This window comes from Chinchilla lanigera, unplaced genomic scaffold (genome assembly GCF_000276665.1).
Source record: "Chinchilla lanigera isolate Chin_1 unplaced genomic scaffold, ChiLan1.0 scaffold00051, whole genome shotgun sequence".
NCBI classification, from domain to species: domain Eukaryota; kingdom Metazoa; phylum Chordata; class Mammalia; order Rodentia; family Chinchillidae; genus Chinchilla; species Chinchilla lanigera.
Window position 1 is genome coordinate 8,814,529 of NW_004955452.1, and position 71,351 is coordinate 8,885,879.

Sequence of the window (71,351 nt, forward strand, 5' to 3'; positions counted from 1 at the left end):
AATGAGAAAAAAATCATTCAAAAGCAAAAGAGAAATAAAAACTGTTTTCACATAAAAGAAAACTAAGAGTATGTGTTAGTAATAGATCTTAACTATAGAAAATGCTAAAGGCTATTATTGAGGTTGAAAGAAAATGGTACCAGGCAGAAATTCAGATATTCAAGAAAGTAGTGGAGAACACCAGAAATGATACATGTGTCGGTGAATATAAAATACTATTTTTCATTTTATGTTCTTTAAAGTACATGAGATTCTTTAAAGAAAAAAAAAAAAAAAAACCTAGCCAAGATCTGGGATCCTTGTCCTGACTCCACTAGGCTCACATGACCCTGGACAAGTCACCTTCTTCTCTGGGTCTCAGTCTCCTCTTCTGTAAAGCAGGAAGGCCTTAAGATCCCACATCCTTTCAGGAAGGGGAGGGACCTGTAAAGGAGGAGTTTTGACTTGTCAGATGTAGCTGGAGTCTGACTCTAGTGCTGCTTCTTGTTGGTTGTATGGATTTAAACACGGCGTTCTCTGAATTTCAGTTTCCTCATCTGTAAGGTGGGAGTAGAACTTGGACAGAGAGTCCCCTGAACTATAGGAAGCCTCCCATGGGGCCGCTGTCAGCATTGTTCCCCCACCCACACCCCAGTGCACAGGGACTTCTGTCTCTACCACACTGTGGCTGCATATCACTCCAGACCTCTCATTCACCAGGCCCATTTCCTCTCTTCCACAGAATCAGCTATCAGAGCACTCCCAGTAGACCCAGCTGTCACATCTCCCAAGGCCATTCCTGCTGAGGCTGCCTGAGCTGTGAGTGATCTGTGCTCAGTGCCTGTCATGCCCATATGGAGCTCAATAGAACACTTGGGCCTGCACATAGGGACAGGAGTTGGCTCTTACTAGGAGAGGGGAAGAAGCAGCTCAGAGGGTGTGAGTCTCAATATCCAAGTGAATCCTCCGAGTTTGACTCCACTTGATGGGGAAGCATGCAAGGCTGTGACTTCGGGGGTCTTATTGCTTCATGGTCGGGCCTATCCTGTGCTTGTGGTCACACTGTCCCTGTTTCCCCTAGGGATGCCTCTTCGCTATGCCCCAGAGAGGGACCATGCTCCCACTTCCAGCTGTCGCTCATTCCTCTCCCCCACTTGGGATGCCTTTCTGTCCCTTCCTAAGCCTGCCTGCCAGCTGCCCAAGTACTACGTACCCTCAAAAGTCAAGCTTACATGCAATCTTTTTCACGGCCCCTGTCAAATTGCCCCAAAGTTGCATGATATGTCTCTCCTCCCCTCTGTGGCTGAGCAGAAAGGGCATGAGGATAAAACCAGCGATGCAGGAGTGTGCACCCAGCTCCCCACTGCCTGGCTGTGTGACCTTGTGTCAGTGTCTTCCTTCCTCTGCCTCCACACCTCCCTACATTGTTGTTTGACACATGGAAGGCACTTGCAATACACCAATATTATTATTTTTTCTAATGATTATCTTACTCACAACTTTGGTGCCCATACCCTTTCTGCAAAATGAGCTCCCACAATATACCATTATTTGCATAGCACACCTTTCCATTGCTGGCACAAAATACCTGACAAACACACTTCAGAGGAGGAAGGCTTTATTTTGGCTCAAGGTTTCAGAGGTTTCAGTCCATAGTAAGAAGACTTTGGGACAGAAACATCGTGGTGTGATGGCCAGTGAAGGAAGACTGCTCACCTCATGGCAGCGAGGAAGCAAAGAATGTTGGGAAGGGTCACAGAGAGAAGGAGCCAGAGACAAGAATATGCCAATCAAAGTTACACCCCCAGTGACCCACTTCCTCCAACCAGGCACATATTGAGCTATGGATTAAGCCGTTGATGAGGACAGTGGCCCCTAATTTAATTGCCCTCCCAAAGCCCCACCTCTGAATGAGCCTTTTGGGGAACATTTTTGATCCTGGGTATAGCATTATTCTTTCAACTTTCTTCACTAACACTTATTGATTCCATTTTCCCTCTGTGCTGGATACAGAGATGAACGCAACCCAAACCAGCCTTAAGACAGTGTTTGTGTTCCTATTTGGAGCAGGGCAGGACAGGATAACCCACTGCATCCTGGGCCCCAGGGCTGAGCTCCAGGCTCTGTCTGAACTTGAAAACACAGCCCAACACCAGAAAAATCTTAAAAGAAATTCCAATTTTTATTTCAATCTCAGAGAAAATAAAAAGGGGGATCCCACTTATAACCCTATAATACTCTGCAGAGCCTCTATGAAGGACGCCTCCAGATGTGCCCTGTGACACACTGGCAGAGCTTTATTTCTCACCTTCATCATGGCAGACATTAATGTATTATGCTGGATTCCCTGGTGTTCTGTCTTCAGTACCAGCTGCCTTTGGTTCTGCATGCCCACAGCTTTAGAACCATCTCAGAAAGCCAGCATTGTCTTTAGAGGGCAGGAGAAGGGGAAGCTGAGTAAAGAACAACATTTTCTTGAGGGCAGAGAGGAGGAGATAGCTGTGACAATGTGCATGGTAATAAGCTTCATCCTTATCACAGCAGGGTTTCAGGCAATGTCCACATAAATGTCTCTCCAACCTGAGATACTGTGGTTCTATGAATTTTAAAATTTAAGACTTGCTACTACTCATACACCAAGGGGTTAGGGACAGTCTCCTCCCAGTGGCTCTCAGTCCCCTGATAGCTGTACTGGCCACCAAACACACCTCCACCTGCCATGGCAAAAACCCACCCTCAAAGGGAAGAGTGGCCGGCCCTATGGTGTAATTGTTAGCACTCTCGACTTTGAAGAGAGGAGTGTCTGCTGTGCTGATGATCCCTCAAGCACAAGAGGGTTGGGGAACCCTGCTTCCATGTGGGCCTTCTCTCACACAACCAGGCCCCTGGCTCTGTAGCTCTTTGGAGTTTGCTGTTTTTCAAGGTCTCTGGGAATGGGAATGCCGTCTCTGTCACAGCTAGGGCAGGGTGGGAGAGAATGAAGAGAAAAAGGCCTCCACCCATGAGCAGACCTCCCTTTTCCTGGACATATTTATTCATTCAACAAACACTACACTCCCCATGCCTGTTCTGCACTGGCTTTGGATATGTAAGACTCTGTCCCTTCCTCTTTTCTTCCCTTTTCTCCTTTTCTCCTTTTCTCCTTCCCTCTTCTCTCCTTCCTCCTTCCTTCTTTCCTTCCCTCCTTCCTTCCTTCCATTCATTGGTCCATTCCATAGTTCTTGTGCACTGACTCTGATGCTGGAGGCATGGAGGAACAGGAGCTGGTGGCTGCTTTCATGGGCCTGGAATCCAGTGGAGGAGAGAAGCACTGGAGAGAGATCACCACCCACATCATGGATCCATCACAACTAGCACAGACGCCACACAGCAGGGGCTCTGGTGTTAAGGAGACACAATAACAGAGACTAACCTTTCAGAGGAGGCAAGGAAGAGCCATGAGGCCAGAGACAAAGGCCAGAACTAGGACCAGAGGCCAGGTGTGGAGGCCAAGATGGAGCTGACCTGACACGGGGTCTAGGCTCCAGGTGGGAGGGTGCAGGGCCCCAGCTGGCTGCCTCATGGAACAAAGGCAGGACTGACAGACACACACATGCTTTGTGACTTCCCCAGGTGTCACAGTTTGAAACCAAAGCCACAGCGCCAGTGAAGAGCAAGTACTTTCAGACAGCTCCACAGCCAATGGTTCCAGCTGCACTGCCCTGGCCCCGTGAGGCTCCTGGATTCACGCTCAGAACCACGTCCCACGCCATGAATGAGCACACTTTTAGAAGGCTTCCCAGGAGTTCATGAATTTCCCAGAATCATCACTCTTTTGAAATCTTCCATGCAGCAGAAGAATGAGCAAGAAATGCATCATTTAAAAGAAAATAAAGGGAAGGAAAAAAAAGGAACAGCTCATGCTCTGAACATTCTGCTTCTTACCTAATGGATCTAAAAGTACAGTATTAACCACATTGTCTCAAATTGTTGGTGCCGAGCACCACATGGGTGACAGCCAAGAGGAGTGGAAGGGGAGCAGCCTGGGCCACTCGCAGAGCTCTGAGCAGGCCCCTGACCCACTGCATCCCCTCCTTACTCAGGTGGGGAAAGGGACTGAGCTCTGACCATACCTGCACTGTCAAAGCAGAGAGACACTAGATAGTAAGGGGCAGCGATGGGGGGCACCAGAGGTCCCCATAGGGGATTCTGGAAGGGACAGCCAGGGAGAATGACAGCTGTGGGAGTGATGATGTCCCATCCTGTGGGGCTACTTCCAACTGAAAATCCTTCAATGTGTTAGCTTGCATGTCCTGCAGATGAGATGACACTAAGGATCTGGAGGTGGGAGGCTGTCCTGGTTTTCCCACAAAGCCTAGAGTAATCATAAGGTATTTTATGAGAGAAAAGAGGTAGAGGAGTCAGAGAAAGAGAAGTGAGGACAGAATCAGTGATGGAGTAATGCAGGGCCACAGGCCAAGGAGTGCAGGCACCCTTGAGAATATGGAGAATGCAATGAAGGAGAAACAAAAAGAAGGAAAATTCTTCAGAATTTTCAGAAGGGATGAATCTTACTGACTCCTTCAAATTTCCGATCTCCAGAGCTTTAAAAGAATACATCTGTGTTGTTTCAACCACTGGGTTTGTGGGGCTGACTTATTAAGACAGCATAGGTAATTAATAAAAGGTCTGGGTAACTTTCAATGCTCCGAATCATGGATGTTGATAAACCAGTGAGAATTGGTACATAACCAGATGCTCCCTACCGAAACTTCCCTCAGAGACAGCCAGTGTGCTCCTTTTTGCTGGGAAGGCCTTCACACACACAGACACGAATGGGTCTTGCATACACCAGGGACACCTCCCTGTGCACAGGCATCCCTGGAACGCAGGTCTTCTGGCTCCAGCCTGGCACTGGGCTCCCTGCCAAACTCATGTTCAGTATGCTCCCACCTAGCAGACCCATTCCCAGTCCAGGGAGCTATTGCTAAAATGCTCTCTGTGTTAGTCAGCTTTCTGTTGCTATGACAAGTACCTGAGATAATTAGCTTATAAAGAGAAAAGGTTTATTTTGGCTCACAGATTGGCTCATGAGTGGGTGGCCCCCACAGGTTTTGGGGCCTGCAGTGTGGAGCATGTAGAGGAGCAACACTGCTCACCTCATGGTCAGGAAGCAGAATACAAGGAAGGGGAAGGGGAAGGGGTTGAGAGCTCCTTGTCCCTTGAAGCATATCACTCCAGTGACCTGAAGACTGCCTGCTAAGCCCCAGCCCCACCACCTCCTAATGGCCTTGTACACATGGGCCTTAGGGGGACACTTAAGATCCAACCACAGTGTCCACTCATGAGTAGATCCTGTGAGTCTCCTTTCCCAGAAATGGAGGCACAGGCACTCAAGTCATGAGAATGCTTTGCCTCCCACACCCCTTACCTTCTTTGCTCTTTTAGAGAGACCCTAATACGGTGGTGTGCCCACTCCAAAAAAGCCCTAATTTGTCAATGTCTGTAGTATAAATGTTTACGATGTGGCCATATCAAGCTGCCAGTGGTAGAATAATTGCTCACAAAATGCCTACATCTTTACCATTTGGTTCTCAGGCAGCTCTCAGAAGCAGGACAGCAGCCTTCTGCCCAGTTCAGGGAGACAGCCTCACCCTAGCAACAGAAAGAGACAATGAAAAGCAATTGTTTGGTGAAGGTGTCTCCACCTGCAGGAAGGCAGTAGGAAGAAAGGAGGCCTGGGTTTCAGACAATGTGAATTACTCGCTCCTGAAGCTTCATGACCTCCCTTTACTGCCTTGTTTGTCTTATCTTTATTTATTCCGGCAAGTCAGAATAAATCTTTGTAATCTTGCTCTCCCAGTGGAATTAAGCCACTGCATCAAAGACTGAAGAGATCATAATGGGAGTGTTTAGCACACTTTAGATCTCTGTCCCTTGGATCAGAAAGTTCCATTACCCTGACAGATGCCATGCAAGCCCACCTCCAGAGAGTGGGTCTGGAGCACCAGGGTGGAGCACTTGCCTTTCCTTACCAGAGTGGAGGGGTCTAAAATGCAAGGTCCTGTGGTGCTCCCCCGGCTGTAGGTGCATTGTGTGCCTCAGATGTCCCACCAGTGAAATGGGCCCAAACCTGGTGTAAGTATGAAAAGTACAGGATCAGGAGTAAAAATTTACAACACAGGCTAGTGTCAGACACTGAGCTCACTTTAGGCCTCAGCAGGTGGGAAATACCAGGACACCTCTGCCCAAGTCCCCCAGCCTCCTCTGCAGCTCAGCAGGAGGACACTTGGGGGTCACCCAGACCTACATTCCAAGCTGGGTCTGCATTTGCTGGCTGTGAGTGTGCCGGCTTCTGCCATGGGAGCCTGTGTATGTGTGTGTGTGTGTGTGTGTGTGTGTGTGTGTGTGTGTGTACAGATCCACCTCCTTCTCAGGTTGTGCACAAGCCGACTTCAGTGTTTCTATTTCTCAATGAATCAGTTAATCTCTCCCTGACTTGCTCTTTCCCCCATCCCATATTCACTGCTGGCACCAGCATGGAAATCTGGGAGTTTTGGGGGCCTCAAGTCCCAAGGAAGGACACGTCAGTTTGGGGGCTTGGGGGCAGTTCTCCGCTGGTCCTCAGGAAGGAGCAGGCTACAGCTCCCAGGGCAGATGAATCACCTTGTCCCAATGGAGTGGGAAAACACAGGCTCAGTGCCAGCACATCAGAGTGCAAGCCCTGCCTCTTCTGCTTCCGGTGTGATGTTGGACAAGTCACTTAGCCTCTCTGAATCTCAGCTTCCTCTCTAGTAAAGTGGACCATCAGAGGTGAAACAAGCTATTTCTGCGGAGCTGCAGCCCCTGCATGCACACAGACTGGAGCGGGGAGTCAGACCTCAGGTGGCTCCTGCAGGGTTACAGTCTCATGGGTGGTTGCTGGGTACAGGGACTTCTGGAGGCCAAGGGGACAGCTGTGCAGCTTCTTGGGGCAGATGCAAGTTCAGGGCTGAGGGATGTCACATAGCACGTGGGGGTAACTGAAGTGATGCCCGTGTCTCCCTCCCAGTGCCCCAGGTCCTCATAGTCCTCCTCCCCATGGCAGGGAGGCTAAGGCAGAGAGCTCAGGGCCCGTGACCCTCCCTCCTGACCATCTCCACTTCACACTGAGGCTCAGGAGGCTTCGTGGCTGTATCCTCTCCACGCCCACCTGGGCTTCTCTCCCCGGCCAGCCTCCTCTTTCCCTCTTCTGGGTTCTAAGGTCTCCCTCCCTGTTCTCTACTGCTCCACTTTGACACCCTGAGTCCTGACTCCGTGTGGCTGATGACCTGCCCACCACTCAGCTCTCTCTGTCCTTTCTGTCGCAGGCTGCCTCTGTCACCCACTCCCTATCTCTCTCTGACTCTTTGTGTTCGTGTGGGAGCTTCTCTCTGTCCTTTTACCTCTGTCTCTGCCTGGATCTCTCTCTGTCTCTCTGTCTCTGTCTCTGTCTCTGTCTCTCTCTCTCTCACACACACACACACACACAACGCCACCTCCAAAGCTAGGTGGCATCTGGCCCAGCTCCTTCTTGCCCCTCGGGGCCTGGCCCTGCTCTGGGCAGTAGCTTTTATTAGCGGGCCAGGGTCTGGTGTCCACTTCATTGCAACCCATGCACATGAGCCCAATGGAGCCCTTGAATATAGGGAAGAGAATGGGGAGCCAAGCTCCAAAGGAACAGCTCAGATACAACCTGACCCTGGGAGGGAGGGTTTATTTTCAAAGCCCAGGAAGACCACACATTTTCCTTGTCATCGTTCTAGTTTCTTCCACTGGCTGGCACATCCCTTTCTTCTTCCCTGTCCTCACCTAGGGATCACTGGGCCACACCATTGGAGAGTCTGTGGGGTGGGGCCGGTTACTACGGAGCTTTCTGTAGGTGATGCCCCCAACCTTCTCCATGGTGACCTGCAGAGAGAAGCTCAGATCTCAGGCCTCCTCTGCACCCACGGTCCTCTGACACTGGGTGTGTTTCACTATGACCTTCAGGAAGGTGAATCAAGCATGTGCGTCACATCTCATTTTGTAGACAGAGGAAATTAAACAAGAGAAAAGCTGGTTCAAAGTCACTGGAGTTGCCTCATCTGTTACTTGGGTCACAGAAGTGCTTATCCAAGGGGCTGTCAGGATGCAAAAAGACAGTGACGGAAAAGTGCTGAGCCTGGTACTTAATAAATGCTCATTGTTGCTGTAAATGAGCCCATAGCTGTAGTCTTGTCTTGCACTCCTCTTCTGCAAAGTTCTTAACAACACTCTGAACAGATGGTCTCACCCCAGTCAGCAGCTGAAGAACTCGCAGCTAGGGAAGAGCAGGCGCCTGCCCAAGGCCAGTGCAAGTTCATGGCAGAAGACAGTGTCCAGCCCCAGGCTGACTCAGCCCCTCTCCTGCTGTCCCTGACCACACTGAGAAATGCTAGCATATTCTTCTCAGGTAGCATTTGACACAGGTCCCCCAAGGTCACACAGAGTTGGGCAACATGCAGCAGGGTGGAGCCTGGGCCCCAGGAGCCCAGGAGCAGGGTCCAGATGGGCTGAAACTCCAGGAGCTTTGCAGGTCTCATAGCTGAGACCTGGCCCTGGCCTGAGCCCTGTCTGTGCAGTCTCAGAGGAGGGACTTCCAGGGCAGGTGGGTTCAGGGTCACCTTGAACTTCAGCTAGACTTTCAATGTGTGGGGAAGCCAGGTCAGGGAGACATCCACGTGACTGCCTGTGTGTAGACAACAGTGATAGCACAGGCCACAACTCTGATGGAGCCCTTACCCCACGCCCTGCAGGGCGCACTCTCGGTGTGCAATAACTGCCCACAGCAGCCCATTGAGATCGGTCTTGCCTTTTCATTTGCTTAACAGCTGAGGAAACTGAGTCCTGCCCTAGCTCTTAGACACAGGGCTGGGCAGCTGTGCAGCTGGCACTGGAGCAGGGAGTTAGTACCTTGGAGGGAGCCCTCCAAGACTAACCTGAGAAGTATGAGGGGAGTGCTGCTCGTATAGTAGTTGCTGGCCTGGGAATGGTTCAAGCGTAGGCCTGTGATTGGTTCAGATTCAAGCCTGTGATTGGCCCAAGTCCGCGCAGGGCTCCAGGACAGCCATGGTTCTGATGGCTACAATTCACTGAGGTGGCAAGGAGACGGAGCTGTCTGACAGCTGTCACATCTGTGACAAATGAGGAAGACGGTGAGGCTGAAACCAGCGTACCTTCCAGAGGGATAGCTGTGTGCACTGGAGCTTACCCAGGCTTGGAGAGGTTGGGAAGGTTAGTGGTCCCAGATCCCTACCCTCTTGAGCTTAGACATGTTAAGGTCCTCCTTCTCTTGAAGGAGATGACAGTGGTATCTGAAGCGGCGGGAGCAGGGAAGGGGCACAGAGGCTCACAGTCGAGTTGCACTCCTGTCCAAGCACCCTAGAGGACAGTGGCTGCTAAATAACCAGGGAAGACATTGAGGCAAGTTGTGCCAGTTTTTTACGGACAGGAGTAAGAGGGGGCTGTAGGGAAGCAAGGGGAAAGGGTGTGATAGCTATTGGCCAACCACTCCCCCTTCTGGCCAGTAGGGGAAAAGGAGGAGAGTCAGGTACTGCTAGGTCTCAGTACAAGCACTGGAGTCTCATGGAACAGAGTTTGAGCACCAGTTCTGTGACTCACATGCTGTGTGTCCTTAGACAAGTTAAGTTGTCTCTTAGTGCCCATATTTCCTCACCTCAGAGGTGGTGTTGAGGACATCTACTTAAGAATTACTTTAATTATTAAATAAGACAATAAAAACAAAGGTATTATAAAAGGTACATTTTGTACCAGGCACTACTAGAACACTTTATATTTAATTAACAAGTTCTGATGCCCAGATTGCAGGTGGACATTGACCAGACCCTGTGCTCTGAAACACCACCAAAGCCAATGTGGCTTCCTATCCAGGGATTCAATCAATGGCAGGTTGAAAATATTTGAAAGGAGGAAGAAAAGTCTTTATCTATACTGAACATGTATTTCCCCCTGAAGAACACAGTGTAGCAAGTATTTACATAGATTTACATTGTACTAGGTATAATCAAATAGAGATGAGTTAAAGGTCATGGGAAGATATGTGTAGGTTATATGCAAATTGTGCCATTTTAAATAAGGGACTTGGAACTGGACATGGTGGCACACACCTGTAATCCCAGCATTCGGGAGGCTGAAGCATGAGGATCCTTGTGAGTTCGAGGCCAGCCTTGGCTACAAAGTGAGCTCAAGTCCAGCTTGAACTGCATAGTGAGACCCTGTCTCAAAAAGATAAAAAGAAGAAAGAGACTTGGCAGTCTGTGGATTTTGTATCATAATGGGTCCTGAAACCCAAGCTCCACAGATCCTGAGGGATAAACAAGGTCTGAACTATCCTAACACCAGCATTTCTGTAGGTGGGGTCTGCATACTCTTTTCTGTCAGAATCTCTAAGAGTGAGGAGTGTGTGTATTTAATTTACAGAGTTCCCAACCCTATCCAGTGCCCACCAGGTGAGAATCACTGAGGCCTGGGGACAAGCATTTTGCACACACACAGCCACTCTCCACTAGATTTTAAAATATCTAAATATTGAGACCAGGGTTTGAGTGTATGGCAAAATTTCACAAATTTCAAGGTAAAGCAGATAGACTCTGGAATTCTAGATTAGGTCCTGCCATGAACAAGCCACCGCACCGTGAACAAATCACCAAATTTGCTTGCTCAGTTCTCCTGGATCCTGCTGCTGGCCTCAGAGAGCACACAAGAGCATAAAGGAGATGCGGCCGTGGGTACTGCCTGGTGACAGTGCAGGCAGGGCCTCACTCACATTGACCCAAGGTTGAATTCTGACTCTGCTGTTGATGTCATATTAATTTTCTTATTGCCTTTTGTACTGTATTTCAGAGTCATATTTTCACGGCTGCCGTGGTGATGCCAAAGAACATATGTTTTTAAAACAGTCTAGATCATATTAATACCAATTTAATTTCAATAGCATAAAAAACTTTGCTCCAATAAAGTTCTGTTACATCCCCGTTCTTTTGTGCTACTTTTGTCACACAAATTACCTTCATACAATAAAAGTCTGTCAAGGTAGATTTATAATTACTGCTTTGTACAGTTATCTTTTAAATCAGAAGTAGAAGAAAATAATTACAAAACATGCATTTAAACTGTCTTTCTATTTACCTATGTAGATAACTTTACCAGCACAAAACAGCTGTGGATTTCTTCATGTAGGTTCAAATTACTAACCACAGTCTGCTCATGTCAGCCTGAAGCACTGTCTTTGGTATTGCTAGTGGAATTTCTCTGCTAGTTGCCAATCAGCTGAAGGTTCTTCTTTTTTTTTGGATTCAGATAGAAATCATGAATTGACAAAGTACTGCTCTGCTAATAGCTCAGGGTTTTGCGTACCAATGATCGTCAGCCCTTAGTGTTATTGTTCTGGGCCCTAATTGGCACCAGTTAATGCCAAATGCTGCCAGCCAATACTTTTGATTGCTGGTATCTGCTGCTCATGATACTGCCACCAGTTGACACCAGTGAGGGCTGGATATAGTCAGTCTGTACTGCTGGTTGCTGCTCTCTGTTGCTGATCCTTTTTTTGGCAGCTAGTCCCTCGAGTTCTTTAGGGACAAGAGCCCTTAGTGTTTATAGCTATTTTTAAAGCAACAGCTGTATCCACACTACTTACAAGAGGAGTCACAAATAGATTTATGCTACCTTCCAGGCTCATATTACCTAAGAAATAAGTCATGAGTAGATTTATGGGAACACTAGAGAAAGGCCTTATTTAAACAGGACCTGTACAGCAGCAGTAGTACAGAGGGGTCAGTGCACTAGACGGAGCCATCCTAGACCAAACCAAGGAGTGTACCAAGAGTGCTGCTTATGGCATCACAGCAGGCCTGTGATTGGTCCAAATTTGGGCCTGCTGACTGGTCCTAATTGGAATGAACTCAAGCCTTCAGATCTCAGCCTACTGATTGTTCCAAATTCAGTTTTACTGCTTGCTTCAAATTGAAGTCTGCTGTGGTCAGGGTAGACACCTCCTGAAGTGAGTACTCTGTGTTCAGCACTGATGCCCTGGGGCTAGTTCAGAGAAACATGAGATGTGGCTATTTGATTGATAGCTTTCAAGTCTTTGTGAAAATGATGGTGCTAAAGCTGGGACTCTCTAGGAGGGATAGCTGTATTAATCACAGCTTATTGGGATTTGGGGATAATGAGCCTAGATCCCTTATTGCTCTCCGCCACTTTAGGGGCAGTTTCCCTGCTGCTTCCTCAGAGAAGTGGAAACATCCAGAAAGACAGGAATCAGGAAGGGAGCACCATGGATGACAACTGAGCTGCACCTAACCTTAGGGTACCCAGCATTAACTGGCAGGAGGATGTACTGGTCCAGTCCAATCTCAGGAGACTTAGGAAGAGTGAAGGGAAGCAATGGGAAGGGGCACTACAGCTGTCAGCCAAGTCACACTCTGAAGCTATCATAGAGAAAAAAAGGGGGAATCAGGTACTTCCAGCTGGTCCACTCTTAGGTTCTTCTTGTCTGTGGATATCTTAATTTCTACTTCAATTTTGAAGGATGATTTTCCTAGATGCAAAATTCTTGACTGACTTGCTTTTTAATAAGCACAAAATGTCATCCCACTGCTTTTCCATCTCCATCGTTTCTGATGAGAAGTCAGTGCTTAACCTTACCAAGCATTTGGCCCCAACGTCGCGGTACCAGTTTTGTAGAGGACAATTTCTCCACAGAGCAGGGGAGCGGGGATGGTTTCAGGATTAGATTCTCATAAGAAGCATGTCACCTAGATCCCTCACATGCATAGTTCACAGTAGGGTTCTCGTTTCTATACGAATCTAATGCTGCCACTGATCTGACAGGAGGAGGAGCACAAGCAGCAATGCTGGAGTTGGGCAGTGGCTGTAAGTATAGATGAAGCTTCACTCTTGACTGCCACTCACCTTTTGCTGTGTGACCAAGGGCTTTGGGAGCCCCATCACACATGATCCACCATTCTTTCTATTGCTGCTTTGAAAGTACTCTTCTTGGGCCTTTTCACTATTATGTATGTAGTGTGCATCTCTTTGAGTTTATCCTAATTAAAGTTTATTGAGCAACTTGAATATATATACATATATATTTTTTTTTCTTTAAACTTGGGGATCTTTTTCAGAGATTATTTCTTCACATTCACTCTGCTGTATTCTCTCCTTTCAGTTCTTTGAGTACATATCCAGAAGTGGAAATGCTAGATCATATTTAATGCTTAATTTTGTAAGGATTCACCATACTGCTTTTTACAGTATCTACATGATTTACATTCTATCTACAATGCCAAAGGAGTTCTACTTTTTCACCTCATCAGTGCTTATTTTCTCTCTCTCTCTGTGAGTGTGTGTGTGTGTGTGTGTGTGTGTGTGTGTGTCTTTATGACAGCCTCCTAATAAGGATAAAGTGGTATCTCATTGTTGATTTGATTTGCATTTTCCTGGTTGTTAGTGATGTTGGGCATCTTCTTGTGCTTATTAGCTATATTAATACATCTTCTTTGGAGAGATATCTATTCAAACCCCTTTCTTGATTTTTATTTTGTTGTAATTTTTGAGCCTAAGAGTTCTTCATATAATTTGGATATTAATTCCTCATCAGATGTTGATTTGAAAATATTTCCTTTCCGTTTTGGTGGCTTTTAATTGTATTGATAGTGTCCTTTGATAATGAAGGTTTTTTAATGAAAGAGTGAAGCTCAATTTATTGTTTTTTTCTTTTTGCATGTATTTTTAGTGTTTTCTCCTAAGAAATCATGAAAAATACAATGTTATGAAATTTTTTCCCTATGTTTTCTTCTAAGACATTTTTCATTTTAGCTTTTGCATTTAGATCTTTGATTCAGTTTTGTATTAATTTTGTATATAGTGTCAGGTAGGAGTCTAACTTCATTGTTTTGCTTGGTGCTACCCAGCTTTCTCAGCAGCAGTTGTCAAAAACATTGTTCCCTTATTGAATGGTCTTCACATCACTATTCAAAATCATGTAAGGTAGATTTGAAGCTTACTTCTGAGCTCTCCGTTCTATTCTATTGGCAGATATGTCTGTCCTTAAAGAGCACCACATTGCCTTTATTCCGAGAGCTCTGTAATACATTTTGAAATCAAGAAGTTTAAGGTCTACAAATTTGTTCTTTGTTTTCAAGATTGTTTTGACTTTTGGAGACCCTTGAGATTTCATCTAAAGTTTAGGATGCATTTTTCTATTTCTGCAAAAAACATGAAGTTGAACAGCACTGACTTCTTAACAATATTAGTTTTTTGATCTGTAAACATGGAATATGTTTCTCTTAATTTGCATCTTTAATTTCTTTCAGCCATGTTTTGAAGTTTTCATCATATGTGTCTTGGCATTCTTGCTTACATTAATCCTGAGTATTTTATTCTTTTTGATACTATTGTAACTGAATTGTTTTTTGAATTCCCTTTTTAGATTGTTTATTGTTAGTGTATAAGAGTGCAAGTGATTTTTGTGCTTTGGTTTAGTATTCTGTTGCTTTGATGAATTTTTAAATTAGTTCTACCAGATGTGTGTGTGTATGTACACATGTGTGCATGCATGCTCACATGCATGCAGTTATTAAGATTTTCAATATATAAGATTATGTCCTTTCTGAACAGAGAAATTTTTTTAACCAATTTAGATACATTTTATTTTTTTCTTGCTTGATTGCTCCAACAAAAGTGAGAAAAGCAGGCACATTTTTCTTTTTCTTGATCTTAGAGGAAAAGCTTTTAAGTTTGTACCTTGAGTTTGATGTTAGTCATGAATTTGATATTTTTTAGAAGAAATACCTCAAGTCTCTCTACTTTTGAGTCTCCTAGGAAACCCTAAGGTTAGTCCTCATGGAGTTAAATGGCCTGTACCTGTGTCCTAATGTAATGCAAAGCCCAGCCTGCCTTATTGTGCCAGTTCATTTGATCTCTCCTGGTGCATAATCTACTCTCTAATCCCTGCAATTTCCATGGTGCTAACAATTATGAAAAAGAGTCTGAGGCACAGAAATTTCACAACCTGTGTGTCAGATTACACACCATAACCGAGTTTATTAAATTTATTTTGCAGTTACTAAAAGAGATTAGATTCACTGTGCAGCTCCAGAGGGCAAAACAAAGACCAGCTGGTAGAATCCACTAGGAGGCAACTAAAGGTGCAAAGGGAAGATGCATGTCTGAGTGTCAAGCCAGCTGGTGCCGAGAGAACTACCCAGGAAGGCCAGGTGAGATCACTTCCAGGAGTGTTAAGAGCAAGGGGTTTGGGTCAGACCTAGGTGAGTTTCATTTCCTGGTTCCCAGGGGTTCAAGCTAGTAAGTTAACTTTTAGAAACCTCAATTTCTTTCTCTCTGGGCACAGAATGACGCGCAGTGTGTAGACATGATGTCATTTCATTATTTGGAGTTGGGGGAGGCTTCTTCACTTCTTGTTCCCCCAGAGGGTTTGCCCAGGTGCCTGCCCCCCACCAGCGGTGTGAATCGGCGGAGGAGCCATATGCTCCTGCCCCCTCAACCCGGCCTTAGACCCTGCCATTGGGGTGTCTGGGGACTCAGTATTCCTCCAAGAGTGGGCAACCCCTGTCTAGTCCTAGGGTTTGCAGGGGTCCATGGACTGCAGGGATGAGCCCATCTTCCAGAGTCAGCTCCATCAGTGATGAAGGGAGGTACATTCTCCATAACTCCTGCTTCGGTTCCCACTCAGCCATTCCTCCATCTGATCTGCATCCTAATTCTGTGAGGGGGGCCAGGCAGGATGAGCATGGCCAGTTGCCAGAAGAGGAAACAGAGGCTCTAGGAGGGGAAGCAATTTTCCTGACACCACCAGGAGTTGGGTGTTGGTAAGAGGACGCAGGACAAGAGGCTTGGCCATTGGAGAGAAGCAAGTGTACAAGAATGAGTCAGCCAGGGTTTCTTGAAAGAGTCGGGCAAGAAGCTGGGCAGGTGAGCTGCCTGGATGGAGGCTGCTGAGGAAGGAGCTCAGACCTGAAACAGGTGAGCTCCACACAGAGACCGAGAGCAGAGAAGCCTGCTTTCTGTGTGAACAGTGCAGAAGGCCCAAGACCAGGGTGGGGCCTCAGAGTTAAGATCAGGGCTTCACGTAGGACCCTTGAGACTCTTGAGGGACTAGACCAGCCTGGATCATTCTCTCTCCACAAAGGAAGTCAGGATGACACTCACTTGGGCCCTCTTGTGCCAGGCCCCTTTGGAGCAGCTCTGCATACATTAACTACCTTAGCACTCGACAGCTCTGGGCGGGGGCTCTTACTGGTCTCCATCTCATAGGTGAGGCTGTGGACAGAGAGGTTAAGTCACTGACACTAACCCCACACCCCTGAATGGTGGAGCCAGGATGAGTGTGGCCCCAAAACCACAGTATGTGCAGCGGCCTCTCCTCTCGCCATCCTCCTGTTCAGGCCCCTGGGAGCTCAAGCAATGATAGCAAGAAGATGGCCCTCTATAGCCAGACATGCTCTGCTGGAGCGTGGACTGCAGGCACTGCCACATAATACCCCACAAGTCAGGGCAGCACAGCTGTTTAGGGAGACTGGGCACTGACAATATGCAGATGGGTTCAAGCCCTGGCTTAGCCCCACCTGGCTGTGTGACCTTGGGTGAGCCACTTCCCCTCTCTGAGCATCCTCACTTCCTAGGACCTGCTTTCTGCCCAGAGCCATAGACATGTTCAAGGAGAGAATATATTTCACAAAACTGAGAAGCTCGAGTGATTATTGTGAGCCTGGGAGTATCACTGTCACCATGTGAGCCTCTTCCTTTTCTCCACGGGCTCAGCAAGAAGCTCCTTTTCTCTCCCCTGGAACCATTTTCCCTGAGCCAAATCCCCCAGCAGGTGGATAAGCAAAAGCCACAAGTGACTTGTCTTTATCAACATCCCTCCTACTGTTTTCCAGCTCTGTCTCCCCAGCCCTGGGGAATCAGCAAGGAAACTCCCTGCCTGTCTCCAAAGCTCCACTGCTCCTCAGGTCCCAGGTTTATTAGGAACCTGGAATATCAGACCAGGGCCTACTGTGGGGCTTCACAGCCCAGTTCCTTTACTGTGCAGGTGGGGAAACCGAGTCCTGAATAGGGAGCAGCAGTGCAGGGATACCAACAGTTATGCCAGCATTTGCAGGTACAGGTAATGAGAAGGAAAGCAGTGCGACTGATTGCAGCATAGAGCAAGGTAGACTCCAGGAGCACCTCTGGCTTTAGGAGTGGCTGCAGCAGCACCAACCTTCACATCCTCTCCGTTGAAATTCCACAGGAAAGATCAAGTAAGTTTTGTTTGTTCTTCCATTTCCAGAAAAAGTTTTAACGTAACTCATTGGCTCTTACAAGTCATGGGGCATCCCTGAACGAAGGGAACTTGGGTGAACCATCCCTGAGTCTACACATCTGCCATTCGCCAGGGCTACCGGGGACACTGTCTAAACCAGGCTTCTTGGCTCCACCTCTGAGATTCTTACTAGATCTGGACTGGAGAATGAGAACCCCAGGGATTCTACTGGCTTCCTGCTCTTGCCAATTCTCAGATGGGCTCTACACAACCATGGTGGCGGAGACCAGGTAGGTGTAATTCCAACAACTCGCTCAGTGACCTGAACCCAATGCCTGTCCCTCTCTGGGTTCCAGGCCCCTCCCCTGTGTAATCATCATGGTTGGAAACTTTCTTTCCAGTGCTGCCATTTTGGCTCCTGGATCTGCATTGATGAAGTATTTGGTGGATGGGGAAATGGGGCCCAAAGTGAACAGCAGAGGTGGGATCCCAGCCAGGCACATGTGAGATGGGTAGAATATTTGGGCCAAGGTTGGGCCAATGGTCAGATTGACCTTGAGGCCTTGAGGAGAGGGGAGGAACTGGAACCCGGAACGAGGAACCTTGAGATGCGGTGATGAGCTCACAGCAGCAGGTGGGGACAGGTCCCCCCGGTCCTTGGGGCTGAGGGGTGGGGATCTGATGTGAGTGCAGAGGGGGCCCTGAAGGGTTTACTCAGGGAGAGAACATGATGGGAGTACTCACAGCCATCACTCTGTCAGTGGAGTGAGGATGAGTGGGGTCGGGAGACCAGCTAGGAACTGCCCAGGTAAGGGTTTGTGGGCTGTGGTTGGTGAGAGAATGGAAAGAATGCGGAGACTTGGGTTAAATTCTGAGGCTGGCTGAAACCAATGAGTGAATGACCTGATAGGCGAGGGGCTGGTGTTGGTACTGCGGAGGTGGAGCAGGGACCTGCTCCTCAGACCCTTTCATGCTCCTGACTTGGCCGCAGGGTTCTGGGATAAGCAGCTGTCCCAGCGTCACGGCTGAGGAGCTCCTGTCCCAAACCCTGGGTAATCCTCCCATTGTTTCTCCTCTTGTCCCCTTGTCCCGATAGGGCTAGAAAGAGATGCTCAGAGGAAGAACGAAGGTTGGGGAAACAAGGTGTCTTCTTTTGCATCATTCCTGGTAGGACCAGTGATCTTGAGCAAGATCCTGCCCACCCTGGGCCTCAGTTTCCCACATGCAAAATGGGGACGTCCTTCTACTTCCTACTTTTACCCATAAAACAAGTTTGCTGACCAAGAGTCCACCACGAGAGCAAGGCTAGGGTAGGGCAAAGGGGCTTGAGAGGGCATTACCACCCAGAGAGTAACAAATGAGCTCTGCCAGGAAGACCCGAGAGGCCCAACGCCCCCTCCTCCATGGGTCTCCGTGAAGACTGGAGGGGTAACTACTCAGAAAAAGCTCCCAGGAACTCTCCCCATTTACCCTCCCTGGGATGAACTGAGTTTGGTATAGGGACATTTAAATTAGAAATGTAACCGTCATTTCTGATGATAAAGGAATGGAATAATACCTTGAAAGTGTTAAGCACTGCACTAGGGAGGCTGATAGGCTGAGATGGGCAGCACAGCCTGGCCTCTGAGCTGAGCTATTTCAGAAGCTCAAGAAATGAAGCAAAGTTTTGTTTCCATAATTGCAGGATCGAGAACCAGAGTGACGAGCATGTCTCGAGGGGGCAGCAGTGCACTGGAGTCGGCCCGAGTCAGCCTGAACTGAGGGGGAAGGTTCAGAAATTTTGTCAGCCCATTGTTTACCACAGGCGTTATTAAATATTATTATGTTAACTTGTGATGAGATAAATTACATTAAAAACAAAGGGAACAAATACTCAAAACTCAATCAGTTCCTAATTGCCTCCTAGTATCATGCTGCTGTGCTGGCTTTCGGGGCTGTTTGCATCTTTTGCACCTGTGTGGTGGAGGGACTCCACAATAGCGTGTGACTCAGGTCTCTTCCAAGCTTTCTGCCCAGTGATATCTCACGGGTAGCTTGAAACTGACCACAGTGGAAATGTTGACACCACGGACACTGGCAAACACCACTAATCAGGGCTTTTCCTTCTGCAGAGCCAGTTGTTGGCTATTTGTCAGCAGAAGCACAAAGGCAAGAAAAGAGGAAATGAGATTCCAGCGAGGAGGCAGAGGTTGCAGTAGGAGTTACCCAGCCCCAGCCCCAAACCATGGGCACAACCTGTCTGGGGGTAGATTGGCTCACAATGATGCTCCAGGTCAGAGCAGAAATACCCGTGGGGGCCATAGCTGGCGGACCTCCTGAGGAAGACCCTAGACAAGACAAGCCCGCTTCCTGTTCCCTATGACCTGACACTTCAATACCCATGGGTCATGCCTCGTTACCTGAGAGGTCACTACATTGTCCCCATGGGCATGGCCAGCTGTCTGACTTTTAGGATAACCAGGATGGCTGGTCACCTGTCCCCTTACCTGGGGTGGAAAATACCATTAACTCGCTCTCTCTGGGCACTCAGCTGGGGACCTGCCTATTACACCAAACTTTCACTGTTCAAGGTCAAAAGCAAGAGGCACAGTCACTGCACTCAGTCTGCAGATGAGAAAAAAGGTGCTCAGAGAGGGGAATAAACAGCCAGGAAGAGGGAACCTCACCTGCAAGCCCCACCTGCCACTCCACGGACAGCCCTGCTCCTACATCTGCCACCCATACCCCAGGTACCCTCCTACCATCCCTTGTCACCAGCCCCATCTCCCATACTCTGGCCTGACCAGGTGCTGCTGCTCTTGTCCTTACACATGGGTCCACAGGAGCACACACTTCAATGTCATATGCCCCCGTGCACACACTCAGTCCAGCCCAGGACTCCTCCCTCCCGATGGGTCTTCATCTAACCTCACCTCATCCTGCCTGCGCAGCCCCCTCAGGCCCCCTCAGAACTCTCATCTCCAGGTGCCAGGACACCCACTGTCACACTTAAAGGTGAGGGAAGAAATGGGGAGAGTAGAGCGGAATCTTATTTAATTATCTGTGGCAGGAACCAATTTTTCAGGTGATAATTATAATAATTAAAACTCCTCTTATCAGTGGTGGGAAGGGAGGTGCTGAAAGAAGAGAGGGGAGGGGAGGAGCACAGTGAATGATGGGAGAACAGGACCTGCCGGAGGGGCAGCTCCTGCTGTTCCTGGGGGACCCCACAGGAAGTACTGCGGCAGGAAGTGTTGGGGGAGGGGGAAGCTGAGAGGAGAGCTGAAGGGCACCCTTCTGGGGACGCACAGGACAAGCCCAACTTCCTCTGCCCAGCCCTTGGGCCTTTGGCTGGCCTAAGAGGAAAGGAGGCAGACAGGGATTGGACTCTGACTGTGAATGGGGCCTCTCACAGGCACTCAGTCTTCTCCGGGAAGAAAGTGACTTCAGGAGAACAAGAGAACTGAAAATCAGCAGGGTCCCGTAGTGGCTGTCCTCACTCTGTGCTGTCACATGCTCCTTGGCAGGGCTCTGCCAGTGGCCTGCTATGTGGGCTTGGATGGGTCACCCACCCACTCTGTACTGCCTCGGTTCTTGGCAACTGCAGAGTGTCCCCAGAAGTCCATGAATTGAAAGCTTGGCCCCCCAGAGAGCAATGCTATGAGGAAGTGGTGGAACCTTTAGGAGGCAGAGCTTAGTGAAAGGAAGCGAGGTCATCATCGGGGGCATGGCTTTGACGAGGCACTGGGATCCTTGCCCCCTTGCTTCCTGGCTGCCATGCTGGGCACTGCTTCCTCCCCCATCTACCCTCACCATTATTCTCTGCCTCACCACAGGCTCAAAGTGATCGGGGCTGAGCAACCTCTGACACTGTGATCCCAAACAAACCTTCCTCTTGTTGAGTGATCTCAGTTATATGTTGTCGTGGAAAGATGACTAACACAGACACCTGCCCAGCCAACTCCTCGCTGCGGGACCTGCAAACCCACTCCCAAGGTGCCACAAGACAGCAGGGCCTCTTCTCTACTGCGGACCCCTGTCCTCTGTCCAGCCCAAGGCCTCACAGCTAGGAGGCTTCCCAGTAGTGCTGAAGGCCTCAGAGAGCCAGGTCACGAACTGCCTGTGGTAGGTTTTCTAACCTACACTAAACAAAGGTGTAGACAGGTGCAGTCAGTCATCCAGTGGAGCGCAGCTGGGGTAGGGGGCAAACGTGAGGCAGGGACAGTCAGTGCTGAGCTGGGGAGCAGCACGGCTCCTGGGAGGGACAGCTGGAACTGTCTGCACTTGGATGATAATTCAGTGTTTCACAAGGTTCCAGCCACCACCCAGGAGGCTCCAGTCTGCATGTGTGAGGCCTCCATCATGGTGACTTTGAGGAGGAGGGGCAGGACCAGCCTTTATTTACGTAAAAGCTCTGCCTTCTCCAATCAACTGGGTTCTCAGAGATGAGAAAACCAGGGGCTGGCCAGTCACCGGGAGGCTGGAGCAGAGGTGAGTGGAGCACCATGCCCACACATCCTTTCCCAGGCTACTTTTCCCATCTTGAGCTCTGTCAGTCCTCCCAATAGCCCTGTGTCCAGGGCAGGAGTGATCACCCCCTTTTGGCAGATGGAATGGCTGAACCAGTGAGACCATATGACTTGCCCAAGATCAACAGCAAGTTTGCAGCAGACCAGAGCTGACTCAGGCCCTGACTCCTGCCCAGAGTGCTTACCCCTACCCTCCGCCTTCCTCTTACTGCCCTGGCCTGGGGACCCCACTGGATGCTCCCACTCTGGGTCTGTCCTCTCTTTCCACCAGCCTCTATCTCCCCCAAATATTCCCACCCAGGGCCTGGCTCAGAGCTCCTGCTGGCCCCCTGCCCTCTCCCCAGCCTCCATTTCTAACCTCAAGTTCCCTGGCTCCTAGTTAAGGAGACACGGGATATCAGGCTGGCAGGGATCCCAGAATATGTCCAGTCTAATCCCCTGGAGAAAGGAGGTGGAAACAGTGTTCCCTCAGTGGCCATGCTGTGCCCTCTACCTCCATCAGAGGTACCCCCTGCTGCCTCAGATGGGGTGCTGATCTTCCTCCTCCCACGTTTGTAAATTGAAATTTAGACCTGGATTCACAGAATCTTCTGGGGAACAAGTAAGTAGGTGAGAGATGCAGGGAGGAGAGAGGGTCCCAAATTGTCCTTCAATATGTGAATGGACGTATAAATATTTGGCGGCACATCCATACAGTGGAACACTGCTCAGCTGTGCAAAGAAAGATGCTGCGCGCACACACACACACATACACATGATATCAGGCAAAACTATAATGTAGCGTGGGGTTCCTAGCACATGTAGAAGTCAAACATCTGACAGCAGCATCAAAGTGGGAGAGGAGAGGTAGAAAGGCCCCTGTGAGGTTCCTAAGCACTATGGGAAACGGAGCAGACTGTGTTAATGACATGTTCTACAAACCCCCAAGCTACACAATACACAAAGTAAAGAGTAGCAGCTAACAAGCCAACACAGAAGACAAAGTGGAGTCATGAATAATACCCAATTCTACAGAAGACAGAGAAAGGGGAAAGGCACAAAAGAACAGATTAGACAGTAGAGAAATAGCACAGTGGAGAATGAAAGCTAGCAAGATGGCTCCTATATTTTCCTCTTTCCACAGAAGTAAACCAAGGCATAGAGGCAGGAGGAGCGTCCAAAGTCACAGGGCTGGTAAGAAGTGGGCCAAGCTCAGCTCAGCCCGTGGAGCTTGGACCCATAACTTTACAGGAAGTCTGTCCCTGGTTCGAAGACCTAGGAACTTGTGTTCCCCATTCTGTGTTGGTACAGGGCTGATCGGAGCTACAGGGATAATCTGTTTGACATCTTCATTGTACGGCTGGGGAGACTGTGATGCTGAGAGACAGGGCCTCGTCCATGGAAAATCCCTCAGAAACACACCTGGGGTCATCTCTTCACTGCTCCAGCTGTCCCAGATCCTCTCCTTCCTCCCCAGGCTGCCATGGCAGCACCTGGCCCTGGGTATTCCCTCATGTCCTAGCAGCTGTTAATCACATGTGCTCATCATTGCACTTTAATCATCCTGTAAATGCTCCCAGGTGTCTTCCCAGAGACATTTGTTTGGATTTTTTTCCTCCCTATAATTAAATTCAGTTATCCATCTCTCCTAATTGGAACCCACCAATCTCAAATTCCTAGTGCTTTCTGGCTTCTCAAGGGGCTCCTGGTCCATTGGTTGGATCTGGGAAGCCCATTAGTAGTCGCTGGTGCAGCTTGGGGAAACTGAGGCTCAAGGACAAGGGACTTTCTCAAGGCCACACCACAGGCAAGGAGCTGAGGCAGAACCTGTACCTAGTCCCTGGGCTCCCTGCCTTTCTCCACAGCCTGTTTGTACCCACAGAGCTCCAAATGTGCGCTGGGGACCCACTTTTCAGGTGGGGTCCTGATGTGAAGGTCATTTTTTCTCCACCTGAGCATGAAACCATCTAATTTCCTTTTAAAATAGCTTCACAAAATAAATTAATTGCATTTTGTGAAGCATGCAACTAATATGAAAATATAGAGCCACTAAAATACATTTAAAAGCGTTCTGAAGCAACACCATAAGGTTTTGGGGGATATTCTCATAACCATCTTTGTTAATTAGTTTTCCATAGCTGTGACAAAATACCCGAGATAAACAACTTATAAGGAGGAAAGGCTTAATTTGTATTTGTTTCAGAGGTTTCAGTGCACAGCTGTTTGGGCCTCATTGCCTTTGAGCCTGTGGTGGTACAGTACATCATGGCAGGAATGTGTGGCAGAGGAGGCCAGTTCATCCCATGGCAGCCAGAAAGCAAAGAGAGAGACAGGAAGTGCACTTCCAGGCCACCCCCCAATGACCTTACATTCTTATACCAGGTCCCACCGCTTAAGGGTTCCTCTGCCTCACAGCATCAGAGAATGCGGGCTAAGCTTGTAAGACATGGGCCTTTGGACACCATTCAGGATCCATGTGTAGCACCATCTTCAGCAGGTGCTTTTCCACACCCCATTCACTTCCAGCCCTGCGTGTCAGTTCTCCCTGTGAGACTGGTCTGTAGGGACTGTATCTGGGCCTCTCTTGCCAGCTGCTTTCACCTGGGTTCCTCCAACGGGAGGTGCTGACCAGTGGCTGGAGGATTTACTTCTTCCTGCCCTCTCCCAGATTCAAATCCGGGTTTGGAGCTCTTGAGTCTACAGGTCCAAGGGTAGAAATCAGCCCATTCTTGACAAAGGCACTCCCAAGAAGCCTGGAAAACCCGCCTTCCAGCCCCGATAGTCCCCCTTCCCACCTGCAACATTGCTTAGCCTTCTGCTTCCTTGCACCGCCTCCCCCTCACCCCCCGCCGCACTCCCGCCATCCTAGGCCAGCTCTAGGAAAGGCTGCTGCTATCTCTCTGTTCCTGTATTCTCCTCACCTCACTTCCTTTTGCTTCCTCATGCTAGACCTCCCACAACAGCTCATGCAAGGGGCTGAGGAGGGCATGATAGGGGACACAGTGTCAAAATTCCAGCTCCTTCTCATCCCGCCAGCCCCTCTAGCCCTGTGTGATGTTTGCAGAGCACACTTCAGAACCTGCCAGACCTTGTGGAGCACTCCACAGTGCCCTCCAATGTAAATGCATGGGGGCAGGGACCCTGTCTCTCCTAGTCACACGTGTCTCCCTGGTCCCTAGAACTATGCTCCTAGGTGCTTTACAGGAGGAGCTTCATAATAACTGTGCTACAAATGACTGAATAAGTGAAGAGTTTCCAGTCTGGAGCAGGAGGTTGGAGAAGGATGACACAGGCTGGAGCAAGGGTGGTTTCAGGGGTGTTTTAAGGAGACACTATGGACAGGGGTCCTGGGCAGGATAAGGATCAGGAGGAGGAGGAGGACCTGGCCACTCACCCACCTCTTCACTCATCAGATATCTCCTGAGCACCCTCTGTGCCCCAGGCTCTGAGATGAGAATGAATGCTGAGTGCACTGTATCTTGTACCTGCCCTGGGAGCTCTCAGCTAGGTGACAGACACTCCCCAGATACCTGCAATCAAAGTGACAAACACCGGGTGGCCGATGCTGCTGGAGGAAATTCCAGCCTTTATGGAGCTACTAAACTCTCTCTTTGGTTAGAATAACTTGAGTTGGTTCTTCCATACTTTGAACCTAAATAGTCATGCTGTTAACCAGAGAGGGAGTTTAGTAGCTTCTGGAACTGCAAATGATTCCAGAGACCAGCTTCAGGCACAGCAGGATTCAGGGGCTCCAATTATATCACTGGATCTCTCATTCTCTTTATCTCAGCAACTCTTTACTTTTGTTTCTGACTGTGTAGGAGCATCTTTCTCTCTGGTGCTGGATTTATTCACAAGGCAGAAAGGGAAAGGTCAAGGGGAAACATAACAATCAGCAAGTCCAAGCTCACATCATCCCATGTAGTGACTCCAGAGGGAAGTGAGAACTGCCCTCTTTAATAGCTATATATAGAGTCCCAAGCAAGGATTCTGATAGGTCTAATTTTAATCATGTGGTTCACTTGGGCCAATCAGCATTTTCTGGGGAAATGGAGTGCTATGATTGGTCTAAACTGGTACCTGTCTTTGAAGAGAGGTCCACCACAGAATCACTAATTGATAACCTGCCTGGAATGTCACAGACTGCTAAGTAGTACAAGGAGGCTTTGTCTCTGGAAGGAAGGGTGATGAGCGTGCTGGGTACTGAAAACAGGGCAAAGTTGCTGGATGGGCCAAACAACACAAGTGCCCATCCCTCTAGATCAGTGGTGGCGGACCTATGGCATGCGAGCTGCAGCAGGCTGTATCATTGAAGCTCTAAAACGTTGCTATCACCGCCCTAAATATTATTATTCTTTATTATAAACAAAGTAACCAATTCTCAGGAAATTAGGTGAGCAGTGTTAATTAGCAAGAGGCAGAACAGCCTGGAAATCCGCCTCTGCTGGACATGCTCTCAGCCTCCAAGTGGACCCAGGGCTTCTTCAGGCTTCTCAATGCCTCTCAGACTTGAATTCCAACAGGTCTAAGTTCATAATTCCAGTACAAATAAGAAGAGTCTCCAAGCTCAGGCCCTCAGGCCCTCACAGAGCCCTGAGCTTACAAACCTAATCTTCATGATGGATTGCATTTAAGGCTCCCTTTCTTTGTAGGCTGCAATGTGCAGGAAATGCTTCTCCCGGCAATTTCCTGTCCATCGAGCAGTGTTGAGAGTGAGCACATCAAAGTGAACAGAGGCCAAGTTGCTATTGCCAATGGCGGCATCAGCCTAGAGACAAAGGGAACGCTAAGGGGGCCGAGGTGTAAGATGTTTGACATGTGAGCGTGTCCGCTGATAAAGCGTGTAGCCCCGAACTCTCAGATGTGGCCAGAGCCTCCTACAAGCCTTCGCTTCCTGCTGGATCCTTTCCAGCAATCTGAGCCTCCCTCCTGTCAGTCCCAACATGTCTGTTTCATTTAAGGATAGCTCAGCCACACTGCTCATCAGAGCTGGCAGGACCTTGGAAGTGTCTAGTCCACCTCCATTCATTTTGCAGAGAACAAAACAGAGCCCATAGAGGCCTAAACATTTGTTCAAGGTCAGAAGTAGGATGGGGTGAGGCAAAGCTGACTACATCAGCTACTAGACGGTGAGTGCATTTTGATTCCAGGCTCTGGTGTGGACCCTTTCCCACACCACTGAACCCTTTACAGTAGTCCTATGGGTGATGCTACGATCCTCACATTATCCTTGCGTAAAATGAGGCTCTGAGAGAGTAGAGAACATGCTCAAGGGCACAAAGCAGAGTCTCAGGCTGTTCTGCTTAGCTCCAAAGCCCAAATGCAGAGCCCTGTGCAGGTCACTTGCCCACCACTGTCCACCCGCTGCTCATCAGCTGCACTGTACACTGAGTCCTGGCCAGCTGGACTCCCCAGCCTCCCTCGCCTGCAGCTTCCACTCCATAGGGAACACGGTGGGGAGCAGTAGGGTGGGGATGGGACAGACTGGGTTGGTCCCCAGCTCCGCTTAGGGAGGAGGCTGCATAGGTGGCCACCAGCCCCACAGCTCTTGAGTGGCTCTGGCAGGCCAGTAGTGGACTTGGTGACTACACCATCAGCAGAGGCAGCATCTCAGCTCAGAGGCTGCAAGAAGGCAATGCTGACCTGTCATAGAAAGTGGGTCCTCCAGCTCCAGGGCCTCTTCTCTGTTCCTTTTCTGCTCTCCCAGTCCTGTCAAGGATTTCTTTCTGGACTCTGTGTACTTTCCCCCTCTGTTTGCAATTCTTATGCAGTCTCAGCTGCTTGTCACTGAGGAATGAGTGACATAGCTCTTAGAATCACTAGGTGACCAGGAAATGAACACTTGGGATAGAACTTGGAGATGGGCAGCCTGACATGATTAGGCTGGAGCCTCGCAAGGACTTGACTCATGGCCAGGGAGAATGGGACTGGGGTAGTCTGCGGCAGGCAGTGGCATTAAATCATGGGAGTCATCACTTGTGCTCACCTGGAACAAAGCACCTATTGAACATGGGGCTTTATAGACCAGGTGGCTGCTGTACTTGGCCTCTGTGGCAGTAATCAGGGCTGTTATAAGGAACAAGGAGTGCAGTGGTGACTTAGAACAGCTTGGGAGAGTTTGTAGAAAGAAAACAACAAACAGTGCATTTAAACTTTGTGCTCAAAACCCAGACACATCACAAGAGACTTGATTGCCCTGCAGGAAGCATTAGTGTTCCGAAGCCATAGGGCCGCCACAGATGAGTATCAGAGCTAAACTATTTTCCTGGGGATTGTGAAGTTGCAACATAAGTTGTACTCACAGCTTCCTCTTACTTGAACGTGAAGACCTTGGTTGGGAAGCAAGGAGCCTAAGAATGTGATATATTCAGCATGGCAGCAGCCCCAGCCCTCCTTCCAAAGAACTTGTGGAGCTCAGTGAGCTCTGAGCCAGGAAAGACCTAAAAGCAGTACCAATCTCAGGGCCAGGCTTGCCCCTGGGCCTTGTGACCAGTCTGTCTGGTGGAACCTGACTCAGTGTAAGGCCAGGAACCTGGAAGCTGCTGGCAGCCCCTGCAGGAGATGCTAGGCACAAGTGCAAAGCCTCGTCCTCTTCCCTAGATATCTATTCTCCATTTGAGAACAAGCTCTGGGCTTTGACTGGGCCCTGGTGGAGGTGGAATTTCTGCTACTGGGCACCAAGTGACTATGCAGCTCAGGTGGCCCATCCTGGCCTGGGAGTGAGCTGATCTGGGCCACTGAGTTATCGAGTCAGTATGAGCAGTGTTAGGGCTTGAGTGAATCGTGGGGGCCAGTAAATTGCATGATCAGGTGACAAGAGTTTCACAGCACCCTCTAGCTGCTTTCCCATCTTTTCCCAGCCCACACCACCGGCCTTGTACGGCATTGTTTGTCTCCAGCTGTATTAATTTCCTATGGCTGGGGCTGGGGATTTAGCTCAGCGGCACAGCACCTGCCTCGCAAGTGCAAGGTTGTGAGTTCGATTCCTGGTACCAGAAAACAAACAAACAAACAAACAAAATTTCCTATGGCTGCTAACCAAATAACTGTGAACTTGGTTTAAAACAAGAGAAGCCTATTCTCTCACAGTTCTAAAAGCCAGAAATCTGGAATCAAGGTGTCGACAGGGCTAGGCTCTCATGGAAGACTCTAGGGGACAGACTTCCTTGTCCCTTCCAGCTGCTGGTAGCTCCTGTCACTCCTTGGCTTGTGGCTACATCACTGCAGTCTCTGCCTCTATCTTTGTATGGCCTCCTCCACCCTGTCTCCTTGTGTCTTCCCCCTTTTTGTCTCTTATGGAGACAGTGTGATTAGATTTAGGTCCCACTTGATCCCAGACAATCTCATCTTTAGATCTTTACCTTAATCACCACATCTGTAAAGATTCTTACTCCAAATAAGCTCACACTCTGGTGTCTGGGCAGATAGATCTTTGGGAGGAGAGAGAAGAACCATTAGCCCCTGAACCAGATGACCTGCTGGACAAGCCACAGGGGACTCCTGCAGGAAGAGAGGCAGACCCAGAAGATGAGAAGAAAGAGAAGCCCTAGCAGTAGGCAGGCCTTCAAGCAGCACAACTCAATCCACTACACTGGAATGGGAAGTAGCCAGAGGCAAAGATTCACAGAAAATGGCTAAATGGACGGGGGCACCTGAAAAAGACGGACAGTCTGGTGACAAGAAGATTTGGAGAAAAAGAGTGTGGATAGAACCTAAAAATAGCAGAGTGGGGAGCCCTTAGGCACCTAGGTAGATGCCCACCAGGGGGCACTCAATGAAGAAAAGGTGGCCCTTGGGGTCCCTGCTATGGGCAGCCATTGCTGTGCCTTACTGGATCTGTCAGGAGAGGGCAGGAGAGGGCAGGGGTGCTCTGCCCTGGACAGCTGTCCTTGTGCTTGTCCTCAGCTCTTCTGCAGGTGTATAGCTTGGCTAACCCCACCTGAGGGAGGGCTGTGTACCCCAGTTCCTAGCAGACATGGTCTCCTCAGAATTAAAGTATTGGTGTCCTGGAATGGGGTGGGAGGACCAGAGAGGTCACCATATACCATCCAATGTCCATCCAGATGTGGGATCAAATCCCCAGGTTCATCAAACTTTAGTAATGTCGGACAGGGGCTCCCAGACACCTCCCATACTCAGCCTGGGAGAGGGAAGAGCAGTGTAGAGAGATGAGGAGATGAGGTGAGCTTCTCAAGGTCACAGGCCAGGCTGTGACAGGGCTCCGAGGAGAGCCCAGGGCTCCCCTCCTCCCCTGCAACACTCTGCCTTCCCACGCCTGCCAGAAGTGGCCCGACAGCATCTCACACTGTGATTACGTGCGGATCTCATTCATGGGATGATGTTTAGCTTTTATTTAGATGACTAATGAGGGGAAGTGAAACTGCCATCCACACAGGAAGAGAGCAGCTCCTGGGGTGAGGGCGCCTCCCCCTCCACCGCCTGCCCAAGTCCCTGCCAGCTCTCAGACTCAACGCAGGGCAATTACATTTTATGCAGCTTTCTTTCTTCATACTTCAATAAATAGTGCCTATGAAAATCAATTGACATTTTCTGTACTCAATGCATAATAACTGATCTTATAAATTTAAATTATCCCTATAAATCTAAATTAAATGCCCAGGTTTCAGTCTATCCAGGACACTTAATTAATAAAATGCTAGTACATAAACACTACTAATCTGCTTACTTCTAGCCAACTTTCATTTTGAAAGGATGTGTTTTCCTTCAGTGTGTTGAGGAGGAAAGAGGGAACCCGGGGTCCTGTGCAGTTTTCTGGCTGTCGTGGGCACTGTCTGCCTCCAAAGCATCCTCCAAGGGTACCTGGGCCTCCGTGTCTGGCTCCTGTATCCTGCTAGGCCTCCCTGTGGGCCTAAGGAGAAAGTAGTCAGAACAACCAGGTTGGGTGAGAATCAAAAGAGCTGGCTCCTCTGTGCAACTTTGGACAAATTACTTATACTCTCTGAGCCTCTCCTTTCCCTTCTATGTAGTGAGGTAGGAGGAAGATTATCACAGAGGGTCATTCTATCCACTGTGGGAGAGGGGTGGCAGGCAGGGTCAGGGAGAATATCCCACAACTGATCTGCAGTGTGACCTTGGAGAAGTGGCTTACATTCTTCTGCCTCAGTTTCCTCCCCTATGGGACAGTGCCTGCTGGCAAGGATGTGATGAGACTGAGAGGAAGTCATGCTTGCAACATGCTGGGTCCAGAGCTCGACAGGGCAAGTGACCTGCAATATCAGCACAGTCACTGTCCTAGGCTTGTATCTTTCAGACAGTTTTACAAACAGTTATCAAAACCATGCTAGACAGCAAAGTAATGCGATCACTGCAGGACATAGGGCTGGAATGTGTAGCTCTTACCCCTCGAAGTTTAGGAACTTCTGCCTCTCCGCCCAGGTTGGACGGCCCAAGGTCCAGGCCTCTGGTTGCCAATTCCTCTGAGCACCCTGGAGAAGGAAAAGCAGTCTGGGGTAAATTGTTCCCAGCAAGCTAGGAGGTCTCACCTTGCGCCTGCAACCCACAGTTCACTGCATAATTGAGAGGCTCAGACTGTCAGGGGAGCACAGGGCCGGGAATTAGCACTCACCAGGCCGGGGTGGGGACCAGGCCTGGACCCTCCCATCCCAGATGCGCTGTGTCCAGGAGATCTGGGCAGGGTCTTCTCCACCAGAGCAGGGTAGGAGGCTGGGGGCGTGACCCTCTGGCAGGCACAGTCAGTCATGCATTGGGGCTGTGGGTCCTGTTGTATCAGGAGAGTGCTGAGCAGCCCCCACCTCCAGGGGGTCGTGTAGGGGTCGTATACCCTCATTCTCACGGTGTGCTGGACAACGCATCAGATACAAGTGAGACCAGTCAAGGCTGCTCTGAGTAGCCAAGTTGGTGTTCCAGCAATTTTCCTGCTTCTTCTTCAGGGTCAGGCCGCACGGGGTGCTCATGAATCTTGGTTGTCGCTTGAGTGGATTAAGGAACTCCTGGAGAGACGACCAGATTGTGACAGCGCTAACATCCTCAATGGGTTAACCCACTCTTTACCAATGGTTTCATCCACTGGCTTTCCTTTACCCAGACATGCTTCATAGGATTTTTACTTCTTTTACATTTGTTACTTTGTTTAATGACCCAAGGCACAGTCAGTCTTGGTGGATGCAACCTTTGCACTTAACAATAACACATTTTCTGCTGTCCTTGGGTAAGGTGTTATTCTAAAGACAATTAGGTCAAGGGGGTCGTATTGTTGTTGAGGTTTGTCTTCAATGGCTTTGTCCACTTGTTTTATCAGTTATAGAAAATGGAGGTTTACCCCCTCGATAAGCTCATAACTGAACAGGCTATTATAGGAGGTGGGATCTAGTTGGAGGATGTGGTCATGGGGTCATGACCTAGGGAGTGTATCTGGTCTCTAGCCCCTTTCTCTTGTTCTCTGCTTCCTGGATACCCTGAGGTGAGCCTCCTACCTCCACCATGCCCTTCCACCGTGATGCTCCTGCCTTGGAGCCAGTTGACCATGGGCTGAATCCCCAGAAACTGTGAGTCAAACTAAACCTCTCCTCTTTAAAATTGCAAGTACCAGATATTTTGTTCCAGCAACAGGAAGCCTGAGCAATACACCCCGTGATGGGCTATACCTGATCATCCATATCCACTTCGTTCCTGTTCCTCCTCATTCCACAGATTGCCTGTCACCTCTCTTCTCCCTCTGGTGCCCTCCCAAGGAGCCTCCCATCCGCCTTCCCCCTGTATCCAGGGAACCATGGTGCCAGCTGAGATGGACACAGAAGCCTCCCTCCAGACCAGCTTTCCCTCCCCAGCTGCCCCGCCACACACCTCTATGATCTCTGTAAGTGCAACTCCTGCCAGACTTCCATGGCCTGCTGCCCTCGGAGCTTCCCACTGTGCTCAGGGGCAAGATCAAACCCCTCCCTGCAGGTGGCTCCTGAGGTCCCCCAGGGCCCAGCCCCACTGTTTCCTGTCATCTCCACCCTTGGCTACCCTGTGCCCTCCAGAACCTGCCTGGGCCATAGAAACCCCCTTGATCATGTGTCTCCCTGGCTCACTCACTGCTCCTGGGCCTTTGCCCGAGCTCCTTCCTGTGCCCTGAGCGTCCCTCCCCTGCTGGCCCCACAGGGGCTCCTACAGCTCTCTAGGCCCACCGTGTCCTAGATCTGACTGCCCCAAATGCCCAGCCCATCTCTCCATTGCCTCCTCTGTCTAACTGGGAAGCTTTACTTTTTCAGTGGCCCAGGACCTATTTCAGGCCCTATCAGGGTCTTCAGGGTACACTGACAGAAGAAAGAGGAAGAGCATCGGGCCATAGAGCATGGTGGAGGACCTCCACCATTTGTCCCTCCTCATCCACCATCCACCTACTCCCTTCCCCACTCGCTTGCTCTCCAGGCAGACCCTCCTCATATTAACAGGAATAATTACCATGGTCTAAATGATCTCATCTCCCTTGGCCAGTGAATGGTCCAGGATAAGGAACAGATGTGGCTGAAATAATACCATACTCCTTTGCCTTCCTTCCACTTTTGCTAGTACCCAGATGAAATGCCAAGAGCTGTGGCAGCCTTCCTGTCACCATGAAGTAATAAACACAGAGACAAAGCCATCCACACCATGAGTGGAAAAGCAGAAAGAAAATGCCTGGGTATCTGATGGGATCATGAGCATCCATCACAGCAGCTGCGCTTTGGTCCTCATTTCAAGGGAGAAAAGATAAGCTGTGTTTGCTGAAGTTCCTCTTAGCCACTTCTGTCACCTGTAGCCAGATGCAGTTTAATACATTCAGACAGATCCCTATTCTGTCTCTGGCGAGCTAGGTGACTTTGGGCCAATTACTTAACTTATGAACCACAGTTTCTTTACCTATTAAGTGGAGTTAGCAGTCCCTGTCTCACTGGGGAGTCCCATCCGACTGAGACTACATCTGTCTTGTTTGGTGTGGAACCAATACAACTCTAACAATTACTAACACTTACCAAGAGCTTACCATGGGTCAGGAATTGATTAAAGTACTTTCCATACATCATCTATCTTAATTCCTACCAAAACATTATGAGATAAATATTGTTGTCCAGTGCTGCAGATGAGACAACTGAGCACACAGAGAGAGGCTAAGTAACTTGCCCTAGGACTCACAGCCAGCAGGCAGAACATAGGTTATAGAGCCAGGCAGTGAGATTTCAGCAAGCACATGCCTTACCCCGTGCTATGTGTACAACACTGCCCTGGCACGTAGTAGGTGCTCAGTGAGCAGTGCTGAGGGGTACTAAGCGGGAGAGGCTCTGTATCCAAATCTCTCCACCACTTCCCTAGGCTTCCAGAAAAGGCTGGATCAGGCTTCCCTGCTTGGCCCCAGCCCATCAAGGCCACACCTCTGTCAGGGCTCCTGGCTCCTTGGCACAGGACTGGACTCCTTTCACTGGACCCCCACCAACTGAGATATTGTATTTGCTCTTGTGTTAACCATTATTACTTATTGATCTCTGCACACTGCTGACACTGTGGCTGTTTTTATTTGTTTAAAGTAATAGATGCTACTGGTGGGAGAATCAGGGTGTAAAATCCCGTGGTTGCTGTCAGAGATTCTCATCCATATCAGTGGATCACCGCCTTATTAGGAGTGCAGGAGACTGGACCTGCCCATCCCTCTGGCCACGATTAGTGGACTGGGGATGGTGGGTGACCGCAGAGGCTTCTCCCCTTTCTGGGGTTGGCAGGGCAGCCTGGCTTGGGGGCAGGCACCACGTGAAGGGCCTGGGCCTGGGCCTGGAGAGCAGAGGCAGCAGCTCCAGGATGTATGCAGGGCTGTGTGTGAGTGCAGGTGAAGGAAAGGACCAGCTAGAGGGTCTCAAGGTAAGGGGCCAATCGTTTGGTTGGCATATTAATCTTTCTGCAGATTGATGTTAGGAGAACCAGTTGCCTGAGAGCGAGGCCTCTAGCAATGGTGCTCAGTGGATGGTCTTGACTCCAGGGGAGAGAAGGGTGTGGATATGGCAGAATAGGGGAGGCAGGAGAAGTCGCTGGGCAGGAGGTGGTGTCATCTGAGACCAGCTGAGGAGTGTGGGGTATGAGAGCTCCTGTGGGTCCCCAGGTCCAGGGCTGGGCATGGGTGGGCTACAGTGAGACCATGGCCCATGCTCAGCCTCCACCCTTGGTGAGGAGTGCAGGGAGTACCAGCCCGAGTCCCTGCAAGTCAGCTGGGCTCCTCATTCCTTCTTCTCCCTTTGTTTCACTGGCGGCAACCACAATCACCACAGCTGTGGGTGAGCAAGGAGCTCGGGCCCAGGGATGAGAAGACGTGACTCATAATCTGACCCCAGCAGCCTGGGACAGTGATCTTCTCTGCTGGGGCATCGGAGTCCTCATTTCTGGAATGGGAACTTTGAGGCCCCATGGTCTGAAGGCCCTCCCAGTGCTAGTGTCAGGGCCAGGGGCTGGCCTCACTCATCTCTGGATGGGCACCTTTGATGGAGCACCTACTGGATGCTTTTTCACTTCCTGTCATCCTCCCAGTTGTCTCTCTGGGGCATCCCCATGACCCCGTTTTCCAAATGATTGACCCAAGATTGGAGTGTCACAAGTGGGAAAGTATTTAAACCATGCCGTGTCATTCTGGAGCCTCAGCTTCAGCCATCCCTCCACTCACCACTCGTGAGGATTTGAGCGAGTGGTCTCACCTCTCTGTGCCTCAGTCTCCCCATGTGTCAAGCAGGGGCAGCTCTTCCATTGAATGGGTGACATGCAGGCAAGATGGCTAGCCAGGTGAGGCACTGGACTAGGTACTGGGCAACAGTAACTGCTCAATAAGTGTCCACTGCTCCTCTATGCCCTGGACACCCTGCTGAGTGTGGAGTCCTTATCGAAGCCTCTGCAGCCAGACAGTGAGCTCTGGGTGTGGAGCAGCTCCGCCTAGCCCTCGTTCCCTGTCTTAATCCTATGCTGATTTGTGCTTACAAAGCAAAACAAACCTCAGGCACTTGTGTCTATTAAAGTCTTTGATCTCCAGGAGTGTGGGGAGGGCACTGCAGTGGATCTGCAGAGTCCCCTTTAACACACTGTCAGTGCAATGCACAGTATGAGGCCCGTTCACTCTCTTCCTTGCTACACTTGTTCATTCCACAAAAGCCCACTTATTGAGCACCTGCTGTGTGCTGCACAAGCAACAATGAGCTATCTCCCACCCCAGCGTGTCCTCGCCTTCCCAGAGCAGGTCATAGTCCGGGGGACGGGTAGCCACCAACACCCAGTAGTCACCAAACAGTGTGGGAGTGGAGTGGGACACGTCCCAAGACAGAAATAGGGTTCGTCTGTGTGTGTATGCAGGGGGTGAATGTGCATGTGAAGGGGTGCCCCCATCTGGATGCCCCTGTTTGTTCACATGTGTGTGTAGCTGCGTGTTCTGTACCTGTGTGCACACGCCTATGTGTGCTGATTGTACAAGTGTATACGCGATTACTTTTGTGTCACAACCTCGCTGGGTGAAGGGATCCCCAGACGGCCAGTGGACCAGGATTTCTGTGTGTCCGTGAGGTGCTGCTGGAGGAGATGAATGTGGAGTCAGTGGACCGCACATAAGGATCCACTCCCAACAAAGTGGTGGCCTCCTCCAATCCAGCGGGCCAAATAGAGCCAAAGGATGGGTAAGGTGAAGTCTCTTTTCCTCTGTTGCTGAGAATCCATCTCCTGCCCTCAGGTATCTGTGGTCCTGGTTCCAGGCCTTTGTGCTCCGAGACTTATACCTTTGGACCTGATCTTCTCTGTATGTCCTGTTGGCTCTGTTGCTTTGAAGAGAAACATGTGTACACACGTGGATTGTGTGTGTGCAGGCGTGTGTGCGTGTGCATGTGTGTGGGAGTGTGTGTAGTTTGATCAGAGAAGCGCTCTTTCCACAAGCCCCCTCCAGAACACACAAGCTTGGCTGACTGACTCTCTGGAACACTGCACCCCACTGCTGCCCCACCCGCCCTCGCCCTGCCCCCTGCCCTGCAAGAGAACCTGGCCAGGCCCTGAGGGTCACCTGTGCTCTGGGCATTGTGGAGCTTGGACATCCCTACCCAGCAAGAGGATGACTTAGCTCCTGCCTAAGCACAAAGATCCTTGAAGACAGAGGTGAGCCCAGGTCTCCTTTACTCCTCCTTTATATTCATGTGCTTCAGAGGACCAGTAATGCGAGGACATCAGCTTGCCGGTGTCCGTGTGGCAGCTTGTCTGTGAACTGATTCTAGTTCGCGCTTCTGAGCTGCACGTGTAATCTCCTCCTTGCGCCCCACCCAAGTGCTGTGTTAGGATCTAACATGGCCGTCCTGGTTTTCTGCTGCATCCATAGGACCTGAAATACAGCAGGTGCCTAATAAATGTCTGAGACTCTCTGAGGTCAAGTCCATACACACCTGAAAACACCCCGCTTTCCTTCATTTCCACTACCAGCCCAAGCACAGTTCCCTACTCTTTGTCCCCTTCAATCTCAGCCATCTTTTCCAGGGCACATAGAGGCAGGCAGTGGCCACTGAGGCATAGGGTGAGGGCTGAGTGGGACAGGCAGGACATGAGCATCACCGAGGGTCACCATGTGCCCATAGCACGCTGGGCTCATCAACCACTCACTGGTGACCCAGGGCCACTTGTTTCTCTGCCTCATGCCTCAGTGTACTCAAGTGTAAAATGGAGATGACAACAGGTCCTCCCTTCTAGGGTTGTCATAAAGATGAAGTGTATGAATTTGCTAAAAACCAGGGCAGCGTGCAGCTTAGCAGACATCCCCATCTTCTTCCTGAGCACTCAGAGCCACCTCCCAGGACGGGTGTTACTATTTCTACTTTCCAGAGAAGGATTCTGGGGCCAGATGGGTCACCGCCGGCCAAGGCCACCGTGGGAGCTTTTCTTCACCCATTCACTCGTTCCACAAGCACTGCCTGGGCATCACTGTGTGCAGGGACAAGACAGACCCTCTAACAAGGGACAAGACTGACCCAGTTCAAGTTCAGGGAGAAAAAATAAACCCAAACCCTCAGAGTGTGCAGGGTCAGGTGGGGCTGCAGGCTGTGAAGAGAGTGAGCCAGGGCGAGGGTGCAGGGCACTGTCCTCGTAGGATGAGAAATGAATTTTCCATGCAGCAGGATCTTAGGGGGTCAGTTGTCCCACCTAGCCTTGACGCAGCTCAGGGGTTCACATGCTCCCATAGACCAGGGTAACCCAGAGGATACTGAAACCCAGAGACAGCCATCGGGAGCTGACCCTAGGGCAGAGCAGTTCCTACTAAATAACCGGATGCTTCATTGGGGTTTATTAAGGCCATTAATGTGCCAGCCTCTGGACACCCATTGTCTAAAGGGGCAAAGGGCACATGGGTTTGGGAGTCTGGTGCTCAAGGAGGAGTGTGCACAGAGATGAGGGCCTTCTTAGAAGGGAAATCAGGGAAGGCTTCCCAGAAGAGGTGGCGTGTGATTTGCCCTTGAATCCAATCCCTGCAGGGAGCTGTTAGTAGAGGGGAGGTATGGGGTTCCATGCTAGCTGGAATTATCATTGCTGTAATCCTCTGATAATTCCCCAAACCACTGGTGGGTCCTTGGTACAGAAGTCTCTAGAATCAGTCATAGTCTCTGAGAAGAACACAGTATGGTCCGGCAGGAGCATGCTGTCAGTGTAGGTCAACCTTTTCAGGCTGTGATTCTCATTCCCCCCACGGGTAAGGAAGCTGTCACTCAGAGAGGCTGAGCAAGCTCCCTAAGGCTGTTGGTGACCATAAACATGGATTGCATAACAGAAGAGATGACCCAGGTGCCTGATTTTTTCTGTACAGTGTCTCATTTAATCTCAAAGAAAGAGAGGCAAGCCCATTACAGAGGTGTGGAAACTGAGGCTCTGAGAAAAAACACACCTTGGCTAAAGCTGAGGGGATTTGAACAAGAAGTTGCAGAGCTGAAGTGGAGCCCCCTCTCCTTCTCCCCTCTCCTGTCTTTTTGGGCCCAGATGATCCCCAACCACACATTAAAATCCCTGATTTTTGCTCTGCCAAGTCTCAGAGTAGCCCAGAGGACAGTCCAGAAGCATCCCCTGAAAGCCTCTGCACTAAGCTTGGTTGAAACTCCTAAGGTCACGAGTAGTCTGGCCTTCAGTCAGGGAAAGGAGAGCAGAGCGCAAAGACTCCTGTCCCAAGTGCTCGGCCCCCTTTCCCTGGGATTTGTCTTCCTGGGGTGAGGGCCCTGCTGCTTGGAAGGATCTGAGGACATGGTCATGTGCACAGGCAGGTCCCCACTCTGGTCCCAGCCTGGATCCTGTGCCTTGGCCTTAGCAGACTAATATTATGTTCAAGTTGATCTCTATGTTTTCCAAGCTTAACAAAGTAGATTTTTCCTCATTAATCTGCATTTTTGCTTAAGATGGTGAACCAAAGTCTAGCCCCTATTGACTTAGCTGAACAAACATGAGAAGGTCAAAAGACTTCTGCATAATTGGAAAGAGTCTCTCCTCCCCTTCTGCCCAAGCTGCCTCCAATTCCTCTGCGTCTTTTTCTTCTGCATCTCTGCTTTCAGGTCCCCAGGCTGCATCCACAGACCACATCCGGGAAGGGAACAGAGCTGGCACTGAGGTGGCAGGAGAGGGAGGTGGCTGAGGGGTTCAGGGACCAGACTTGGGTTAGACAGAAGCCACTCTGAGCCCCGACTCCACTACCTCCTCCAGGTGAACCCTGGAACAGAGGTGACCGATCTCTGGGTCTTGACGTGAATATATATAAAATAGCCATAAGAGCTGCACCTACTTCAGAGGGCTGCTGTGAAGATTAAATGAGATGATACAGATAGTGATCAAAATTTCCCAGGGAATAAGTTTTACAAATTGATTATAGTAAAAGACACACTAATCCCCCTTGAAATACTCTCCCTTGCTTTGAACTCACTTCTCCCACTGTTCTTGGCAATAGGCCTTTTACTGTAATAATGTTTAAAAAAATTTAACCAATTACTGTATTATTCCATCAGCCTGCATGTCTGATATCCTTAGCTGGTGTGAGGGAGCTGATCAGCTGTGATACGCACCTGTACTCTGGAGCTGTTCAAAGGTTCTCCAGTTAGTCTAGGGCGGGAGGGGCCACCTTGACCTTAACCATGAGTGAGATACTTAATTCTTAAGGAGAGGTCTGGTTTTTTTCCTCAAGAAACAAGGAGACAAAATAAGCATAATCAGAAGGCAATAGAGCCAAAGACTCAATGGGAATCATTTATGTAACAGGTGAGGAAACTGAGGTCAGCATACTAAACGCTTAGAAAGTGAGTGATGAGCCAGTCTCTCTCTGCTACACCAGAAAACACGGTGACCTGTGGACTGGAGAGGCCCAAAGGGACTCCAGAGGATGTATTCGGTCTAAATGAAAATGAAATTGAAACATCGGCATGTCCAAATGTATAGGCTGCAGCAGCAGCGCTGGGGAGGAAATGGACAGCACCAAAGGCCTCCTGGACTGGAAAAGAAAAATAATTTCAAATGAATGACTTCAAGTTCATCCATGAGAAACTGAAAAAAGAATAGCAAATTAAACCCAGAGTAGTCAAAAGGAAAGAAGTAATACAGACAATAGATCTTAATGAAATTGACAACAGAAAAATAGAGGATATCATGAAGCCAAAAGCTGGTGCTTTCAAAAGATCACTGAAATGATAGATATATAGCCAGATAGATTGCAAAAAAATTAGAAAGAACAGAAATGACTAATATCAGCAATGAGAGATTAAAAACCTCCTTGAAAAACACAACTACCCAGGACCATTGCACAAGAAATGGACAGCCTGACTAGCCCTATGTCTCTCCCCAACAACTGAAACTACAGCTACAAAACATCCTATAAAAAGGACTCTAGGGTGAGACAGTTTGTCTGGTACATTCTAGGACAAACTTAAGGAAGAAATATTACTAATTTTACAATTCACAAATGATGCCTTCCAGCTTATTTTATGAGGCCAGCATTGTTCTGATAAGAAAACCTGGCAAAGAACTTACAGAGCAGGACAAGTACAGATCTATAAAACTGAAGATCATAGACACAACTTCTAGACAATATACTAGTAAATATAATTTAACACTATATTTAAAAAGAATATATTATGACCTATAGTGGTTTTCCCACAAATGTAGGATTGGCTTGGTATTGAAAAATCAATCAAAGACATTCATGGTGTTAACAAATTAAAAGGGAAGGAATATTCAGCCAGTTCAGCAGATGCACAAATGCATTTGATGAAGTCTGACATCCATTCTTGGGAAGAAACCTCAGAAAACCAGGGGCAGAAGGGCATTCCCTCAGCCTGCTGATATGCATCAGTGACAGTCTTAGCATTGCTATCATAGTTATGGGGAAAAGATCAAATGGTTTCCCACTACAGCCTAACCCCAAGACAAGGATGTGTATTTATGTTTCTTCCTTTCAATATTGTCTTAAAAGTTCCAGACAGTGCAATAAAACAAGAAAAAGAAATCAAAAGCATCCAGAACGCCACTGCCTAGGTTTCTTCCTTCAGACACAAAGTTCTATTTTGCCTATGAAAAATTCTGATAGACATAAATGTTTTCCTCATACTTCATAGGTATTACCATCTCAGTTCACAAACAAAGAAACAAGCACAGAGAAGGTAAGCAACTTGGCTGCACTTCATATAGCCAGAGAGGGATGTGGGCAGCAAAAGCTTCTTCTGAATGTGCCAGTTGAGCCCTTTGGTTCTGCTCAGACAGACCGGGATCTGATCCTGGCTCCACCACTGACCAGCTGTGACAGTGCCTCAACACAGACCATCTGAGGAGTAAACACGATGGCACATCTCATGCAGTAGCAAAATGTGGACACTGCTGCTGACCTTACAGGACAACTGACTGCCCCTGCATGGCCCTTGCCTGCTCACCCTACCCAGACTCTCCCCTACCCACCCTGCCATCTGGTTCCTCTCCTCTCTGCTTTCCCAAACCAGACTAGAGCTCACCTCCCTGGAGTAGGGCTACAAAGGCCCATATGTTAAAGGCTTGGTCTGTGCTATTGGGAGGCAGCGGGACCTTTAGGAAGTGGCCCAGGAGGGAGGCCCCCAGGTCACTGGGAATATGTCCTGGAAGGGGATTATGAGGCCTGGCATCTTTTCCTTTGCTTCTTTGCTTCCTGGCTCTTGGTATGAGCACTTTTGCTCCATCTTCTGCTTCTGCCGTGTTATGGCTGCCTCACCTTAGCACAGGCCCAAAGCCATGGGCCGACGGATCACACAGTCTGGAAGCTCAAAAGTGTGAAGCCAAATCAACCTTTTTTCTTTAGAGCTGATTATCTCAACCAGTTTGTTATGGTGATGGAGAATTCACTAACAGGTAACTTCCTAATTCACCCCTTTAAAGCTCTGCCTAGCAGGTCAGTGAATAGACCCTTGGCAGCTGATGTGAGCTTTGTCACAGGTGATGTGGAAAGTGACAGTGCTTACCAGGTAGACCCACAGAGGGGGCAAAGTGGAATATGGAGTAAAGTGGCTGGCACAGGCTTTGTACATGGGCCTTCTGTAAGCAGACTAATCAAAGAAGCAACTCCAACTGGCCCAAGCAGAGCTATTGCAATGACACAGAATAAGAGCCCTTATTCTGAGAACAAAGAGGACATTCCTACAACCCAAGACCAATACAGGGTGGCCTCAGGAGGAGAAAGCCCAGGGAACACTCAGGCCCTACTCCCCCTGCTGTCTATGCAGTTGGAGATGGCGGCCCCACATACATCTCCTCCATCTGAGGAAGATCCAGACAGAGCCAGGTTCTCTGTCCTAGATTTTTTGGCAGGGTCCAACCTGGGCAGCTTGTCTGGTTGTATCCTCTGGTCTCCCCCACTCTAGCTGGCAGGCAGGTCAAACAGCACAAGTGAGGCCTCGGGGAGCCACCCCAGTTGGTGGAACACTACGAAGGAGCTGTTATTAGCTGGACAGATGCTCTTAACATTCCAGGCCCTGTGCCAGTTTGGGGGACACCAAAGGAGACCTCGCCCAGGCCCTGGCCTTGCAGGGTTTGCCCCCCGGGGGTGAGAGGCAGACAAGCGCAGTTTGACGAGCAAGGGCCGGGGAGGCCCCTTGAGACCCCAGTGCCAGGTCTACACATGGCCCCCTTCACCCCAGCAGTGAAGGATCCTCCCCTGGGCATATGGTTCAGAGGTCTCAGGGCCAGGATTAGAGGCTCAGCCCCAGCTATGACTTCATGAGGGTGCAGTCAGGCCTCAAGGCCATAAAGCTATTTTGTGGCTCTGCCGTGGCGGAGATCCCATCAACCAGGTCTCTCATCATGGCAGCTCCCAAGATCCTACCTATTCTTAGCTACAATCTTGAGCCCAGGAGAGAAACAGGAAATGATTCATCCTCTTTCTCAGACATAATCACAAACCTGCATTATTAATATTTACCCAGGGGCTTCTCCAAAGGCCCTGAACAGCAAGTGGATCGTGGAGACGGAAAGCAAGGAAGATGGGCTTCACAGATGCTGCTGGCTGCCACCAAATGAAGCAGACCCTCTCAGGGTCAGAGCTAAAGGGAGAGCTCCTTCTGCTTCCCCATTTTACCAGAAGTTGGACAATGAGGTCCAGAGATGACATGGGACTGGAGCAAGGAGCCCCAGCAGGATGGTGACAGAGGAGGGAACGGCATCTGAGAGCATGGGCCCTGTGGCTCAGGGTCCTTCATCTATAAAGTGACACAGAAACTGGGTTGGGGGCTGTTTACTGTGATGCAGAGCTGCTGCATGTGCTCATCACAGCCAGGGCCTGGGGAGTGCCTACCGTGTACCCTGCCCCCACTCCCAGCATGCTCTGCGCTCCAGGAAGCCTTGCTTCTGCCCCTGCCCTGCTCCACCCCTTCAGCTGCCTGGAGCAGACACCTGTGTGGCTGGGCCAATCAGAGCAGGAGCACCTGTCCCATCAGCCTGACCCTGACCCCCAGAGGCTCCTGGGGGCTGCTGCAGAATGTTTCTGGCTAGTGAGATACAAGAAAATAAAGATGGAAGCCTTAGGGGTGAGGGGGCGGTCAGGCTGCATTCTGGTCCCAGTCCCTCCAGGGCGCTGGCTGTATTTCTCTTTGGTGCCCTAGAGACTGACCCTGCCTCCCCTGAAGCCCAGAAGATCCTGTTCCTTGCAACTCAAAGAACCCTTATTCTGGAACAAAGAGGGCATCTTGGTAGTCAGAGGGGTAGGGAACCAAGACACACAGCCCAGCATGGGCAGCAGGGACCTGGCACAGGTCAGGCTCCCGCAGAGGGGGGCTTGGCTCTCTAGGAAGTGGCTAGCAGGCAGCCCCCCTGGCTGGGAAGGGGTGGGGAGGTAGGAACGGGGGTGGGGGGGGTGTGTGCAGAAAGACCGGGGTCAAAGGTCAGCTCACAGTAAGAGGGGGAGCCCGGTGTGCCATTTGGGTTTCACCTTGAGGCCCTTGGAGCCAGGGATGGTAGGAGAGATTTTGACTCTTGGGGGTGGGGCTCCAACCCTCTGAATGTAGGTACGGGGCCTCCTTTGTCTGTCTTCTGCGGTTTTGCATTCCTCTGCTCTGCCCGCTGCTGCCTTTTCCCCTCCCCTACCATCCCCTCCCCTCCCCTCCTCACCTCCAGGCACCCTCGCTGGTCCCACCCTATTGCGCTGGCGAGAGCCCACAGCGCCACCTGCAGGCCGGAGCCGGCACCGTCGCGTGGTGTCTCCCACTGGAGGACAACGCTGGTTCCTGGCCTCTGCCTTCTGAAGACTCGGGCTGTCTTTCCTCGCCAGGGTCCCAAGCCCCCGGCCCGGCTCCCGCAGCTTCGGGCCGGCTGCACAGACCCCAGCCCGTCTGATCCGCTGACAGCCTCTTTGCTAGCCACGTCTGCTCCTGAGAGACCAGAGTGTTGGGTTTAGTGAGTCTCCTGCCTTCCCAGCCCTGCCCCCGCGGCTTCGGCCAGGCTTGCGGGCGGGGTCTCTGCTGTCCAGAAGGGCGCCCCACAGGGTCATCACACCCCGCTTACTGGCCGGGGAGGACGGCCGGCCGGGATCCTGGAGCACCCAGGACTTTACCTTGCTCTGCACTTAATTGTCCTTAATCCCCAGGGACACCGCCCCCGCAGGGAGGGCTCTGGGACCAGGGATGAGACCAAGAAGACTATGAGCCAACAGTTCTGGCACTGTGTGATAGGAGACAGGACAGCGAAATGTGCCAGGTGCTGGGAACCCAGAGCAGATGCCGGAGGCCAGAGAGTTCCGGAAGTGGGAAGGGAGATCAGGGCGGACTTCATGGAGGAGGCAGATCTGCAGGAGAGGTGACAGGAAGGGCCTTCCAGGCAGGGAACAGCAGGACAGAAAGAGCAGAGGCCTTGAGAGGAAGGAAGCTGTGCTAAAGAGGGAGGGGACCGGGCTGGAGCTTGAGGGTGGGGACCGGGGTCAGGCTTCCTGATAGAACTGTATCTATAGGCAGTATTGATAGACTACAAACCAATAACAATAAATACGAGTTATTATCATCGTTATTACCATTACTAATATTTATGAGGGCTTTCTGTCTGCCAGGCCCTGTCTCAAGCACTTCCATCTGTTGACTACGCTAATCTTGTGATGCCCTGTGAGGTGGGCCCAATTGGAGAACTAGCCACTGAGACACTAAGTAACCTGCCCCCTGTCACTCAGTCAGCAAGTGACAGAGCATCCTATCTTGCCTGCTGTCTGTACTTTCACTGCCTGCCTCTGCCCCGCCCAGGCCTAATCTCCGATTTAATTGCTTCTATGTTCTGCCTCCCACAGAGAAGACCACCGGCCATTTCACTAGAGGTGCGGGACATGAGCATTTTGGAAGGAAATTCCAAAGGGTGGGGGAGAAGGTGACAGGTCACCTAACGCTGTGACTGGATGGTGGGCATCAGTATGGATCGGCCCTCTGGGGCTCCCTCACCGAGTGTTGAGAGGCCGGGCCAAGGTGGCCTCTCATCCTGCCCCTCCTCACTCCAAGCTTTGACAATTTTGGAAAAGAGGAATCAGAGCCCAGTACTGCCCCGATGGAGGCACAGAAGGTGGCAGTGTCCCACTGAGTGTCCAGCCCCAGAGAGCCCACGGTTTCCCTTGGAGCATCCCGGAAGACCCCGGCCCCATCACCAGCTCGCCGGGTCTCTGGCTGGCCGGGAAGGGCGCCAGCCTTGGGGCAGGTCTTCAGACACGCAGCTGCTCCAGATGGACACTAGGGATGTTTCAGCCAAAACACTGGGCTGGGGAGAAAGACGTAAGAGAAAATGAACTTGTTCTAAATATGATCCAAGAAGGCAGTTTGGAGTCTGCTTTGTGCTTTTGGATTATTTTTTTCTCTCCCCTCCTCTCTACATCTGTGCTTTATCCTGACTAAAACAGGGATGGGCCGTGTGTGCAGAAGCGCCATTCACAGAGGTTGGGGACTCAAGAAGATTGGGGTGGCGGCTGTAATGAGTGATGCAAGGAGGGTGCAGGCCGCACAGAAGCTCAGAGGGAACGACCAGCCAGTGGCACGGCCCATCTCCTCCCAGCCCACCACCTTACATGACAGGTGCAGCGGAGGACCCCACTCCCCAGGGGCGGCAGGCCTGCCCGTGCCCTGCTCCTCTCTTGGCACTTGATGCCCTCCTCTCTGGTACAAGCCCCTTCCTCCTGTGTCCGGCCCTGTGTCCTCCCCTGTGTCACCTTCTTGGCCCCCGCTTCAACCCCTACTTAGGCGTAGAAACTCTCATTCCCAGCACCTCCCTCCTCTCAGATCAGATGTAATAAAAAGCCCCGGCAGCCCACATTACATTCAAATTATGTGTAAGTGTGAGAAAGCTGACTCAGGTTGGAAGGTGACCATGTGATAATGCTATACTTTGTAGACATTGGATTAAACATTTATCAATTTCAACTTCACAGTTTCCCTTTTTTTTTATTTTGAAGCCAAATAAATTGTTTTCCCGGCCTTAAGCATTCTCCTAGGTCCTTAAGAGCCCCAAGGTCCTGGCACTGTGCCCAGAACACAGCTTCTGTGGGAGGAAGGCTTCCTTCCACTCCCCGCCCCCATCAGGCAGAAGTGGGGGCACCTGGGTCTAGACAGCACCACCGCCTAGGGCCCAGTAAGCCCTCGTCGGTAAGACCCAGAGCAGGACACCCCTGAGGTTGAGTGTCACCCCTCAGCATTCCTCTATGCTGCGCTGCCAAGCTCAGGATCAAACACAGAGAAAAATTAGCTACTGTTCTCCTCTGCCATAAAGAAGGATAAACTCGCGTCGTCTGTAGGAAAATGGATGCACCTGAAGGCCATAATGTTAAGTGAAATAAATCAGACTTACATATTTAATTATGAGAAACCCAAGATATAAATAAAGAGCAAAATAAAAGAGATGATAGGAGGCTGAGAGGTCTTTCTCAAATGGGAAGGGGATCCAGAGGGGGAGGGGAGGGGGACAGAGGGAAGGCGAAAGGGATGAAAAAAGAATTGAGCTGTGTTATGTACCTGTACCAACTCGGCACAAGGAATGTAATCATGCACTGTGAACGTGTACTGATAAAAAAATTAACTGCTGCTTTTTGAAAGAAAAAAGGGAGGACAGGAGAGAGAGAGAGAAGGAGGAGGAGGAGGAGAAACAGGAGGGGGGAGGGGAGGGAGGGAAGGAGGTGCTGTTTGTAGAGCCAGCTTTCGGGGAAGAGCAGACCGGGCTGCCTATGTCAGGTTGGGGCATGTCTCCCACCCGGGTCTCAGGGAGCCCTTTGCTAGGGGACCAAGCTTTGTCTCTGTGGGAGCTGCTGGTTAGTGCAATCCACTGCGGCCCTGCAAAGAGCCGGGCTGCAAGGTGGGCTCTGGCCTGGTGGTCTCTGGTGGATACCCTGATCCGCCACCATGAGGGCAAAGCACCTCGGCTGGCAAGTGGGCAGTGCAGGCTCCGTCTGCTCTTGGAAACCTCCTCCCAGTGAGGCTTTATCTGTCCTCTCTCCCAGCAGGCCGCTGGTATAGAGAGGGAGAGTGTGGGGCTCAGACGGGGCGACTTTGGACAGCCTCCCAGCCCCCCTACAAGGCTGGGACCCTTCAACAGTGGCTGGCTGGTCAGACCTGGGCGTGATGACTCCATCCCCCAGAGGCTAAGGTCCACCTCTCCTGGCTTGGCCCCGCCCCTTTTCCATCCCCCATTTCCCACTCCTCCCCACCCCAGCCCTACCCCTGCCCGGCTGGCGGCTCCGTGCCCCTCAAGCTTAATAAATACGAGCTCACCTCAGGGCCTTCGTGCTAGCTGCGACCTCCACCTAGAAGGATCTTCCCCAGACATCCTGTGCGTCACTCCCTGACTTCTCCATGTCCCGCTCACATGTTGCTCCCTCAAAAAGCTCTTCCTTGACCACCCCCTTCCCTAAAGGAGCCCCTTTCCTGCCTCTAGGAGACGCTCTGAGTGGCTGCCTGAAGATTTGCTGAAGAAGCCTCGGATTGGCACGATTTCATGGGAAGGAAAGAGAGGACGAGGCTCTTCCACTGCTCTACTGACCACGGCCACACACGGCAGTCATTGCAGGCGGGAAGTTACCACCTTGCCCTTTCACGGTGAGGAAGTGTGGGGGAAGCCAGGGAGCCCCTAAGCCACTTGGGGCAAGGGTGGGGGTTCAGCCAGGGCACTGTCTCCTGTGCTGCCTCTGGGCAGGGCAGGTGTGGTCAAAGAGCGCTGGGCCCTGGCCTCCCCGGTCGGGCTCCTTTCTGCCTGTTGGCGGGAGTTGGCCCCCTGCCACCGCCCTGAGCCGGGCTGCTTTCCTGATCTAATTAGCTTCGCTGAGAATTCGCATGCAACTTGCTCCTGCTCCCCGGGGAGCAGCCCAGAACTAATGCACTCAAATGTGAAATGGCTCCTGCCCCTGGGGCCGAGTCACGGAGCACAAGCTAGAAACGTGAGTTGTAATTACCAGCTCTGATTAAGCAGTGCATGTTATAAAAAATAAAATAAATAAAATAAAAACAAGCCCATCCCCCTACAAGAAAGGCGTTAGCAGCGCTCTGAGCTGTTTCCGTTCTGTCTGCAGGGAGCACAGGCTGTTCATGTTTTACTCTTCTATTCTCATGGTTCCTAGGTCCTGTGCAGAGCACCTAGTACGACACATGTGTGCACCGGGGCAGGGATGAGACACGACCACGCTGGACAAAGTGGCTGCTCCGCAGCAGCTCAGAGTCAAGAGTGGAACACGGCTCTTTGAAAATCACATGGACAAATACGCCGCGGGAGGGGGCCAAGCATGCCCCGCACAGGAAGCGTGGTGGGAGGACAATGAAGGGACTGATTTGTGGGACCTGAGTGTGAGTTGAGACCCAAAGAAACCAGTTATCTGGAGAAGGGGTGTGGAATGATCTCGGGTACTGCTGCAACAGGCTCAAAGGCTCTGGGGTGAGAGGAATGATTGGAGGATCCAAGACGGACGGACCCTGGGGCAGGGTGACGGGGACCCTGGGGAGGTGGAGGAGGCAGCAACCATCCCACCTCGGCCAGTGGGTGGGCTCCCTGAGCAATGTTGAGGGTTCTCAGCCAGCAGTCTGCACCACTCCCAGGTGCCGGGCTGAGGTGCTGTGGGTGGAGCTGCGGTTCCCCGCAGTGAAGTGGAGGAGGGTGAGTGGGCGAGCGAGGGCGAAGACGGTGTGGTTGTGCAGAGGCCCACGTTGAGTGTGTCCAGATGTCCCAGGACAGCGCAGGGGAATGCTGCAGGGGACAGCTGTGGACAGCAGCAGGTGTGAGGGCAGAGGGCAGAAAAGGGGTCGAGGAAGATTCCACTGCTCCTCAGCTGTAGGTGGAAACCAGCAGTGGGAAGTCCCCCTCTGCCTGGGAGGCGGCTGGAGAAGGCACAGGGGAGCCTGTGGGGACAGGACAGGGAAGGCTGTGGCAGCTTCCTGCCTCTGCTCATCCTCCCACTTTGTCCACCTTCGGTTCTTCCATGACTGCAGGGGCCGGGGCCCTGGCCACTGCTACTGTCCTGACTCCCGAGGTGGCCCGGGCAGGCAGGGGGAGACCCATGAGCCATGCTGAAGGGGCCACCTGCAGTCGTAACCCTGGGCCCCATCCCCTGTCCCTGCCCAAGGCTGTCCAGCACCTTTCCTAGGAAGGAGAACTCCTGAGCTCTGTCCCTGTCCCCTGTGCTGTCCTCCCAGCCAAGCAGTGCCGTCCGTGGCTTGGTTCCATGTGATTTGTTGTGTTTATTTCTCAGCTTTCCATTTCCTGAACCTGCGTGTCACCTCCAGTGATGGAGCCCTTCTCCACCGGGGGCCTTCATGAGAAATTACAAATGACACCAGGAAAGGGAAGAGCAGGTTTATTTTTAAACCCCAGGCTCTCAGAGACAGCCAGTCCCTCCGTCCATCATCCCCTCGCTCAGGCGTGAGCTCGCCGCTGTGTGTCACGTGCTCGGACTCTTGCTGGATGCAGGGAGCAGATGGCTCAGCTCAGATGCCGTCCCAGCTAAGCCCTGGTGTGGTTGGTGGGGGGAAGTGTTAAGGCGGAAATAGGCTAATACCGCATAGTGCGACCAATCAGCCATTTGGTTCTCATGCAACAGATGTGTGCCATGACATGTGCCAGGCCTTGTCCTATGCTTGGGGGGCCACAGCCATGCACAAAGCAAAACTGATGCCCCTCGGAGCCCACAGTGTGGTGGGAGATGGATGATCCACAGAAAGTGCCTGTATAACCTTCTGTCAAACCATGGTATATGGCATGAAGGAAAGAAAGTGAGGAGGGGGAGAGAGGGGTGAGGGTCTGGGGACCTCACCGAGGCATCAAGTGAGGAAGTCTGACGCTTCCAGGAGCAGACAAAGCATGTGCAAAGGCCCTAAGGCAGACTGTGCCCAGCATGCTTGAACAATAGTAGTGGCTGGGAAATTTATTGTTTTCCTAACAGTGGAGATGCAGGGAGCTATCTGTGGACACAGTGAACTCTCCAGCCCTGTGTGAGTGCAGAGTGTTCTGGTAGGACTCAGAGAGTAGGAGTTGGCTGCCTAAGTAAAGCATCACAGAAGAAGGAACAGCCGAGTAGAAGGTTTTGTGATGGAAAGTTGGGGGTCAGTTGAGGCTGAGCCTACAGGGAAAGGAAGGCAGAAATAGGCCAGAACAAGGGACCTGGTCCAGCCGAGAGGAAGGGATGGCTGGACCTCAAATACAGCAGATCTGTTGTTACCTTGGGGCCTTTGCCCTCGCTGTTCCCTCTGCCTGGACTGCTCTTGCCATGAAGCAGTATATATTTGCTGGATAACTGGAGGATGGGCCTTAGCATCATACCAAGCAGTTGGGCACGGACCCTCAGAGCCAAGGGAGTCAGCCAAAGTTTCAGAGGAGGGGAGGGGCAGGTGTGACTTAGAGAGATCTTTTGCCCAACCCCAAGGAGGTTTGAGGCTGGAGCCCGGAGACACAACTGTGCTGCCCCTCGGTGAGAGCCAGTGACCCTGCGCAGGGCTGGGCAGTGGACATCAGGGAAGGGCGGGCTGTGGGGGCTGCGGATGGTCCAGGATGCCAGAATGGCTGGACTGTAGGGAGCTGGGTGTGAGGACAGGTCTGGGTGGGTGAATGGGGGCTCTGAGGGAGGGCAGTGCCAGCTGGAGTGGATGGAGGAGTTCGGGGCTGGACGGGCTGCACTGGAAGGACCTGGGACCTCGAGCTCCCAGAGCAGGTCCTGTGCTGTGGACCGGGCTGTGCACTGAACATGACGTGGGAGGGAGAGAGGCCGCCCTGGAGGAAGGAGTGAACACTGGCAGATACGGGCATCTCTGCAGGGACGAGAAAGCAGAGCTGTGGCTGATGTGGGCGGGTGGGGTAGAGACAGACTGGGGCCTGTTAGGTCTGGTCTGTGCCGGCAGGGTGGCCTTCCAGACCTTCCAAAGGGGAGACTCCCAAAGCCTGTGCTCTGGAGGGATCCTGGGAGAGGGCCACAGGCCGGCTACGGGGACCAGGCCCTCTGGGAATTCTAGGGGCGGGGCATGCTGCCAGGAAAGCAGCACTGCTTTGCTGCTGGATTGTGGCCATGACCCTGCTGCAGGGTCTCTGGGGCCAGGAGGTCCTCCCGGATGTGTCTCCGACCCCCACTAGCAGAGACCACCTCCTACCTGGACTGTGGCAAGACTGACAGGGCTCCTCCTCCCCTGCCCATAGCCCGGCCAAATGTGAGCCCAGCCTCTCCCTTTGTGATTCTGTGGGCCCCATTTTATTTGTGATCAAGGGCTTCCTCGGCTCAGAGACCCTCTGCTCTGACACAAAGGCATCCCCGCCAGCAGCTCTCATCCCGCGCCCTCTGCCATGGCTCCTCGGAGCACTGGGCAGGCACAAGGGCCCTGCATGTGGGGGCAGGTGGTATGGGGGTGGTGTGGGCACCTCTCAGACTCCTAGCTTGGCCAGGTTGCAGGGGGGCGTGGCCAGGCCAAGGCTGGGAGCAGAGGGCACAGTCTCGTGCCCCCAAAGGTTGTGTTCTCACCTCTGCCCTTCCTGTGTGCTGGGAGAATGCTGAGTCCTCTCGGAGCTGGGCTGCTCTTCTGTGGGTGCTGCCCAGCACAGGCCTGGGGCACTGTGGGAGCTGCAGCCATGGCAGCCGCCCCTCTGACAGTGCAGATGATTGACGGAGTTACTGCTGGGCCGGCTGTGGCCCCAGTTGATTTCCTCCTGCAAAAAACCAAGGGCAGAGGGTGGCCAGGCCCCTGCGGCAGGCCTGAGGACAGACAGCTCCAGGGTGTGCATTTACCTCACACCTCTCTAAGCCAGCTTCCTGCCCGGCCCGGAGGCCTAGGCGTGTTCGTTGGGGAGGCAAGGCTCAGACACAGCTTAACACCCCACTAAGTGCTGAATGCTGCCCAGGTGTGCCTTCCTCAGCGTCCCCAGGATGACACAGATGTTATCCTTGGTCCCATTCATAGATGGCAAGGGCCCTGCTCTAGGTCACCCAGGAGAAGCAGTGCAGGGGCAGAGGCCCCAGTCACTGAGTAGGGTGCCTGGGCCTAACCATGCCTCCCTACCCCTCCAACACTGTGCCAGGGCCACCAACTGCCCACCAAAGCCTCACTGCTACCCTGAGAGGTTGGTCCCCTCTGCCCCCCTTTACAGATGAGGAAACAGGCTGGGGGTAGGAAGAGACTTGTGCAAAGCATGGGCCTTGGACCAGGATTCTAACCCAGGCTACTGCCTCCAAAGCCTGACCCCATGAGATCTTCCCAGGGGCCACTGCCCCTTGGAGGGGTCAAGGGGAGAAATTGGGAGGCTGCTGGGCAAGGTCAGAAATAAAAGTGAGTGGGCAAGGAGGAGCCAGTGCCAGAACACCCCCTGGGAGGGCTCTCCCCTCAGAAGGGGGGCACAGCTGACCACAGCACCTCCAGTTGTGGAGAGCAGACCAAGTCTTAGAGCAGGGTTCTCCCTAGCTGTTGCCCGGGCACCTGGGATCTGTGAGCTGGCTTTGTATCGGGGCCCCCATGGGTCCTGGCTCAAGGGTCCACTGTGGGTCAAGGCTCAGGGACAGCAAGGTGTGGAACCAGGCTAGCCCCTGCTGCTCTGCCGCCCGGGCTCCCAGATAGGACAGGCTGGACAGCCACCTGGGGCAGGCAGGGGGGGGGGGACATTTGCCTGCTCCTGGTCTCAATCTGAGGAAGAAGCCATCCCCAGATTGGGAAGCCACCAAGGCAGGGAAGCACTGTGACACCCTGTTTGGGGACAATCCCTCCATCTGGGCCTGGGGTGGTTGTGCAGCTGTGTCCAGCATTTGTACAGGAGAGGGCATGAGAGTCAGAGGTGGTCACAGGCCAGCCATGAAATATTAAAAGTCACCATTCAAACCTGCTAGATGCCACCTGCTCTGTTCTCTCTCTGGATGGGAACACTTTTGTAATGCCCCAGGAAGCATCTGTGACTGAAACTCTCAGACTATTCAGCCTTCTGCTTTATACTCTTCATGTTGAGTAAGCTGGCCCTAGCACCCGACCCTTGACCCCTGACCCCTGGCCCCTGACTCCTAACCCCCAGCCCCTGGCCCAGCCTGGGGCAGCCCTCCCTGCTCTCCCTCCTTCAGTTTAGCCTCAGCCCCTAGCTGCACATTGTGGAGGATGACACCACAGCCAGCAGGTCTGAACTCCGCCTACACCTCCCTGCACACAGCAAGTGCCTGGGGCCGAGAAGGGACACACAGGCACAGAAAGAGACCCACACTGGCCCCAGAAGCACCCTCAGGGTAGTCAGGGAGGGGATTCTGGTTGGCGCCTGGAGTTGGAGCAGAGGACCCCAGTTCTGGGGCCCAGCCAGGTCCAGTGCTCAACACTGGGGAAAACAGGTTGGGTGGATAACAGAGGTAGGAGGAGGCCATGGCGCTTCTGGACCAGGGTGACTAGGGCCTGAAGCAGGCAGGGCAGTAGCGGGGGGTGGGGGGGCAGATTCAGGGGGTTTAAGGAATTAGGCTTGTGACGGTCCCTGAGGCATCCAAGGAACGAGCCAGGGATGCCCTTGTTTCTGATTCAGGAGGGCAGGTTCCAGGAAACGCTAGGAAGGACATGGGCAGACTGATGGGACACAATGAAAGTTGCACTGTGAACCTGCTAGGGAAAAGAGGCTGTGGCCACTCAGAGGACCCAGCGGCTTCAGGAGCCTCACGGAAAGGTCCGGAAGGCAGGCACAGCCTGTCCCACTCAGCTTGTGTGTCCTGCACTGACAGTCCCTTGGGATGGGTCCTCACTCAGGAAGAAGGCTGCCCAGAGGTGGGCCCTTGGGCTAGCAGCACACAGGCACTGGACACTGGGCAGACACTGGACAGGGCAGCAGTGTGGATGAGCTTTGCAGGCTCAGGAGAGCATGAGGCTAGCTAGACCCGGTTGGACAGCTTGCGCTGCCGTAACAACTGCAGACCAGAGATGGAGCAAAGTTGACTTCTCCAAGCCCTGGAGGCTAGAAGCCTCGGTAGGGGCGGTGCCAGCAGGTGCCAGCAGGTGGCCTGGTGTCTGGCGAATGCTACTCATTAATGGCAGCAGCGTCAGCAGGGACTCCCCCTGTGAGGGACGGATCTCCCTGGCTTCTTTATAAGGCACTAACCCCTTCACAAGGGTGGAGGCCTCATGACTTAATAATATCCCCAAATGCCTCACCTCTTAATAACACCATTATGAGGACGGAGGTTTAGAGGGAACACAAACACACAATGCACAGTAGTCTCCATTGCAAGCTCCAGCACAGCAGGAGTAGGGGTTCAGCACATGGATTGGGGGCACAACGCAGGCCACAGCAAGCACCTATGTGTAAGGAACAAGGAGGGAAAGCAGAGGGGAGGAGGTGGGTCAGGGGTGGGAAGGACTTTGGCAGTGGGTGGTGGCATCCTAGAAAGACACCAGAACTGGGACCGGGGTGAGGTTGGGGGCGGGACTTTCCTCCCCAACAGTATAAAGCAGGCGGAGGGTGCTCACTGCCTTCCCAGTCCTCTAAGCTTGAGCAGCAGGGCCCAGGTTCCCACAGGGAGCTAAAGGGAGCCGCACGGAAGTGCTACTTTTCACTCTAGCCTACCAGTCTGGCTAAGATTCCAACACATGGACGTTGGGGATGGGTGGTGGGGAAATTGGAAAGGCAGGGCCTGGGGCTGGAACCTTGAGGGGCCTGGTTTGTCTGGGGCGAAGCATGTGGTAGACAAGGCTGCCTTTGGGCAGAAGAGACAAGAGAAGCCCTCAGACTGGTGGGAATAAAGAAGAGGAAGGGGAAGGGAATTGCTCAGGATGCACCAGACCGCCCCAGGCTGGGACAAGCGCTGCTGGGAGGACAGAAATCAGGTCTCCTCGGAATCACACGGCCTTTGATTCTCAAGGAGCTTCAGATGAGAAGAACAAAATCAAACTATCAGAAAGCCTCAGAATCGTATGAAGTCTTACAGTCTTAGGATAATTGAATCATAGCATCTGAGATCTAGGGTTCTAAAATCCCAGGAATTTTAAATCTCAAATTGGTTGAGCGTCAAAATCTTAGCCACCTCCCCCGTTATGATAATACGCACTCTGTGCTCAGTGCATTACACATATTATGTCCTTTTGTCTCCATGACAACCTTGGGAAGTAGGGCCTATCATTTCACCTGATTTTCCAGGTGAAGAAACCGAGGCGCAAGTGGCTGCTGACAGCCAGACCCCTGGCAGGCCGTTTGGCCAGGACTCTGCCCAGATCTCACAGCCTTCAAAGCTCAGGCCCACAGCCTCACTGCTGCTCTGCCCTGCGAGGCCTCTGTGCTGAGTGCTCAGCCAGTGTCTTGGTCATTTTCCCATTGCTGGGACAAAGGAAGGAATAGCCACATCCTTTAGGGCACAGTTTTTAGAGGGTTCAGTCCACAGTTTGGCAGGAGGGGAAGGGTGGAAGGGCCTGGCAGAGGAAAGCAGCTCGTGTCGTGGTGGTCAGAGAGAGGGGGAAGTTGGGGAGGGAGGAGACTCTCCCAGCCCCCACCTCAGTGACCCGCAACCTAACAGCAAGTCAGCCATTGAACTCATCAGTGGAGGAGTCCACAGGTGAGTATAGTGCCCCATGATCCAATTGCCTTGCACACTTATAAGTACTGGAGGACATTTTAGACCTAAACCATAGCATCCATGCTCTGTGCACTCTTCCTGTGACTGGGAGCTCGTCACCTCCCCCAGGTAATGGACATCCCAACTTTGGATGATTTTGTCTTCCAGGGAGCCACCCTTTCATCCCAAATTTGCCTTGGGAGACCCCCACAGAAGCCAAGTCTTCAACCAGGACCCCTGTAGGGAGAGGGAATGACCACCAAGGTGGGACAGTGACTGCACTGGAGAGGAGAGTGAGGTCAGGAAGCCCCAGCTGCAACCTGTCCTGGTGAGGAATCAACTGGAGACACTGTGACAGATGAGAACAGAGCCTAGAATGTTGGGAAGACAGCAAGGTGGGGGCAGGTGGGGGAGACAAAATGTGCAACACAGAAATACAGTTCTGCACAGGTCAGAGTTATGGGGCCTAATGAGATTGGAATCGTAAGTGCTGTGCCTTTATTTCCTGCTATTTTCTCTGAAAACTTATTCTGCAAAATGTGCCCAGTGCCATCCATCCTCCCAGATGGCTTTTTAAGTGAAGCTGTTTGTTAAGCGGGAGAAGAAAACGGAGATTGATCAGGAAGGGCGACCAGGCAGAGCTGCCACACACTCTGGGGGAGGAGACGCAGCAGGAACAGCAAGGGCGGGGGTGCAGGGGACCCCAGGTGCTCCAGAGCATCGCCTCCCAAGACTGGACACTCAGGCACAGCAGAGTCCATGTGACCAGGGTCCCCAGGAAAGCTGCAGAGGGTCATTGGAGCGCCCGTATGCCCAGCACTGGGTGAGCGCTTTGAAGCCATTGGCTCCTCACCTCCTGATGTCCTAAGGCTAGTGTTTTGGGTGCTGATGGCTGCAGAGGGAGGAGGAGAAGATTGGCCTTGCCACTCATCTGCCGCCATCCAGGGACAGCCTGTGAGGGTTTCCATCTCTTCCCCCAGCTCCACATCCTCTTTGGGCCCCTCCTTCCCCAGTGCAGCCCACTCCTCCCTGAGCGGGGCTGTGAGGGCCTGCAGTGATGGATCACCACTGTCCAGGGCTGCAGATGGTGCATCCACTTCCTGTGCCATCTGCCCCAGCCCTGTATCTGCAGCTGATACTCAGAGAAGGAACCTAAATGGGGAGGGGGAGAGGCAGGGATGGGAGGGCGCTTGGGCAGGTGGGATGTCCTAGCAGAAAGCACAGAGTCCCCTCTCCCAGACCTTGTGCTCCTCCAAGCTTCAAATCGAATATCCCACCAACTGGACAATGTCCCAAGCAATGAGTAACGTTGGAAAATGATAGGTGTGCTTGCCTTGCCAAGGGGGCTTTAATGCTCCAGAGGGAGGGGTGTTTGCACATTTTTCAGCTAGGCAAAGCGAGGCCATGGGAGGCCATGCCAGGGGCTCTCAAGGCCAAGGAGAAGGGCAGGAAAGAGCAGGGCACCTCAGGGGCACAGGGCTTACTAAGCTCGTTCTCATCCCCAGGCTCCTTTCTGGAGTCTCCTGTCCCACAGAAGTCCTGTCACCCAAATCAGGGCTTTAGGAGGAGAAGTCCTCCTCCTTCAACCTCCACCCAAAGCTGAATTAAGTCACTCCTGCCCTCATTCCTTCACCAGCGGCACCAGGGGTCCCCTGTGCATCTGCCCCACACCAGGGGACACAGCTCTGATGGAGCGGACGTATCCTGCCCCTGTGCCATGGAGCTCAGTAGTGGGGAGGCAGGGGGAGGTGACCAGTAGGTGATGGAGCCCGCAGAGCTGAGGGTTGTGCAGGGTGCAGGGAACTACCGGGCAGGGACAGGAGGGGAGTGCTGCGGCTTGGGTCTAGATGTCCTCCCGCAGCCTCATGCCGTCACAGTGGGGCTTTGCCAAAGGTGGCTGGAGCTAGAGTGTGTGACACTGGAACTGATTCGGGGTGCAAGGCTAGGCTCAAGGGCACTAGGATTAAGGGCATGAGCCCTACCCTAAGTAGTCTGGATAAGATAAAAGGGGCAGACATGCTGTTAAGTCTCCTTGTTGGTTTTGCTATCTTGTGGACACCATGAACTGTTTCCCTCTGTGACACGCCTCTGTCAGGCCACCCCGCCTTGGAGCCAGCCAACTACAGACTGAAACTTCTGCCTGCTGTGAGCTAAATAAACCTTTTCCCTTTAACTTTAGGTGTTGGGTATTTTGTCTCAGCAACAAAAAATGTAGGTAAAACAGGGCGGGAAGGGAAGGGCCAAACTGAGGGAGGGATCTGTAGCCTTGCCAAGGTGGAGATACCTGGTGTAGGGGGTTGGTCTATGCATAGGGAGATCCAGGCTTCCCATCTCAGAGGGGCGGAGTCTCTGAGGACAGAGCAGCCTAGCAGCTTCCCAGCAAGAATGGATCCTCTTGGGTGGACTCACCTGGCTGGGTACAGCAACCCCTTTCTGTCTCTTAGATCCTGCAGTTAATTTGGTGTCTTGGGACTGTTCTGGCCACACACTGATGTGGTCCAGCCCATGCACTCAGATGCCCCGCCCACACAGGGTTGGTCCCTGTTGGTCTGTGTGCTTCCTTCCCTGACCTGGGAGCCCCTGCACATCCCTTCCTTTGGCCACCTGATGTTTGCCCAAGAGGTCCTAGGGACCAACTTGTGTATGACCTTGTGTCTGAGAGCAGAACTGTGGCCCTTCCCCAGTAACAGGACCCAGTCTTCTCTGTAATGGGGTATCCTCACTCAGCCTCCCACAGCCTGAGCGTGTGGGATCATGGACAGGGACATCGTACCTGGCCAAGGAGGTGCAGCAAAAGGAAGGCTGCCCTGAGTGAGCCCCCAGGTCTTGGGCTGGACAACTGAGAAGCAGATGCCTGGTTCTCTGAGCCTACTGGTCCCTCAGCAGGTGGCCCCTGCCAGTCAGTTCCTGTGGTCCATACATAATGGGGTCCCTGGACCAGAATGGAAGAACTGGAGGGGAGTCAGAGTGGAGGAGCATGTGGGTGGGCAGGAGCCTCTGGCTCCCCACTTGGGGTTGCCAACTCCAGGCTGCTCCTTGACCCTAGTTTCCAGGCTCCCAGACAGACACCTGGGATGTGATTGGGTGATGGTGTCACTGAGGATCGATGCCACACGAAGGGCTCTGAGGGGAGACAGGCCCCTCATAGGCTGCTGGTAGGTGGCAAAGGTAACTTTAGGAAAGAGAGTGAGAGACAAAGGACCTGAGCCTGAGAAATGCTGGTGGTCACCCATGCAGAGACCTGTCTTGAAGAAGCGGTCAGATAATTCTCAAAATGTTTATCACAGCAGATGTGTGTAAGAAAAACCCCACAATCCTCTGAGTATCTGACAGTTGAGGACAGTATGGTAAATTATGGTGCAGCTAAATGAGGTACAATTATGAAGCTATTAACATCATGCTTTTGAGGAATTTTCAATGATGTGGGAAAATGCAGATATATAATGGTAAGTAAAGAGAATTGAATATAGATATGGTCTCAATTACAATACTTCAGCATGTACAGCAAGAAAGATCAGATGATGACAATGCCAATGGCGGTGATAACGTTTATGGCAGAGGGGGTAGTACTGATGGTGGGAGTGATGAATCTGCTATGTCATGAGCACTGACTGTGTGCCTACAGCACTACCATTCGCTCATTTGACTTTGTCATGACCCAGCAGTGCAGACTTCCTCTGTCTGCACTTTACGCTAACGATCACTCCGCTCTTCTGGTGCTGATTTCCTTTCATCCCATTTTACAGAGAGTGACTCAGGGACCTGCTCGAGAAGTGACAGGTTGGACCAGGGCTGTGGACTGTACTTCTCATGCTCCTCCTGGACTGTGAACAGCTAAATGGGACTAGGGAGGGGCAGGCACAGGCTTGGGCCAAAACACCCAGGGGTCCCTGGATACTCCTCAGAGCTGCTCTGGGCATGTGTGAGACACCACTCGGCTGCTCTGTCTCTGCAGAGTCCTTGAATTTATCCAGTGCCCTCCTCTGGCAGTAGGACAGGGACAGACAGCTGGTGGCTGCCTCGTAACCAGCTCTGGGCTCATTAGCACCGCCTGAACATCCATCACCTTCAGAGAAAAGCAAACACGGGGCAGAATCCAGGAACCATCACTCAAGAGCTTCTCCATCTCGAAGCTACAGTGCCTTCCCTGATTCGCTGATGAATTATTGAATTATTTTCCGTAAAACTGGTTTCTGACAGACATCCCCACCTGCCCCCATCACCACCACCCCACCCCATAGGACCTGAATTTCCTCTACTAAACCCGGCCTTGAGAGGAACTCAGCAGTGGGCTGGCAGGCAGGCGGGCAGGCAGCCAGGCTCCATCCAGGCCAACGTGCTCATTCACACACTTGAAGGGAAATCGCATGGCACACCTGGGCGCCGTCCTCCTGCCCCGAACCTGAGAACACCTCCCTGGCTGCGGTTGCTTGTACACCAGGGTCAAAGTGTTCTCGGAAGCGTGGTGCAGCCAGAGCAGAGGAGTGAGCCTTCTGGGAAGGAGGATGTGTCTATTCCTCGCCCCACCTGCCCCTCCCCGCCCGGCCTTTCTGCCCACACCTCCCTGCCTGGATGTTTGCATCCAGGCTGTGCCAGTGCCAACCGCCTGGCTCATTCCCAGCAGACTCTGGTGCACCAGCCCCCTTTCCAGAGCTCCCAGACTGCTCAACCTGAGCTCAGAGACTCTGGGGCAGGGCAAGTGCCAGTGCCTCTGGGTGCTGTATTGGCCTTGGCAAAGAGTATGTTCTCCCCATGCTCCACAGCTCTGAGCTCAGAAACAAGAAAACTAAGTCACAAAGAAGGAACTGCTACTCAAATAGCTGAGGACCATGAGCTGAGCTCCCGTGCAATTGAAACTGTCACCGGGGCACCCTCAGAAACAGGAAGCTCACATCTCTGGGCAAAGCAGACAGGGAGAACACACCGGTTTGAGGGGGCTGGTAAAAGGTTCTTAGAATAAAACCTCAGCCAACACCTGTGCCAAATGCAGGCCACCAGGAGACCTAGCAGCAAGTGGGCTGGCTACAGGTGGCTGAGTCTCTGCCATCTCCGTGCTGTCTGACATCTGTCATGGGAAGAAAACACCTTCCCTCTTGTGGCTGCTCATCTCACCGAGGGATGGCTGTGACTGTGAAATCCTTCCTCCCAGGGAGCCAACACCCATTTGTTCTTTCATACATTTGTTCACTAAGATTGAGCTCCTCTAGGCCTTGGACACACAGCAGCAAACATGTCACGTGCATTTGGGCAGTTGATGTTTTGCTGTGGAGAAAAACAATAAGCAAAGAGATAGCCAGCCAATCCAGTAGTGTAAAGGAGCACAAGGAAACACAGCAGGACACAGGGATCTGGGGGGCAGGGGCAGCAGGTGCTGGCACTAGGTCACTGTGGCCACCCTGGGGAATGTCTGCTCCTTTATCTGACCCATGGCACTGGGCAACTCATGCCCCAAAAATTTAGTCCCAGACCCACCCAGGACCTGCATGCTGGGAAAGGCCTGCCCATCTCCAGGCCCCTCCCAGCATCCTACAGGGTCTCCTCAGCCAGCACAGGAGGCTGCTGGGACTGCCTTGGGGCAGTGTGACCACCTCAAAAAGCGGGGGCCCCTAACCAGCCTGGACCATTCACTTGACCACAAGCTGAGCATTTTAAAGTTAATTGGTTTTGCAATTAACGGATGCAGAGAACAGCTAATGCAATTAATTTTGCATAAACGTGTTTGGGAATGAGATGTTCCCATCCCCCAACCACCACTCTCCTAAACAGGGCCTGAGCTCACTTCCAAACAGGCGGCTTCTCTGCTCCCATCCATCTGGGCTGCTATGCGACCGGACAGGGAGGACTCCTCACCCTCCTTCCTTTCTTGGGTATTTTGAGCAGCTCACTGGGACTCTGCTAAGGACCCTGATTTAGGAGTAGGCAGAATATTTCTTGTATTACAGACAAGGACAGAGAAGGTCAAGGAGATGCAGGGGTTCACCCAAGGTGCAAGGCCAGCCAGGCACAGGAGAGAGTGAGTCACAGGCTCCTGCACTGCGTCCTCACTGCCACTCCTGTCTCACTGCACATTTAAGCCAGAAAATTTCCTGAGCTGGAGAAGACACCCGAGCTCCTCCCACTGCATGGAGCAGCATGGCCCACTGCAGCACCCACTCGGTGCTGCCTCCACGCGTGGCCCTCAGATAACATCACCGCCATTAGCGCCCACAACAGCCTCCCTGGGAAGCCATGTTCCCCACTTAGAGAAGGGCAAACTGAGGATCAGGTGGATGCCGGGGCCCGATGGAGCCACACCCCAGGGAGTGATACAGTTTGGGTCCAAAATGTCCCCAGAAGTTGTTGAAGGCTTGGCAACCAGCTGATGAACTTTTGAGGAGTGGATCAGGAGGTCGATAACTCCACTGAGTGGGTGAATCCACTGAGGAGATCACAGTTTGACGGAAACAAGAGGTGGGGCCGGTTGGAGGAGGCAGGTCACTGGGCAGATGCCTTTCAAGCACGTATCTTGTCCCTGGTCCTGTCCTCTCTGGCTCTCTCCCCATCTCTGCTTCCCAGCTGCCGTGAGGTGAGCAACCTTGCTCTATGAGTCCCGTCAGCCATGATGCTCTGCCTTCCCTTGGGCCTCTGCTATGGAGCCAGCTAACTGCAGCTTGAATCTTCTGAAACCATGAGACACAATAAACCTGTCTTCCTTTAACTTGTTTGTCTTACATGATTTCATCCCAAAGATAAAAAGCTACCAACACAGGGTGTCACAGCCCCGTAGCCTGGGCCCCCGAGCAGCATGGTTCTGCCATGTGTAGGCATAGGTGGGAAAGCGGCTGAAATCAGGAGAGAGGAGCGGCCTCTCTGCACACGGATGGGAACACACTTTCACACCTGTGTGCCTGGGAGTGAGTCACACTGACATGGACTCCTCATGCCCTTCTCCTATGTGACCCCCCCAGCAGCACCCAGGGCAGAAGTTTTCATTCTCATTTCACAGAGAGGGAAACAGGCACAGGAGATGCATTGGAATCTCACAACAACCGGAGGAAGAAGCAGAATTCAGACCCAGATCCACTGGCCCCAGCCCCTTTGCACAGTGGTCCCTATGGCAACATCTGTGTCCCCTTGTCTTGGGAGGACACTGTGAAGTTAGGGAAAGTAGTGCAGTGGGGCTGACCAGCAAGGCCTGGATCCTGGCTTTGTTTCTTCCCAGCCTTGTGGCCAAAACAAGTTGGCCACTTCTCTGGGTCTCCATTTTCTCAGCTGTAAAATGGGTTAATAATGGCAGCTTTCTCATTAGTACAGGATGGCTTAGAGGATGGAGTGAAGAAGAAGATACATTAAGGAAGTTCTGTCTGGGCCCTTGTTGGTTTCCTTCATGACATGAACTGTTTTCTATCACTATGTCACTTGTTTGATGAATTTGACAGCCCCCATCTCTTCACCTGAACAATAGTCTCTCATCTTTCTGAACCCCAGCTGCCCTCCCAGGCATCACCCAGGGCTCACACTAGACCCACTAGGAGCTCAGTGAAACACTGTCTATGAGAGAGCAACTGTATAAGTTATCAGGCACACAGGAGGTGCTCAGTTCGTTGTGGACATTCATTAGCATTCTGTGAATAACCCAGAGACTGACACTCACCCCTGGATGACCCTTTGGCACCTCAGCTCCCTGCCCTCAGCACTCTCCCCAACTCCTCCTGGTGTGACCGTGAGTTAGCTGGTCACTTTACTGAAATGGAGCTTCCAGAGCTTCTGCACTGAGAGGAGCACTGTCCCCACAGTGGCCCCAGACACTGGAGCCATCAACCCCCTGACCAGCATCCTCTGAGCTTGTTCACCAGCTGCAGGAGCAAATCTTGAACATCTCAAAGCCCCTCATCAGGCTGTCCTTTACCTTCTTCGTGCCCTCCCAGCTCCAAAGTCATATGAGTGTCATATGAGAGCCTGGACTGTGGCCTAGGTCTGTCTGACACCAATCTTCCTGTCTATGTGGCCACCATCTTCTTGGGGTCTAGGGCCATAGCTGGGCCTCCATGTACAATCCAGGCCCTACTCCCTGACAGCCCCAAGAAGATCCTCCCTCTTCTCTTCTCCAGGGAAACACTGAAGACTTTACCACTCTCTCCCCTGACTTGGCATCTAGGTAGTCATCACATGCCCTGACCATCTCCTTCAAGTAAGGGCCTCTCTGGGCATGTGGGGCACTGAACGGAAAAATTCAGGCTTCTAGTAAGCACTTACTGTGTGTAGCACTTCCTATGGAGTGTTTTAGCCCTGGGCAAGCATCCTCTTCCTTATTCTGGATGTTCCCGAAGTCTCTGGGCTTACCAACCCAAGGAAGTCAAAATTTTTGTTCTTCAAGCTCACTGAGCACACTTCTGCCTTGGGACCTTTGTACTTGCTGCTCCCTGTATCTGGAAAACTTTGCCCCCACATATTTGAATGATTTAGATATTGATTTGATATCTAGATAAGGTGATGACTGAGTCTCTGCAACCTTAATACTGTGATTCCGATTTTAAGTTTTATAGTTTAAGAATCTACTGAAGATCCTAAGATTCAGTAATAGAAGATTCTTGGTGGTATGACTATCAGATGCTAAGTTGCTGGAGTTCTCATGGGTGGCTCTAGGTTGCTGGGTACACTCCCAAGAGAATGTGCCATCCTAGGGGAGATAATTTGCCTTACACTGGGTCCCCCATCCAATTCCACAATGCACCACATGGATGTGGCATTTGGGAGCTTTGACACTGTGAATATATGCTACATTTCTAGCCACACATGCTCATCTTATCTGCTTGTTTGGTCTCCAAAATAAATACTGGGTGACACAAGACCTTTGGTGACATTTTTATATGTGAAGACATCATCTTCCATGCAGGTGGTTTGACATGAGGCTACCCCTGCAATCATTCCATGTCCAGCTTGTGGTTGGGCTGCAGTGAGCCCAGAAGAGAGAGGAGGGCCCCTCCTTCCTGCTCAAGAAGCTGAGAAAGCTGAGAAGGGCTTGTGTACGCAGAGACTCAGCACTGACAGGTAGACAGGGGAGGGAGGAGAGCATCTCCTAGTGGGTCTGGAGGAAAGAGCACTTCCTGTTGATGGTTTATCACCCTCATATGGGTACCACACCCCAGAAAGGGGTTCTTAATTACCTGAAGCACACATATAGCCAGAAGGTAGCAGTTCAGGAAACTTCAAGCTCTCTCCATGTTGCCACTCTCATGCAAAGCTTGTGGGAATTGACAGAGAAGATTCTGGAAAGCCACGCTTGTAAAAGGTCCCCTCTATTCACTGATGTCAATCACACCATCTTAGAGACTGTCCCCCCTATGTCACACATTGTTCATCCTGAGCCATCCTGTAAGTTAACTAACACAGATTGCTTAAGAAGGACAGGTGTAGGCACCATGCAATTAGCTCACAATAATGCAGGAGGAGAATCAGCTTCTTACCAATGCAGTACTCTTGCAAGCTTCCTGGGAACTTCTTTTTGCCCTCTGCTCTTGTGACTTTAAAAGATGTTGTCCAGGTGTAAGGATTTGCAAACTATTAAAAATTGATAGGAAGTATAAATTAATTGGCCACAGTGAAGGATAAAATTGGCCTAGGCCAGGAACTCTGTGGCCTGGCTGAGGCAAGATCTTGCAATAAGAAAATTCTAGAAAGGAAGCACCAGCCATGCAGACATCCTCTGAGGTCATCAACCTCAAATGGCTCTCATTGGGTCTCTGTCTGGGCTGGGGATAATGTCACCTGCACCAGGACCTCGGCCTCCACTCTGGCTGGTTTCAATCTGCCCTATACCCTGGCCACTGAAAAGGTCATTCTAAAACACCAGCATCATCAACAGTCTGCAGTGAGTCCCTGTTTCTTCAAAGCCTGGCATTTGAGCATCTCAGGATGTGAACTGGCCTCTCTCTCCATTCTATCTCCTACCACCCCACCATCCTTAATTCTGGCCTCACTGAGAAATTGTCCCAGTTTCCCAAACTGAGATCTCTCAGGCCACAGGTTTATGTATATTTCTGCCTTTTGCAATCCCCTTAATCTTCTGGCTGGTTTACTGTTGCCGTGAAAACCCAGTGTGCCTTATTTCCTCTAGAAAACCTTCTCAGATAACCCACACCATTCCTCCTTATAAGGCCTAAATCAATTCTCAGTTGCTATACTAATATGCCTAACCCCGACCAGAGAGCCTCACTGACTAACATCAAAATATCTTTTCCTCACTTCTTTGGGGTCAGCTGCAGGTTGGCCAAGCAGCTCTGTCGATTTTGGCTAGACCCACTCACCCATCAGGGGTGTTCCACGGCTGCTGGCTGATGTCGCTGACCTTAGCTGCTGTAGATGACCTCAGCTGGGTATCAGGAGCCACTTGGCTATGCTCCGTAAGTCTCTCACCCTCCAGAAAGCGGACAGAGATAGATATGCAGGAGTCAGCCTGAGTGTGCCACAGACAGCCCACTGCCCAAAGTGAGTTAGAGAGGGACCCCTGCAATTTTGATCATGGGTGAGACAGGTCACCACCCACTGTGCTGCAAAGTATGTGGCGAAGTTGCTGATACAGAGAAGATGAGGAAGATGCACTTAAGCCCAGGGTGCCTTTATCTTCCAAAGCTCTCAAGACACCAAAACTCAGTGACCTTACAACATTTTAAATACCTTTATTGCCTTATCACCGACATACAATAAACTGTATATGTTTCGTGTACCCAAATGGTAAGTCTGGCAGGGTGTGTATAGCCGTGAAATACCAACTGTAATCTGGAGAGTAAACACATCCATGACCCCCAAGGATTTCCCCGTGCCCTTGGCCATCTCCCCCCTCACCACTGCCACCCCACCTTTCTCCTCTGCACCGGGCTACAGTCTGCGCTCTGATACTATTGATTACTTTTTGCTTTCTGCAGGCTACCTAATGGACTCATGCGGTGCGTGCTCTTCTATGTCTGGCCCCTTTCACTCTGCACCCTTACGATGAGAGCCCTCACCGCCGCTGTATCCATGCCCCATCCCTTCTCGTTGCTGCCCAGCATTTCATTGCACGCATCTGTCACATTTTGCTTACTCGTTCACTTGCTCTTGGGTTTTCAGATTGTTTCCAGTTTATGGCTCTTATAAATGTGTGCACACTGTTGTATGGGCATATGCTGTTTTCTCTGCTGTGTAAATACCTCTAGAATGACCAAATCAAGTGGCCAAACTGCTGCACCACTTCCAAAAGCATTGCTGTGCTTCTGTAATCCTGGCTGCGGTGCAGGGAGCTCCCATAACTGCTCCTCCTCATCTCACTGGCATCGTCCATCACTCTTCCTTGGGATTTGGTGGTGGTAGGGGATGCGAAGTGACATCTCGCTGGGGCTTCATTTTGCGTGTCCTTAATGGCAATGAGGTTGAACCCTTCTTCGTGTTCTCACTTGACATCCTCTCTCTTCCTTGGTGAAGGGTCTGCTCAAAGAAGATCGTTGATAGTGGAGTTCGGTACTTTATTATTACTGTCTTTGAGGGTTCTTTATTCAGGATACAAGACCTTTATCAGATATGTGTTTGGCAAATATTCTTTCCTAATTTGCTGGCCTTCCTGTGGGGCTTCTCCTGGGTGGGGCTTTCAAACACATTGATTCCCTGGCCCAGGCAATCAGTGCTTGGTAGGAACGTGTAAGGGTCTGATCCAACCCCTCTATTAAGAAACAAAAACAAAAACATAACAAGGAAATTAGCTTGTAAAGCCGCTTGCTTCAAATCTGTCTTCCTTTCCATGATTTTATAGGGATATTATCATGAAAACTATAGTCACAGTGGGGGTGGCAGTGGCAAGTGGGAAGGAGAATAGGTCTAGAAAAATGTGCACCCAGTGCCTTCCAGAGGATCATTTTACTGATCCAAGATCGCCCTCTAATGGTCCAAGCTCTTCCAGCTCCTGACTCAGTCCCCTGGGGCTCTGTGAGGCACTCAAAGAGAGGTAAATGGAAATGTCCACTTCAGCTCTCGAGTTTCAGATGAGCACACGTGTTTTCATTGGGGAAATGTTTCAGTGAAGGTGAAAGAGAACTGTAACCAGGGAGAGTTGATTCCGGATTTTCTGAACAAGGCTGTACACACATCCTCCAGCAGCCCCAGCCTCAGGCTTCTTGAGGGGGTGTAGCTTTTAGTGTGCAAACACTTGGAACCATGAGCAGAGGGAAATCCCCACAACCCCGGTGCTAGGGGTTTACAGAGTGGCCGGTGCCCTCCAGTCCCTCTTGCTCTTAGATTGGATCTTATCTGTGTCCTCCAGATTGGTTCCCTGTCTGGCCTGCTGTGACCTCTGGTCTTCCTCTGTCCAAGGTGTCCAAGCATGGGGAATTTCTAGCCTCCTCTACTCCCTGTAGGACCACAAAGAGGAGGCTCATGCTACCACAGTTTCAGGAGGTTGGGACACGTGCGGGATTCTTGGCACCAGACAGAACAGACCCCCTTGCCTAGGCTGCTAGAGATCACCTTGGCTGGCCACTCCCTTCCTTGGTCCCTGACCTGCTGCTTAGCTCTGTGATCCTGGCTGTAGTGCAGGGAGCTCCAGACCTGCTGCTTAGCACTGACCATCTCTCCTATGACCCTCACTTCACCATCCCCCAAAGGCCAGAACCCTATGTCCACTCTCTGGGCTGTCAGGTACACCCCAACTTCCTGTGGCCAACCACCAGGTCTGAGCCCTGGCCTGCACATTCCTGATGGCCCAGAAACACGTTTCTGTTCCCAAGCAAAGAACCTTCAGCCCATCCTTGATGACACCTCCCTAAAGAACAGGAAACTCTAACATGTAGAGGTCAGAGCCTGGCCCCATCCCCAACTCCACTAACTAGTTCCTGGTGGATTTTGGACAGGTTCCTTAATTGCTCAGTGTCTCAGCTTCCCTACTTACAAAAAGGAAAAGTAGAAGCTCATATCACACTGTTTTGGGGAGGATGAAGTGATTTAAAACTTTTTTTAGTAGTGCTGGAGATCAAACCCAAGGCTTTTCGCTTGCTAGGCAAATACTACTACCACTGAGCTACTCCTACAGCCCCATGATTTAAAGCCATTAATGGGTTTACAATGGTGCCTGACACATACCAGATGCTCAGTTAATGTTAATAAACACCCCTCCCACTCATCCCACAGACAGCTTGCTCTGAGCTGAATTCAAGCCCAGCCTCCCTGCTGTGCCAGTGGGCAGTGTGTGCAGGGAGGGTGCAGAAGATGGATGGCTGCTCCCCCCACCTAGGAAGGCCCAGAGGTCCAGGAAGATGGGTTGCTCTGATAGACTCAAGGATTATCAGCGAGGTGGTAGCAGAGGATAGGAGACAGTGGGCAAACAGCAGGTCCTGCAGTTGGGGCAGTGTTCTTTGGAGGTTTGAGTCTATGCAAACTCTTTCACACTCTGGAAATTGTCAGTGATGGGGTGAATAAAGGAAACTGACCCCACTCATTTGTTGGGGACGAGAGGAGAAGGCAGTGACTTTTCTGTGGAGATACAAAAGATAAAAGTTCTCTAGACAAAATGTGCAGGGAGGTGGGAGAAGGACCATTAGACCAAGGGACCAGCATGTGTAAGGGGTGGAAATGAGAAGTGTAACCCACAGGACTCACAGCTGGATGGAGCCTTGTGGCCTAAAGTGTGCTGACCCAGAGGGTAGAGGCCTACGATGAAGCCAGATGAGTGGTTGTAGTCCAATAAAACAAAACCTTGAATTCTTCATCCTAAGATTGGAAGGTCCTCATTGAGGGCATGTGACCCTACTCCATCATCTCGTACCCAGACAAGGATTCCAGATACCCAGTAGGAATCACACTTTCCAAACATTCCAGCAACTAGATCCTGCTCCTATGACCTGCGGTATAGATGCACAAGACACTGGTCATTCTGAGGAATGAGGGGAGCAAGCCAAGAAGCCCAGGGACAGTGGGATACCACTTTCTTGTTTGTGGTGGTTTGTCCTCAGTGGTGTCAGCAAGTGGGGATCTGGAAGACAGGGCGGTGGCCTCACTGAGCCTCAGCAGCTTGATTTATCTCCCCAGGGGACAGAGAGCAGAGCAGACGTGTGCGCATGCTGAAGCGTCCTAAAGCTGGGTGCAGATGCTCGGCAGAGGCCAGCCTGTGCTGAGACTGTTCATTGACAAATCAGTCTGATTTTTAAAGGGCAGCATTTCCCAAATTGGATTCAGAAGAACACAAGATCTGGGCGGTGATACTGGAAGTTTCAGGAACAGAGGTTTGTTGTGAAGTTGGAGGGACACTACCAAACATATGGGGTGCTGGCCGCCAGGAAAATTTTTTAAAAATTCCAACACTGGCCAAGAAAGTCCTAAGGTATGAAGTCAGTTCTCACAGTCTTTCCCTACAAGAGAGGAAGGATGAACCAAAAGTAAGAATGACGCAATTTTATGGTAAAATGCCTTTCTGAGAAAGAACAGTTGGCAACTTTATAATGACATGTTACAATGACTTTATTTTTCTTATTTCACTGTGAGCCTATTGCAACTTCATCCCTGGCTGCCATGGCCATGGCCCCACTCAGGGCTGGGGACATGCTTATTTGTGACTCCTCCAAAGGGTACAGGGGCAGCATGAGTCCTTTCCTCACAGGCTGCATGTGACTGCTCTCTACCAAAGTCCATGTCCCCTACAATGGGCTGAATGTTTGTGTTCCCCTAAAGTCACAGGCTGAAGTCCTAACCCCAAAGATGATGGAGTTAGGAGATCGGGTCTTGGGGAGGTGTGCAAGTCAGGAAGATGGAGCTCTCGTGAATGAGACTGGTATTTGTATGAAGGGGACCTCAGAGAGCTCCCTCCACACATTGGCCACATAAGGACACAGCCATGTGAAGACAATGCCATTGCTGAACCAGAAAGCAGGCCCTCACCAGAGACTGGGTCTGCCAGCCCTTGCTCTGGATTTCTTAGCTTCCAGAACTGTGAGAAATGGGTTTCCATTGTGGAAATGCCACTCAGTTTGAGGGGCATTCTGTTACAGCAGCACAGACTAAGACACCTTCTGCCCAAACTTGCTCCTCCCTTGTGTGGCTCAAGCCTGAAATTCTGGGCCCAGGTGGCACCAGGCCTGAGGTCTATGTGGGTCAAGGTGGAGCTGAAGACTATTGGCTGCAG

The 71,351-nt window shown here is 51.3% G+C and overlaps 1 long non-coding RNA gene across 1 annotated transcript; it reads left to right on the forward strand.

Annotated features, from left to right (window-relative positions):
* Nucleotides 1-15,116: 15,116 nt before the first annotated feature.
* Nucleotides 15,117-19,149, forward strand: LOC106149703. The gene is made up of 3 exons (XR_001236028.1): nucleotides 15,117-15,236; nucleotides 17,141-17,574; nucleotides 18,969-19,149. It is a non-coding gene; the product is annotated as an uncharacterized LOC106149703 (long non-coding RNA).
* Nucleotides 19,150-71,351: the final 52,202 nt, after the last annotated feature.